At 47.4% G+C, this 55816-nt stretch overlaps 2 protein-coding genes across 2 annotated transcripts; one reads left to right on the top strand and one right to left on the bottom strand.

Annotated features, from left to right (window-relative positions):
• Positions 1–9513: 9513 nt before the first annotated feature.
• On the bottom strand, positions 9514–27293 carry POP1 (POP1 homolog, ribonuclease P/MRP subunit). The gene is made up of 15 exons (XM_054385486.1): positions 27173–27293; positions 26471–26641; positions 26195–26370; positions 24948–25196; positions 23619–23706; positions 23145–23320; positions 22643–22890; positions 22409–22502; positions 21530–21641; positions 20496–20615; positions 16704–16819; positions 15196–15387; positions 13528–13682; positions 11774–12067; positions 9514–10171 (listed from the first exon to the last, which is right to left on the bottom strand). The coding sequence occupies exons 1-15, from the start codon at positions 27291–27293 to the stop codon at positions 9514–9516; spliced, it is 2970 nt and encodes a 989-aa protein (XP_054241461.1).
• Positions 27294–27643: 350 nt separating this feature from the next.
• RIDA (reactive intermediate imine deaminase A homolog) lies at positions 27644–37495 on the top strand. Its single transcript, XM_054385522.1, has 6 exons — positions 27644–27723; positions 32023–32128; positions 32695–32749; positions 34006–34074; positions 35651–35706; positions 36751–37495. Exons 1-6 carry the CDS (start codon positions 27659–27661, stop codon positions 36811–36813), a joined length of 414 nt encoding a protein of 137 aa, XP_054241497.1. The 5' UTR covers positions 27644–27658; the 3' UTR covers positions 36814–37495.
• The last annotated feature ends 18321 nt before the right edge of the window (positions 37496–55816 follow it).

Raw genomic sequence — 55816 nt, forward strand, 5'->3', positions numbered from 1 at the left:
CTCAGTGATCATAATATTGTGAGGACTGCAAGGGAGGAAGCAGAGACCGCAACTTGTACATTTTGCTCCAAGTCCAGGTCTCAGCAGTCTAATTTATCTCCTTGGAAAGATGCAAATTAATTTTACAAATGGTTCTGGATGAGAATCAGTTTTTAATGTTCATCAGTTTACTGACCTTGCAGATAGAGGAGGTCACCTCTCCTGCTTCTTGTAAACTCTGAGTTGTAGCTGCCCTGTGAAAGTTCACCATTTTCAGTGCTGAAAGGGAAGTTATTATTTTTGGGAGGGTTTTTTGTTCCCATTCCTGAAGACCACATGAAACCTGGCTACTGTCCTGGGATTTCGAGTTCAAGTTATTGTCTTTATAGTCCCTGGAGTGAACTTAATAGCCTGGGATCTTGCCTGCAGAAAACATTTGGAGGAAAATGAATTTATGTTGTATTTCCTGCATACTTTTGATAGCTGCTTGGCCAGACTAACAGCATCCCTCCTTGTACTGTGGGACAATCATGTTGCACCTTTTGATGGCCTTTCACAGAAGGAAGTCTGAATAATAATAAAAAATATACAGCATTTCAGAACAAAGTCCAAGATCTGCTTAGAGTAGGGCTAAAGTGGAATTTAAAGCACAACATAAATACACAAACAGCACAAATGTGGCCCTTCCCTCTGTTGTGGTCTCTACTGCACTTCAAGAGGGAAGCTGTCAAAAACTCTCCCACATCAGCAAAAATCGTTCTGAGGATCAGAATGGGGGCTACAGACCTAACATCCAATCTAAACCTGCTCTTCTCCCATCACAAACCACTGCCCCTGGTCCTGTCCCTGCAGATCTTAGCAAACAGTCCCTCTGCAGCCTTCCTTCTGCCCCTTCAGGTACTGGCAGGTTGCTATCAGGTCTGCCTGGAGCCTTCTCTTCTCCAGGCTGAACCACCCCAGCTCCCTCAGCCTGTCCTCATAGCAGAGCTGCTCTAAACCCCCCTAATCATTCTGATGGCTCTCCTCTGGACCTGCCCCATCAGGTCCATGTCCTTCCTGTGAGCCAGATGCAGTACTCCAGGGTGAGGTCTCACCAGAGGAGAGCAGAGAGGCAGAATTTCCTCTCTTGGTCTGCTGGCCATGGTGCTTTTGATGCTGCTTTTGGTGCAGAACAAAAAAAAAAAATCACCTTTCTAAATCAAGAGCAAACTCCAGCTGCCAACCACAGACCTTTTGCCAGGAGAGACCTCTGGTTCTGGAGGGTTTGATCCGGAGGCTGTGTCAAGCCTCTTCTGATCCTCAGGCAATCAGAGGAAACAATTTGCTCCAAGTGGAGCAGCAATTTGAATGTGCATTTGTCAGGAAGCCTCCTGCCCTGTGTGCCACATGTGCTCACCCATGTGCAAGCACTTGCAGAGGGACATCTTGGAACTGCTGAACTCCAGCTTCACAGCAGCGTGTTGCACACCAAGGAGGAGCTGCCTGCAGATGATGTGAGAAACAAGCCTTCAGGCAGGGAGCTGCTATTTTCTTGGGTTTGTTGGACAACCCAAAAAGCAGTAAAAGCAGCTTTCTGCATCTCTACTAACATTAAAAAAAAAAAAAAAAAGTTTGGCCAATGAAGCAGAATGCCAGGGTTAGACCTACCCTTCCTGCTCCAGTATCAAAGCACTCTGGAGCTTCACAACCAGCATGGGAAGGAAGGTTCTTAGCAACACGGTAGAAGGAACAGCTGCTTTGTAAAGAATAATTAACACTCACAAATCATTGATGCCTCAGAACACAGTAGCTCAGTGAAAGTCAAGAGAGGGGATTCTGCCCCCGACTCTGCTCTGCTGAGACCCCACCTCCAATCCTGCCTCCAGTTCTGGTGTCCCCAGCCTAAGAAGGACACAGAGCTGCTGGAGTGAGTCCAGAGGAGGCCACAAAGGGGATCCAAGGGATGGAGAACCTCTGCTATGAGGACAGCTGAGGGAGCTGGGGGTGTTAAGCCTGGAGAGGAGAAGACTCCAGGGGGACACTAGAGCTGCCTGCCAATAGCTGAAGGGATCCTACAGGAAGGCTGCAGAGGGACTTTTCCTGAGGAGGTCTGGAGACAGGACAAGGGGGAATGGTTTGAAGTTGAGGCAGAGCAGGGTTAGACTGGAGCTGAGGAAGAAGTTCTTCAGTCTGAGGGTGGTGAGACTCTGGAATAGGCTGTCCAGGGAGGTTGTGGCTGCCTCCTCCCTGGGGGTGTTCAAAGCCAGGCAGGACGAGACCTCGAGCAGCTGAGTCTTGTTGAGAGGTGTCCCTTCCCTTGGTGGGGAGGTTGGAGGAGATAATCTCTGGAGGTCCCTTCCAACTTAAGCCATTCTATGACACAATAAATTCCCTTTCCCCCAACTACATTTTTTTTGATGCTCCAATGGCTGTTCTCATCTGTGTCTCTTTGAAAAACAAAAATAAATCTGGTTACAGTTGTTAGCCAATTTCATAGGTTTTTTTATGATTTCATTTTGGAACTCCCTTGATATATTTGCCAACTAATTTACAAGAATTATTGCACTGTAAAAATATTCAGAAAACCTGGATGCAATTGATTCTTGTAAGACATTTTTGTCTTACAGGAAAATAAATCATCTACTGTTAACCCTTTAATCCCTGCTGGCTTGTAGAAAACAAAACACAAAGCAAAACAAACCCAACCCAAAACCACACCCAACCCAACACCACACCCAACCCAAAACAAACACCAAACCAACCAAAACCACAAAACCAACCAAAAATACAAAACCAACCAAAACTAAAAACCAACCACAACCCAAAACCAAACCCAAACCAAACCAACCAAAACCAACCAAAAATACAAAACCAACCAAAACCAAACAAAACTAAAACCAAAGCAAAACCAAAACCAAAACAACCAAAAAAACCCCCCCCAAAACACTTCCACATGTATCCTAAAAATGATAGCAATTGAAAATCAGTGCATTAAGCAAGTGCCAATCTGGAAATTCTATTTTAAATTGCAGATCTGCAATTTGGTTTTCTATGCACCTACTCTGGATTTTCTTTTTTTTTTTCCCTTTTTTTTTTCCCTTTTTTTTTTTTTTTTTTTTTTTTGAGTGCTAAGGAGAAGTAACGGTCTCTGATGTGTGTGGTCCCTTTCTCACCCAAGTCAACTCATCCTGAGCAACAGGGTGGAGTTGCCTTGGGTGCCACCTGGCACAGCCTGAGGTAGATTTGGTCAGCAGCACGTCTGTGGTGGTTATAACTAATTACAGAGCTGGACAGAAAGAATTTGTCACTAGAGTCACAGATTTCCCCACTGATTATGCAGATCACACACATGATCATACATCTGCCCTTCATAAGGCTCCTGGGAGACCTTAGAGCAGCCTTCCTGCATCTGAAGAGGGCTACAGGAGATCTGGAAAGGGACTTTTGATGAGGGCTTGCAGGGACAGGCTAAGAGGCAATGGATTGAAGCCTGAGGAGGGCAGACTGAGACTGGAGATTAGGAAGAAATTCTTGACAGTGGGGGTGGTGAGGGGTGATCTCTGAGGTCCCTTCCATCCTGAACCATTCTATAATTCTAAGATTTGTTTGGGGTCAAGCAGGCTCTGACTTCCAAAGCTGCCACAAAACACTTTCAGCCCACTCTGCTCTTTCCCAGAGTCCTCATACCTCAGTACAAATCCAATTGCTCTTGCAGGGGTTTGCTGAGAGCAGTGCTCAGGAAGAATTCAGGGACAGCTGAGTTGAATTTGCAAGAGGTAAACTGTGGGCACACTTTAGCTTGTTGACCTGTGGGAAAAGCATTTAGAAGCATGGGACATTGGGGGCTCTGGCTGTGGGGCTTTCCTGCATGCTTTGTTTTGGGGAAATAAAAACTGCTTTTGCTTTTATGCCTTTTTTTTTTTTTTCCCAGTCTTAGCCTTCCAGAAACTTGCCTGTGGCAGTTTGCTCCCTGAGCTCTCTTCCTGCTACCTGCCTCACAGGGACATGTGAAGGGATCAGGTTTGACAGATCTGGTTCTTCCAGATTTAGAGCACTGAAAAGAAAACTGTTAGGCTGCATTTGGCTGCCCTCTGTCTGCATGTGCCATGATCTCCCAAGGCTTCCACCTCCACCAAAAGGTCTGACACTCCACCAATCATTTTCCAAGATTGGTTTCAACAACCCCAGCTGCCTTCCTGCCAGGTAGCTTCTTCCATTGCTTATAGCCTTCTGCACAGATCAATTGCCCTCAAAGGGCAGCAGGACAAGAGAGGGATTCTGCCCCTGGACTCTGCTCTGCTGGGACCCCACCTCCAATCCTGCCTCCAGTTCTGGTGTCCACAGCCTAAGAAGGACACAGAGCTGCTGGAGAGAGTCCAGAGAAGGCCACAAAGATGATTCAAGGGCTGGAGCACCTCTGCTATGAGGACAGGCTGAGGGAGCTGGGGGTGTTCAGACTGAACAGAAAGCTCCAGGGGGACCTCAGAGCTGCCTCCCAGTAGCTGAAGGTATCCTACAGGAAGGCTGCAGAGGAACTGTTCCTGAGGAGGTCTGGAGACAGGACAAGGGGGAATGGTTTGAAGCTGAGGCAGAGCAGGGTTAGACTGGAGCTGAGGAAGAAGTTCTTCAGTCTGAGGGTGGTGAGATTCTAGAATAGGCTGTCCAGGGAGGCTGTGGCTGCGTCCTCCCTGGGGGTGTTCAAGGCCAGGCTGGATGAGGCCCTGAGCAGCTGAGTCTAGTTGAGAGGTGTCCCTGCCCATGGTGGGGAGGTTGGAGGAGATGAGCTCTGAGATCCCTTCCAACCCAGGCCCCCCTGATTCTGGTTCAGTGAACAACCTGCCTCCGGTCACACCTTATCTCATTCACCATCCTCTTCTGCAACCTTGGGTTTTGGCTTTGCAGTGGTAAAGAACGTGCAGGTCAGAGGCATGAGACCCTCAGCGTGGTAGATCCGTTAGTCACTGGGCTTAACATAGCAGGCAACTGCCATGCAAGTTATGGTTTGGGCTGAGGAAAGACCCTTCACCAGAGGAGTTTCAAGTAGAGCATTTTATTTAGCTGCTCTAAGGGAGCTGCAGAAGAGCTCCAGAAGCAGCACCTTAGCCTTCAAGCTATTGGCAGTGCTTCAGGTAACACCAGAGCTGCCTTCTGTGCTTCACCTCAGCTTCCAAAGGCTCTTTCCAAGAAAGGAATGAGAGCAAAGGGATTTGCTGGCAGCCACTTTGAAAAGGTTCTCTGGAGACAAGCATGGGAGCCAGAGAGCTTGTGAAACCTCCTTCCCCTGGCTGCGAGCTTGTGAAACCTCCTTCCCCTGGCTGCGAGCTTGTGAAACCTCCTTCCCCTGGGTGAGAGCTTCTGAAACCTCCTTCCCCTGGGTGAGAGCTTCTGAAACCTCCTTCCCCTGGGTGAGAGCTTCTGAAACCTCCTTCCCCTGGGTGAGAGCTTCTGAAACCTCCTTCACTGGGTGAGAGCTTCTGAAACCTCCTTCCCCTGGGTGAGAGCTTCTGAAAACTCCTTCACTGGGTGAGAGCTTCTGAAACCTCCTTCCCCTGGGTGAGAGCTTCTGAAACCTCCTTCCCCTGGGTGAGAGCTTCCTGGGTTCATGCTCATGGATCAGAGCGCAGAGGAGCCGATGCAGACGCTCTGGGCTAGTTACCCAGGAGGTAACAACCGCAGCAAGCCCCAGCCCAGATATGTGCTGCAAACCACACCTGACTGACCATGCTGAACACAGCCACAGTGCCCAGCTGATGCATAGGTAACACAAGTTTAATTCCCCCCCCCAGGGTGATTACCTGTGCTGACATGGGGTTGATGACTGAGTCCCCCTGGAGATGCTCATGATCTGGAAATCCCAACAACAGATAAAAATTTCCTTGCAGCTACAGAAAGTCACAGGTTTGGGGTTGGGTTTGAATTTGAGATGTTTTCTTTTGTTTTGTTTTTTTTCCCTGACAAACTTTGGCTGAGAGGTTTGAGCATTTTTAACTTATCATGCTTGCAGTGCATTTTACAAGGAGAGTGAAGTCTGACGGCATAAATCACTGACTTAAAGGAAAACAACTGGGTAACAATATTGCAAGATATACAGAACAGGATGCACTTGGGATTCCAGGTTCTGTTCACTGGCTCACCAGAGACCAGGGTCATAAATCAGAAAGAGAGGATGGAAATCAAAGAGAAGTCACAGGAAGTGTCAAAATGAAAACCTGGCAGAAATTACCAATAGGAGGAAAAGAAAAAGGACTCCAGATGTGGGAGGTTTTAAAAGGGGGCGGGACCAAACCTGGGAAAGATTCAGTGAACAAAGATCTACAAGCAGAAAAGAAAAAATGATAGCTTGGGTGGGGGGCTCCTCCTCTTTCTTTCTCACACACAAGCCAGGTTTAGCAAGGCAAGGAAATCTGTATCTGCTAAGAGGAGGGAGGTAAGGTGGGGGGGGAAGCTATATAAACATCACCTCTGGTCCTTTCTTCCCACAAAGCACAGCTCTGGAAATTCTGCTCCCAGAAATACTTCAATCAGGCACACAATTCAAAAGGTTCATGAAATCCAGGATTACAACCACGAGAGAAGTTGATCAGAGCAGCCAGGCTGTGATGCTGGAGAGGCTCCCCACCCACACAGCCCCGCAGGCTGCAGCACTCACAGTCAGAGGCTGAGAGCAGCCTCTGAACCCCAGCACCAAGCTCTTTCCTCTGGGGCCATCTGCCGGCTCTCCAGCAGCTGCTTCCAGGATCCTTCTGGGATGAAGATTGCTTTCTCAGGTGCATCCAAGGTGACCACTTCTCAGGGAGCTGTAGTGCAAGGCTGTGCTGGAGGCTGCATCTTCCCATCCCACACTCCAACCACAAATCTTCCTTTGGTCTTCTGAAGACTTTAAAAAAAAAATTAAAAAATAATCCAGCCCCCCCCTTCCAACATTTCCCTTGGGAGCAGAGATGTTGTCCCCTTCCCTCCCCATCTCTGTGGCACATTTAATCCAACAGTGGCTCAAATTTTTAATCACTGTGTGGCTAAGGTGCTCCAAATCCTTCCTTCAACAAACAACTCCCCCCAGCATTAATCTATCTGCCCAAGACGGTTCCAAACAAAACTGCGAATGAGAGAATCCCAGAATAGCTTAGGTTGAAAGGGACCACAGAGATCATCTCCTCCAACCTCCCCACCATGGGCAGGGACACCTCTCAACTAGACTCAGCTGCTCAAGGCCCCATCCAGCCTGGCCTTCAACACCCCCAGGGAGGAGGCAGCCGCAGCCTCCCTGGGCAGCCTATTCCAGAGTCTCACCACCCTCAGACTGAAGAACTTCTTCCTAAGCTCCAGTCTAACTCTGTTCTCCCTCAACTTCAAACCATTCCCCCTTGTCCTGTCTCTAGACACTCTCAGGAAAAGTCCCTCTGCAGCCTTCCTGTAGGATACCTTCAGCTATTAGAAGGCAGCTCTAAGGTCCCCCTGGAATCTTCTCTTCTCCAGGCTGAACACCCCCAGCTCCCTCAGCCTATCCTCATAGCAGAGGTGCTCCAGCCCTTGAATCATCTTTGTGGCCTCCTCTGGACTCACTCCAGCAGCTCTGTGTCCTTCTTATGCTGGGAACACCAGAACTGGAGGCAGGATTGGAGGTGGGGTCCCAGCAGAGCAGAGTCCAGGGGCAGAATCCCTCTCTTGTCCTGCTGCCCTTTGAGGGCAATTGATCTGTGCAGAAGGCTATAAGCAATGGAAGAAGCTACCTGGCAGGAAGGCAGCTGGGGTTGTTGAAACCAGTCTTGGAAAATGATTGGTGAAGTGTCAGACTTTTTGGTGGAGGTGGAAGCCTTGGGGGATCATGGCACATGCAGACAGAGGGCAGCCAAATGCAGCCTAACAGTTTTCTTTTCAGTGCTCTAAATCTGGAACAAACAGATCTGTGTCCTTCTTATGCTGGGGACACTAGAACTGGAAATGACTTGCAGGGTACTACTTAAAAAGACAAGTCCTTAACTAACCAACCCATATTTAATTTCTTGAAGAATCAGTAGACTCCAGGATCAAGCCCAGATTCCATTTTTATTTGCACATGATTTCAGGGTAATTTTACCACCCATCACACATTTCTAGCATGCTGCTACTAAACTGCAGTGGATTGTTTCAGGCCTGTTTTCAAGCTGCTTAACTCAATGATGGCTGCAAGGCTGGCATTAAACAAAAACAAACAAAACCCAGCAAAACACCAAAATGAAGCCACATACCTTCAGTCCAATCAAATACTCTCTCCCCTCACCCCCTAGAGCATACTTTACAGGTTCTATGACTGTTTCAACACCACCCATAAGCCAAGCTGTAAGATGAAGAAACCTCCCATCCTGGCATATTCCAGGCAAAAATTGTGTTTGAAGGAACCCCAACATCCCCCTGTTCTGAACAGCATAAGCATGCTGACCTCCCAACAGCAACTTGATACCACCTTTCCAAACCACTTTTTACTCTCAGAGAAGAGAGAGGTGGATATGCTTTCCAATGTAACAGCCCCAGTTGCTCTAATCCAAGATTCCACACCTGGGGCACACTTTATTTGCCTTTAAGCTCAGGACCCTTCTGCTTTCTGTGCCAGGTTTCTCTGCTTTTGCTCTGTTCCACTGCAGCCACAGCCATTCAGACATGAGGACTCTGGAGCCCTCAACACAGGAAGGACATGGAACTGATGGAGTGGCTCCAAAGGAGGCCATGAAGATGATCAGGGGGTTGGAGCACCTCTGTTATGAGGACAGGCTGAGGGAGCTGGGGGTGTTCAGCCTGGAGAAGACTCCAGGGAGACCTAACAGCAGCCTGCCAGTACCTGAAGGGGGCTACAAGAAGGCTGCAGAGGGACTGTTTGCAAAGGCCTGCAGGGATAGGATGAGGGGCAGTGGTTTGAAATGAGGGAAGAGCAGGTTTAGTTTGGATGTGAGGAACAAGTTCTGCACCATGAGGGTGCTGGAACACTGCAACAGGTGCCCACGGAGTTGGCTGAGGCCCCATCCCTGGAGATATTCAAGGTGAGGCTGGACAGGGCTCTGAACAAGCTGATCCAGTGGAGGATGACCCTGCTAACTGCAGGGGGTTGGACTGGGTGACCTCTGGAAGTCCCTTCCAACCCAAACCAGTCTGTGATTGTGTGATTTGGGAAAAGCCACTTGCTATATACATTGGACCAGACCACATGCAGCTATGTGTGCAAGTGCTCTGAAAGTCACAATCCACCTGAGCACAGGATTTCTAACAGGGAGATGCTGATTTTCAGTGTCTTGTTCCAGCATCCACTGCTCTGAGGTGGAATTATTAACTATAAGCTTCTTCAGAGATAAAGAAGATCATGCTAATGGACACCTTACTAGGAGACATCAAAAGTAACACCTGGTCTGTTTTATGCATTAACAAAGCTTTTTAATTATTTCATAATCCTCAAGACATTGTTGGGCCTCAGAACCACCTCCAATTTGAGGCATATCAGGAAGGCCACAGAGGACCAACCAGGCATTCTTTGGTGTTTTGGGGTTGGGGTTTTTTTTTTGGCATTCTGCTGCACTGCAATGATCCTTAAACCTCAATATTAAGCCTGGCAAATCTGTATTGCAAGGATGCTGGAGTCCTTAGCAAAACCAGCCCTTTTCTGGCTGCTGGCTGCTGGTGTAACATCCACAGCAAGCCTGTCAAGCTAACAAAGCCCAGCGCTTCTCCACAGCCAGCAGCCAGAGAAAAATCCCCTCGAGTCACATAGCCCAGGAGAGTCCTGGAGCAGTGGGAAGTAACATCTGGGAGAGCACCTGACCACAGACCAAGAACAAGGTCTTCATGCCTGTCAGTTGTTTCTATATCTGGAATGCTTGCAAGCTCATCTTCTAGAGCCTTTGTGGTCTTCTTCTTCTTCTTCTTCTCCTCTTTCAGTTTCCGTATCTTGTGTTTGAATATGTCCTGATGTCTGGGCTCCTGAGGGCCACAGTAGAGTCTGTCCTTGCTTAGCTGCAGCAGGTCATCTTCTGTTGGGATGCAAATCATGGCATGTAACTCAGGATTGCCCTTGCCCAGGAGAGACAACTTGACCCATACCAGAGCCCTTGGGTAGCTCATCAGGATGGGCAGAAGGACATCTTCAGCCATCTGCTTCTGTCCCAGGCGGGAAACGAGGCGGACTCGCCGATCCCTCCCAGCTGTGGGATAGCACCAGGCTGCCAGCTGCTGCAGCAGCTTCTCACTCCTGCCAGCATCAAAAAACAACAGACAGGGTGGTTAGTAACAAGCAGTGCAACAGAAATCCAGTGCCCTACACATTTCCAAGAGCACAATTTAAAAACCCTCTGGGACTCACTGTAACCTTCCAAGCTGGTATCTGTAGCTCTTGTAGCTCAAACAGAACAGGATTGAGTAGAATTCATCTGTAAGGTATTTCTTCAGGATCATAGAGTGCTAGGGCTTGGAAGAGACCTCTAGAGATCATCCAGACCCCCTGCCAGAGCAGGATCACCCAGGGCAGGTCACGCAGGAACACATCCAGGTGGGTTTTGAATGTCTCCAGAGAAGGAGACTCCACAACCTCTCTGCCTGCTCCAGGCTCCAGCACCCTCACAGTACAGAAGTGTCTCCTCATGTTGAGGTGGAACCTCCTGGGTTCTAGCTTGTGCCTGTTGTCCCTTGTCCTGAGCATCATCCTGCCACCCACCCCTCAGCTGTTTATAGACATTGATCAGATCCCCACTCAGCCTTCTCTCCAGACTAAACAGCCCCAGGGCTCTCAGTCTTTCTTCACTGCAGTGATGTTCCAGTCCCCCAATCATCCTTGCAGTTCTCCATTGGACTCTCAGGAAAACCTCCAAAACCTGTGAGAGATGCTCTAAACCCTCCAGTGCCATTACTGCAGTGCAGAACTGCCAATGCTTTCCTCTCCTTGGAACTACACAAAACTCCCAGAGCTGCAGTCAGGCTCTTTCCAAACACTGCTGCTGCCCTCGTGTGTTGCACTGGAATGCAGAGGGTTCTCTGCTCTCTTCACAGAGCTGAAGCAGTGCAAGAACCACCTGTGATGATGGGATTGGCAAAGAGAATGCAAGCTGATTCACACAGCAACAGCTTTAAAATCCCAAACCTGAGCCTCTGAAAGCTCCATCCACCTGGAAGCAGAGAGAATGTGACAAGCCCAAGAATGCACCAAACTCAAAAGTGTTAATTTCAGATAATTGAAGAAATTTACTTCATCTGGTCTGGGAGGAAGACTTTCACTCAACAGCGAATTCTGATCCACAACAAAACTAATTAATCTCCTCACTCTATTTGGGTCAAGTAATTCATCTCAATAATCATAGAATGGTTAAAGTTGAAAAGGACCTCAGAGCTCATCTCGTCCAACCTCCACATCATGGGAAGGGACACCTCTTGACTAGACTTAGCTACTCAAGGCCTCATCCAACCTGGACTTCAATACCCCCAGGGAGGAGGTAGCCACAACCTCCCTGGACAGCCTATTCCAGAGTCTCACCACCCTCAGACTGAAGAACTTCTTCCTCAGCTCCAGTCTAACCCTGCTCTCCCTCAGCTTCAAACCATTCCCCCTTGTCCTGTCTCTAGACACCCTCAGGAAAAGTCCCTCTGCAGCCTTCCTGTAGAATCCCTTCAGCTATTAGAAGACAGCTCTAAGGTTGCCCAGAATCTTCTCTTCTCCAGGCTGAACTACCCCAGCTCCCTCAGCCTGTCCTCACAGCAGAGGTGCTCCAGCCCTTGGATGAAGGCTGAGCTCTTCCTTTTCCCAATTCAATGATTCCCAGCAAGGAAAGAACACCTCACCCACCTTACCATGGTCACATACCTGAGGACAATGAAGTCACTTGCTGTCACAGTTTCATCTCTCTCACCAACATCGTGGGTTCCTGTATCATCCTTTGTCTTTAGGGCACCTTCTGAGCTTACTTCCATGGTCTCCTCTAACTCACCAGTCTCAGAGGAAGCTGCTTTGACCACTTCTGCTTTGGATTCACAAAAGCTGTGCCCTCCTGCAGCTTTCATTCTTCCTTCCCAGTTCTTGGTCAGCTGCCCCCAAGGACAGATGAAAGGGGACAGAGTGCCCAGCTTGACATAATTTGCCCTTTTTGCAGGTGGACGTCTAGATGAGAAATGAAGGAGGTGAGAAGATTTGCTTCCTGGGCCCTTATCCTGCTCCCAGCACTCCAAAGGCTGCCTGCTTTGTCCCACTGGCCTAAGAAATGCTTCCTGTTCCCAAACCCAAGTGTTTAGAACAGGATGTGCATTGCTTTTGTATTCTCACTGAACAACTTGAGAGATGCACTTGCAGGTAGCACTGCTCCCTTCCTGACCATGCTGCATATTTCCATGTACTGTGACTGACCACCACATCTTCCTCTGAACTTCTCCTACTGTCATCTTCCTCTGAGCATTTCCTACTTTCCCCTCCTAGCTGGAAGAGGAACCAGCCTCAGCTGGTGCAGAAGACAGCTCAAGCTACTCCATCCTCCTGGTTAAGAGTTCTGTGTTTAATATTGTGGAAATGGAGGCAAGCTTCAGAGCAGCTGGTATTTGACATCCAGGATGAACTTTGACACCCTGGCTTCTCCTGCCTCCTCCCTCATTTGCTGCTAAGCTTTGCTTATTTTATTGTTGTGCAGCCTTGTTAATAGCCTTGAAACTGAGCAGATCTCTAGGAACAGAACCCCAGAATGGCTCAGGTTGGATGGGAACTCAGAGTTCATCTCCTCCAACCTCCCCACCATGGGCAGGGACACCTCTCAACTAGACTCAGCTTCTCAAGGCCTCATCCAACCTGGCCTTGAGCACTGCCAGGAAGGAGGCAGCCACAGCCTCTCTGGGCAGCCTGTTCCAGTCTCACCACCTGCCTAAAGAAAAACTTCTTCCTCAGCTCCAGTCTAACCCTGCTCTCCCTCAGCTTCAAACCATTGCCCCTTGTCCTGTCTTTAGACACCCTCATGAAAAGTTCCTCTGCAGCAGGATCCCTTCAGCTATTGGAAGGCAGCTCTAAGGTCCCCCCAGAGTCTTCTGCAGGCTGAACACACCCAGCCTATCCTCACAGCAGAGGTGCTGCAGACAGCAGATCATCTTTGTGGCCCTATGTGCCCTGTTTAGCAGAGCCTTCCCATGAAATACACATAGGATTCTTTTCTTTCTTTATACTAGGATTTAAAACACAAGGGCAGGATCTCCCTCAAGCCCAAGTCTAAATGGACACAAGGGCAGGATCTCCCTCAAGCTCAAGTCTAAATGGACACAAGGGCAGGATCTCCCTCAAGCTCAAGTCTAAATGGACACAAGGGCAGGATCTCCCTCAAGCTCAAGTCTAAATGGACACAAGGGCAGGATCTCCCTCAAGTTCAAGTCTAAATGGACACAAGGGCAGGATCTCCCTCAAGCTCAAGTCTAAATGGACACAAGGGCAGGATCTCCTTCAAGATCAAGTCTAAATGGACACAAGGGCAGGATCTCCCTCAAGCCCCAATATAAATGGACAGAACAAGAGATAATTAAGGGAATATTTAAGCAGCATTCCTGTTTTTTTTCATTCCTGCAGTTGACTCTGAAGTTGATGATTACCGTTTGAACTTTTCCCGAAGATCAGCTTCCAGTTCTTTGGCAAACTGCATCCCTGCCCTGCAGTCTGGGAAATCATTTGGAGTGTGAGGTGTTCTTTGATATTCAGAATGCTTCAAAGCCTCCTGCAGGCCACCGACTCGCACACCTCGATAGATCTGTTATAAAAACCAAGCCCCAAGCAGGTGAGGGTTGGGCTGAGTCCTGGCTCCTCACTGAAGCAAAAAACAAAACTGCCAGCAGCCTTGGAAAATGGAAAGTCTGACACTTTAGCTTTCAAAAAAATGAAGAAATATAGGTTTCACAGATCTAGATGCTCATTTCACCAAACTGTTGCTCATGCTCTTTAGAGGATCACAGAATGTTAGGGGTTGGAAGGGACCTCTGAAGGTCACCGAGTCCAACCTGAGACCTATCACAGGTCACACAGGAATGCACCCAGATGGGGCTTGAAAGTCTCCAGAGAGGACTCCACAACCTCTCTGGGGAGCCTCTTCCAGTGCTCTGTGACCCTCACAGTGAAGAAGTTCCTCCTCATGTTGAGGTGGAACCTCCTGTCCTGGAGTTTATATCCACTGCTCCTCGTTCTGTCCCAGGGTGCAACTGAGCAGAGCCTGTCCCCTCCCTCTTGACACTCAGCCCTCAAGTGTTTACAAACATTTATTAAATCCCCTCTCAGTCTTCTCTTCTCCAGACTAAACAGACCCCAGTCTCTCAGCCTTTCCTCATAGAGCAGTGCTCCAGTCCCTTCATCATCCTGGTAGCCTCTGTTGGACTCTCTCCAGCAGATCCCTGTCCCTCTTGAACTGGGGAGCCCAGAACTGGAAGCAATGTTCCAGGTAAGGTAGCACCATGGCAGAGTAGAGGGGGAGGAGAACCTCCCCAGATCTGAGGCCACACTCCTCTTAATGCACCCCAGGATCCCATTAGCCTTCTTGGCCACAAGGGCAAATTGCTGACCCGTGGATAATTTGTCGTCCACCAAGACTCCCAGGTCCTTCTCCACAGGGCTGCTCTCTAGCAGATCACCTCCTAAAATTTAATTCTGAACAGCTATCAGGAAAGAACTTTAGAAGTTCTGATCCTGGACATTGCCAGGAAGGTCACATCACTCCCTCCAAGTCACTACCCAAATCATTTTAATAGTAATCATTTTAATAGTACAAAGGTGTCACTGTCATTCATCTCTCTGAACATCAAAAGCATGAATCTCACTGCAAAAAGACTTTAAAGTTGCCACTTAAACATCCAAAGCAGGATGCTTCAAACAGCACCAGAGCAGTATTTGAGCTTAAGTCAATCTTGGTGTTTCAAGCTCTCTCCCAAAACAGAGGCAATCAGTTGGCAGAGTGGTGGAAATGGATGGGAGCCACGGGTCTGTAGAAACACAGAATCAAAGAGCTACAGCCTCAGCTTTCTCTCCTTACTCCACGCTGATCTCCTGCTTCAGACTGCCATGTGGGCACAGTTACACCCAACAGAAGATATGGAAAGGTGTTGGCTGAGACCAAGCCTCCACCACCAGTGATGAACCCTCTTTTTAAGGGGGATTTGTTCCTATAACCCTGAATTGGACACACAATGTGAAGTATACTCTCTAAAATCAATTATGCTGAACTAAATGATAGAATTGACGTGTTTACTTGCAATTTGCAATTAAAAGTCACTTACAAAAGGAATCCAAAAAGCCATGCCCCAGCCCTTTGGGAGATAGAGATCCCAGCCACTGCCCCATCCTGGGCGATCTTCTCCAGCCATCTTCCCTGGCTGCTGCACCAACAGGATGGGAATCTTGGATTCAGAAGGACCCAAATCAAGGTGTGAGCCAGGTACTAGTAATTGAGCTCTCATTTGGTTTATATCCTGAGAAGGAGGAGACATTTCCCATAAGTTTAGTAACCATTTTTCCCTCTTCCAGACACCCTTCAAAGGTGAGGTGAGCTTATTACTAGGAAAACCGCACCAGTAGTATGCTGCATACTGTGACATGGAAATTCTATTCAGAAAAAAAAGTCCTAAGCACCCTTTTTCTCCCTTTCTTAGACCTTGATGGAGAACAGGTAACTGAAACTCAGAGCAAAAACATTCAGCACAGATAAAGGCAGAAAAAAAAAATAAGGATTGCAACTTGGCATTTCCAGCTTTGTGCAGAAGAGTGGCCTGAGCAGGGGCTTTCAGACAGGACAGCAACCACACATGGAGCAAACCTGGACATCCAAGGAGATGGGAAGAACATTTGGGCATCAAACAGTTTCACCCAAAGCATGCTGGCATCAAGGCTTTGTCAGTAAGCAGCTGTTAGATTTCACTGCACCACACCCAGACTGCACTGATACAGGAAACAGAGCAGCAGGCTGCCTCCTGACAGGTCCCTTCTACATCAGCTGGTTTAGAAGGCAAACCCTCATGGCAGCATGAAGAACACTGTCACAGACAAGGACTGTCCTGATGGTGGTGTCCTAGCTGGTAAATCCTCTGCTTCTTTTACACCATGCCAGCCAGTCTGAAGGAGCACCAACCTCCTTCTCCTAAAGGGAATGTTTAGGGATCTTTCCGCCACACAAATATTTTCTCTTCTTTATTACAACAGTGCTGAAAGTTTATCACCTCCTGTGACTAAATCACCTTTTCACCCAAGCATTTTATGGGTTGTTTCTCCACTGCTAACAGAGTCATGCCAGGAGATTTCAAACCTGTACCAGTGCATTTAAAGCCCTTTGTGCATCCAAAGGTATTGCCCAGAATGCCCAGAACACAAAGTGCTGCAGTTAAGAACCAGAAAGTTTGATTTTCTTCCCATCTCCACATCTCTTTTGTCAGGAGAATCATCCTGTCTATGACTGAGTGAATGGCCAGAGCCTCTCTGTGCCACTTCATCTTTCTTTATCTCCTGCACATGAGCCACAGTGATGGGGGGGGGGGGGGGGGGGGAATTCCAAACCCATCTTATAAATAGACCTACAACTATTTAGACCTGTAGGCACTCCAGTAAAGCTTTCTTTTAATTCAATCATGCAATGGTTGTGAGAAAACATTACACAAAGGCCATCAAATAAACTCCTCACCTCAGCAGCTGGATGCTGTGTCATTAGGAAACCATCTGCCCTTGGATTGATAAAGAGTCTCACCCTGTGGACTATCAGCCCTTTATCCCCATGGCAATCCACCTTCTTAGTTACCTGCTCTGAGATTTTAGTTTCTGTGACGTTCTTACAGATGTCCTGGTCCCAGATGAAGCTGTGAGCACAGTCTGCAGGCACACCCTCCAGGTACAGCTGCCTAACTTTATCATTATCTACAAAAGAAGAGAGCTTTCAAACAAAGTTCCAACGATTTTTGTGCCTTAAGTATCAAATTACCCAAACCCCAATATACATCACTCCACTGTCAGCAGTGCCACCAGCAGACAGCTTAAGGATACAGACTAGGAAAAGGCTAACAAGCTCCACTGCTGCTGGAGCATTTCACTGCCACATGGTTTTCCAACTGAACAGACTGAAATAGAACTGTTAGCCTTAGACACATCAACCTGGCATTCTCTTAATCACAAATGACATCACAAGTTACACCTTCAGGACACCAGGGTTAACATTCTGGGATTTTACCTTTCATGCAAGAATGTGAAGCTCAAGAGGTTTGCTGAAAACCAAAGAGCAACATTACAAAGCCTGAAATGAGCCCACCTAAGGAAACTTGGAAGAGAAGCAAGGATGACCTCTAAGGGAAGTCACAGAGGAAAGGTCATTGTTACAGATATGACTAGCACAGAATCTTAGAATCAGAGTTGTTTTGGTTGGAAAAGACCTCCAAGATCATTGAGTCCAACCACCAGCTCAACACCACCACGGTCATTACACCATGGCCTCACATCTCTTGGAACACCTCCAGGGATGGAGACTCCACCACCTCCCTGGGCAGCCTGTTCCAATCCCTGACCACTCTTGCAGCAAAGAAATTTTTCCTCATGTCCATCCTAGCCCTCCCCTGGCACAATTTCAGGCCACTTCCTCTCTATCACCTGAGACTAAGGAGAAGAGACCAACCCCCACCTCACTGTAACCTCCTCTCAAGGAAGCTGTAGAGAGCAACGAGGTCTCCCCTCAGCCTCCTCTTCTCCAGACAAACAACTCCAGGTCCCTCCTCCCCAGCCCTGTTCTCCAAACTCTTCACCAGCTTCACTGCCCTTCTTTGGAGCTGCTCCAGCCCCTCAATGTCTTTCTTGCAGTGAGAAGCCCCAAAACTGAACCCAGTACTGAAGGTGTGGCCTCACCAGTGCTGAGTACAGGGGGACAATCCCTGTGCAGGTCCTGCTGGTTCCACTATTGCTGGTGGCCTTCTTGGCCACCTGGGCACACTGCTGGCTCCTGTTCAGCCAGCTGTCATCCAACACACCCAGATCCTTCCTGCTGGGTGACTTTCCAGCCACTCTGCCTGGAGTGTTGATGAGGTTGCTGTGACCTAAGTGCAGGACCTGGACTTGATCATACAATCATAGAATGGCTTAGGTTGGAAGAATACTTAGGAGATCATCTCCTCCAACCCCCCCTGCCATGGGCAGGGGGATACAACTACTTATTTAGCACTAGCTTCCCACTCTGCATCTTCTCAGGCTCTGCACTTCAAGGAAGGGCCTATTCTTTACTTCTGTCTACAGAGACCAACAGCTGTGTGGGTTACTGAAGATAAGTAACCCTTCTAGCTTTGAAATTGATTGCTGGAGTATTAAATAATCTATCTCTTATTGAATGTCTACCTACCTTTGGATGAAAAGCCTTCAGTGTGCAGTATGCAATGCATGCTGACCCAGGTAGCCAGGAAAATAACTCTGACCAATAAACAAACCAACCTATGAAGAGTTCTGTGATTAGAACTGACAGGGGCTGCTGCTCACTTTGTCATCTCCAAGGTCTTACCTATTGTGTGGGTTTTAAATCAGTCTTTTGATCATTTTCTCTTTAATAATAAGAATACAGAATTCTCTATAATTCTAACCAGGATCCCAAATCCTCACATTACTTCTCTTATTTCTTACCTCTCTCCTCTTTTCTTCAGTCCACATTTTAAGACATGCTGGGGAAATAAACCTACTGATGAGTAAGTTGCTGATGACAGTGGAAGATGGTTAGAGCTAGTACAGGAAACAGGGAGTTGTGTTACTAAGCACACAAAGTTCAGCAACAATCAGCACATTATCTACTTCTGCTGGGGTCAGTGGCTGGTGCTTAGACAAGACAGGCAGAGGAAGGGTTTGTCCCACCGCAAGCTGTTGCTCTGACTTGTATAGCTGACTGTCTGAACAGTCCCAGAAAGCAGACCTAAGAGTTCTTCCATTTGCAATTTTCCCTTCCCTCTGTGAGGAAATAACATTAAAAAAAAAAAGGGCAAAACCACAAGCACTGCTAATGGAGCAGTTTCAGAGCCACAGGTACACAGGGCTGTGTGGTACCAGGACAGCTGATCCCAGACACCTCTCCAAGCAGCATCTTTACAGGCAAGGATTCAGGCTCTGCATCTTCAGAAGGAACTCCTGCTCACTGATCTTTCATGATGCATTCTCCCTCTGTGCATCTCATTCAGTGATTCTTTGGAAGCTCCACCACACTCCACCTTCAGCAGTTTTTGAGGCAGTGTTGTTTGCATTCTCCCACAGAAGACAGCCCAAGCACATCAAAATGTTGGAAGTGTGCTTTAAAATGGAGACAAGACCTGCACTAATCTGCAGTCCTGTAAGCACTGATTCTTTTCTGGGAGTCTTGATTTCCAGAAGGCATAAACCTGCTGAGCAGGCACTGAAAAGTGATTTATTCACAAGCTTTCTACACCCCAGCCTGAAGACATGAGGACAGCTCTTTGATTAAATCCTACCAGCATGTGCACTCAGGAGGAACTGGGAAGGAACTAACCTGATTTGTTAGGATGAATAAAAATGGGTAGGGACAGATGTGTGTCCTTTCACAGGCTGACAATCCACAAGCAAAGGTGATGGCTGCAACTTACCTAAACTAGTCACTCATGGTATATTTTTAGATCAGGAAAGACTTCCTAAGAAAATTAGTTAGCTTTTAAATGCTATTAAAGAAAAGAGAGGCTAAAGCACACACAGAATCTGCTAACATACACAGTGCCACTTCAAGCCTACTAATAGTAACCCTAATAGCAACTGAATGGCCAGGAAGCAAGAAGGGGAAGGAAGTATGGAATTGGTGTAGAGATGCAGTGAAATGTGCAACAAGACCCTATGCCCCAAGGAGACTACAAACTAAGCTGAGAGAATTCCTGGAGGCCTTAAAATGGATCCTGAAATAAAAGTAATTAACAGGAGCAAGGCTATTCTAGATACAGAGTGTAGTACAGGAGGAAGTGAGAAAATCCAGGGAAGAGAGCTGTGTGGAGAGATAAAGGACAGCGTTCAGGTGACTTAAGTGAGAAAAGACAAGGACCATTCTGACATCTTGCAAACACTACCAAGGTCATGAAGCCTTTGGAACCTTCAACTTGTCCTATTTGCTACTTCTAGCTAGCTAACCACGATGTTTCTCCTATGAGGTGAGGCAGTCTTTGTCCTGTCCACCTGACTGGAAACACCTGCAAAGCCCTGCACATGACCCCCACTCTATCCTGCAGATGCTCTGGAACACTTCACTAAGGAGCTTTTAGCACCTGGTTGGCCTTGCCAGGATTCGAACCTGGATCATCTGTATGGTCAGACAGAGGCTTCCACTGAGCACAAGACCAGCTTTGGTGCATGTCCCTCCCTCACAACTGCTCTTCTGAAACCTAGCTAACTTGCCAGCTGTTTCTGTTCTGCCAGGGCTTGTGGGAAGGGGAAGGAAACATTCTGAAATCAAACACCAGATGAAAACAGCACGAGACAATCAGTAGAAGCAGACAGTAAGTTAAAGCAAAAGTGTAGAAAGCAACTGAACCTCTTGCCTTTGGCAGTTCCAGAAGCACAAGGAAGGCAATTTTACCTTGGTATTTCTCAAAGTCCGGAATGGCTTTTGTCTTCTTTTTTGGCAAATTGACTCGAGGATCTCCAACAGTGAGGCCCAGTATTGTGCCTGGTGGCATTTGTGATGGTGAACTTAGCCCTTCAAAAATACACAGATTAACATTGCCATGAAACCACCCAGCAGGCTGTGACCTCCCTCTGCACTACTGCCTGGTGCACTTTTCCTCTGCAGGGATGTGCCATCAGAGAAGCAAGCCAGGGTACTCAGCTGAATATGTTTTCAAACTCACCAATGCTTGTTAAGCGTCCCAGGACAAAAGACAACAGTAACAGCATTAAGACAAAGTTTTGCAGCTGCCTTTAAGCCTAACTGGGAAGGAGGTCACTCTCCCAGCTCACAGACTCAATTCATCCTTTGCACTTGACACATCTCTTAAAGAAAACCCAAACCTTGCTTTTGTCTTTCAGAGAAAGGAAGTTTTAAATGGTTTTTAGAGGTTTTACCTCATCTCTGCTTAACTGCATCACACTGGACAGCCTGATTACAGTATGAGAGCTATCAAAGTCAGTTCCTTACCTGCTTCAGTGCTAGAAAGTGAACTTTATGATACTTTACAGTTCAGCCAAACACACAGTTGTTCATTAGAAACAAAACTACATAGTGCAAGGGAAAATATTTCTAGTTTGGGTAGGAGTCTACCATTTTATCTGTGGAGATACTGCACAATCTACTGCCTTCACTCAGGGTGTATGGGGGGAAGAGAGGGAGGCTATGTCAGACTGCACATCCCACCAGAAATCTCAGCTTCATGAAAACAGGAAAACAAGATTCAGTTTATCTATGAACTTAGGACTGTAGAGAAGATCAAAATTCCCTTAAAAAAGCCAGTTCTCAAATCTTTGACAAGCCAAGCCAATGTCTTGGGCTCAATGAGTGATGCCCAGAGGCATCACTCTCTTGATCAAGCATTTCCAAACTCAGCTTAGCAGCATGCCAGTTTTTAGCACTGAAGAGCTTCCCATTCCTCCCATTGCACCCACATGCCCCAATACCTTCTAAAAGCTCAAAGATAGCACTTTGACGTTGATGAAGGGATACTCTGTCAGAGTCCTTGCAGTTTTCTACCCACCAGTTATTCAGTTCTGTCTCTGAATTTGCCATCTCCTGGGAAACAACAAATCTAGTTAAACTCGAGCTCATTGCTCAAGAAACATGATCTGTGGTTTGTTAAAGAGAGTCTGAAGTACCCAGCAAAACACACCACTACAGCAGAAATTACAATCTGCTCAGCAGCACCAGTGCTTCTAGCTTCTTCCTACCCCCACTTAAAATCACAGAATCATCATAGCATGGCTTAGGGACCTCAGAGCTCATCTCCTCCAACCTCCATACTATGGGCAGGGACACCTCTCAACTAAGCTTGGCTGCTTGAGGCCTCATCCAACCTGCCCTTCAACACTCCCAGGGAGTCCAAGAGTCTCACCACCCTCAGACTGAAGAGCTTCTTCCTAAGCTCCAGTCTCACCCTGCTCTGCCTCAGCTTCAAACCATTCCCCCTCATCCTTTCTCTAGACACCCTCAGGAGAAGTCCCTTCAGCTACTGGAAGGCAGCTCTAAGGTCCCTCTGGAGCCTTCTCTTCTCCAGGCTGAACACCCCCAGCTCCCTCAGCCTGTTCTCATAGCAGAGCTGCTCCAGCCCTTGGATCATCTTTGTGGCCTCCTCTGGACTCACTCCAGACAGGAGTTCTTGCTGACATCGGTTTTAGTCAAGAGGCTCAACAGAGAGAAGCTAACAGAGTAGGAATACACAGGTTAGTCTTTAGAATAAACAAGGCTATAGAATCTGTGATTTCTTTCTAGCAAAGCCAAGCTTGCACATTCCAGCAGCCTTCCCAAAATGACAGCAATATCTGAACTGGCAGTTTCCTTACTGTTTGGAGAGCAGCAGCTTTCAAGGTGTCTGTCAGGACGCAGTGTGCTAAGGGGCCGATCAGTCTGTATCTGAGAATCTCCATGCTTCTGTCACTGAAACAGGAAGGTTTCACACAGGAAACAGAAAGGACAATCACACAACACACAATCCCCCAACCCCCCCCCAGCATTGCAAAGGCAGAATTCAGCTGTTTTAGAGGTTAAAGGGCAGTTTGACTCTACTATGAACAAACCTGATCATGATGCCAGTAGCTGGTGAGATCCAAAAGCAGGCCTGGAGAGGATCTCTTGTGCCATCACCAATTATTTTTTTCACTGGCACAGCTTTTTCTCCTTCTTTATCTTCCTTTCTTCTCTTGCCAAGGCTCTGAACAACATCCTTTTGTTTTTCCTCTTGAACTGATGGTGTAACAGGCTCAGGAATACAGATTTCTTCAGGCTCTGAACACTGAAAAATTGCTTTTAGCTCTCCCAGGATGTCCTTAAGAAAAATGGGAAGTTTAGGATTAGGATGCTAAGCAGTGCATTGAAAAGCTGAAGTTATTTTCTTCTCCTGTAAAGACTTCAGAGAACAAATTTCCTTCTGATGAAGTCTAGCAAGAGCTGAAAGTAATACTGAATACTGTTAAGAATGTACTCTCACCAAGCTTAAGTTAATAAAATTTACTGGCACACAAAACTTTTTTTTTTCATTAAAAAAATTAAGATTTCAACTACACAGAAAAAAAAATATACCTGTTTGAGAGCTGGATGCACCCAGATCCACAGCTGTCTGTTTTCAGACCCATCCCTGGGCTTCCAAATGAATGTAACAGGACCAAGCATAGCCTCAGGGTAGCGATCTGCTTGGTAAAGATCCAGGGAACCTTCAAATCTTCCAGACAGACAGCAAGCCTCTTCAAAGGTTAATCCTAAACAAAATGACACTGATTGAAAAACAAAATAATCTCTTAAAAAAAAAAAAAAGAAATAAAGAAATTCAGCCTGGCTGCTGGGCTGCCTGCCACAATTGGCTTACTCATAAAGCAACTGAAGACAAAAGTGTCCAGTCCTAGTATAAGACATTTTAATTATGTTTTTCAAGCAAAATCACAACGCTTTGTCAACTCTGTTCCTACTACTAAGTTTTGTTTGATGTTAAAAAGGCAAAAGGATGGGTCACCATTTGGTCTGTTCAGGGTCTTATTGTCTGAACTCCAGATATTTTACCTGTGTCCATGCTACAGATTCGAGATAGCTGCTTCAGAAGCTCATTCTCTCTACCAGTCAGCTCCAGACAGCAATAATATGATAGGTCCTGAAACAAGAGGACATTGGTAGGACCAGGCAGAGTTTCACAATTTACACTGAAGTAGTAATTCTTCATTCACTAAAATTTGTGCCAAATTCTGAGTTTTCTGTTCCATCCTAAAACTGCAAGTTGCAGCACAGCTGTCAGGCACTGCTCATTTGAGGGCCAACCAATTCAAAACCATCTCAAACCAAGTGACCAAAAAGGACATGGAACAAAGCACCTGTCCTCAATAGCATCCTGCTCTGGAAGATGGTCACACAATCACAGAATGGTTGGATTTGGAAGGGAGCTCCAGAGATCATCCAGTCCTGCCAGAGCAAGATCACCCAGGGCAGGTCACACAGGAACACATCCAGGTGGGTTTGGAATGTCTCCAAATAAGGAGACTCCACAACCTCTCTGGGCAGCCTGCTCCAGGCTCTGGCACCCTCACAGGCAAAAAGTTTTCCCTTCTGTTCCCATGGCACCTCCTCTGCTCCATCTTGCACCCCTTGCCCCTTGTCCTGTCATTGGACATCCCTGAGCAGAGCCTGGCTCTGTCCTCCTGACACTGCCCTGCACATCTTTATCCCCAGCAATGAGGGCAGCCCTCTGCTCCAAGCTCCAACTCCCTCAGCCTGTCCTCCCAGGGAAATGTTCCACTGCCTTCAGCAGCTTGGTGGCTCTGTGCTGGACTCTCTCATGCAGTTCCCTGAGAGGTCCAGGACTGGGCACAGTATTTCAGATGTGGCTTCAGCAGGGCAGAGTAGAGGGGAAGAATCTCTCTCAACCTACTCACCACAGCCCTTCCAATACACCCCAGGATGCCCTTGGGCTTCTTGGCCACAAGGGCACATTGCCAGCTCATGAGCATCCTTCTATCCACCAGGACCCTCAGGTCCTTTGCCCCTTCACTGCTCTCCAACAGGTCAGTCCCCAGCCTATCCTGGGCTCTGGGGTTGTTCTTTCCTTGCCCTTGTTGGATTTCATTCAGTTTCTCCCCACCCAACTCTCCAGCCTTTCAATCTCTTGGCTCTTGAGAAGACTGAAGATGCAGTAGTTCAGCCACAGCTACCATAAGACTCTAAAGCTTCACCTTGTTCTGCTGCTCTCCACCCTTCATTGCAATTATGAAATCATCCTTCCCTGCTCAGCAGTTACTAACAGCTGACACAGCACTACTCCAAAGAGTCAGAAATGCTCATTGCAACTACACACGTTTCACTTCAGCAACACAACAAAGGAAACAGCAGTGAAGGGGGTACCTGGAGAAGGCAGTGCTTCGTCATGGCTCTGTAACAAGCCCTGTAGCACTTCTCCGTGGGGCTGTTTCCTAAGCAGTACCCCCATTTCTTCACCATATGGAATCTCTTGGCATGCCAAATGTGTGTTTCCAGCCAAATGTTCTTCCTTTGCCTGCGGTTGAACTCCACCACCAGGTGGATGTGACGCCTCCGAGCTTTGCGGCACTTGGTCTTGGACTGCTCTTTCTTCTGGTGGACAGCTTTCTCTGCCTGGTGGTGAGAGAGGGGACTGAAGCACATCTCAAAAGGACAAACTTCTGCAGAAGAAACAAACTGACACATAGAAGGATACAGGAAGCACCAGCTAGTCTTGCATCTGGATCCGGCCAACCCCAGGCACAAATCCAGGCTGGGTGCAGAGTGGGTTGAAAGCAGCCCTGAAGAAAGAGACTTGGGGGTGTTGGTTGCTGAGAAGCTCCCCAAGAGCCAGCAGTGTCCTCATGCAGCCCAGAGGGCAGCTGTGTGCTGGGCTGCAGCCAGAGCAGTGTGGCCAGCAGGGGGGATTCTGCTCCTTGACTCTGCTCTGCCGAGACCTCATCTCCAACACTGTCTCCAGCACAAGAAAAACACAGTGCTGCTGGAGTCCAGAGGCTGCCACAAAGATGATCCAAGGGCTGGAGCACCTCTGCTATGAGGACAGGCTGAGAAAGCTGGGGGTGTTCAGCCTGGAAAAGAGAAAACTCTGGGGGGACCTTAGAGCTGCCTTCCAATAGCTGAAGGAATCCTACAGGAAGGCTACAGAAGGACTTTTCAGGAGGGTGTCTAGAGACAGGACAGGGGAGATGGTTTGAAGCTGAGCAGACTTAGACACTGGAGCTTAGGAAGAAATTCTTCAATCAAGGGTGGTGAGACTCTGGAATAGGCTGCCCAGGGAGGTTGTGGCTGCGCCTTGAGCAGCTGAGTGTAGTTGAGAGGTGTCCCTGTCCATGGCAGGGGAGTCGGAGTAGATGAGTTCTGAGGTCTCTTCCAACCTGAGCTACCCTATGGTAAGTTATATAGCAATAAGCTTTACTCTGATGGGAGTTGTCTGTAATCCTTAAGGCTAACTATGACTAACGCTTTGAAAGTCTTTACACAAGCCCCATCCACACAAGTGCATCAAGCTTTGACTGAAACCCAAAATGCCCTCACATTCAGGCACTCAGCTGTACTCTGTGCCTTAGCTGTGGCCACCACACAGTTCATCAAGCACTGCAACACGCTTGTACCTCTTTCCTGGCCATCTCTTGGAGCCGCCTGGGCAGGCGTTTGACGTTGTGACTCATAGCTCGCCTCCGCATGTGCCTGGGCAGAGTCTGGAAAACCAGAGAGTTGGAAGACTTCTGGGACACTGCTTTCAACATGGCTTTGATCTCAGCAGCACGAGCTTGAGCAAAGGCAGATACTGGAATGAAAAGAACTGCATCAGAGCACGAAAAATGGCAAAAAATACCAAAGAAGAGACACTGTGTAAATTAGAGAATTCTGTTCTCTTACATACAAACCTGTTACGTATTTTGGCATTTCCTCAGAAACACTTTGGCTTCCTCCTTGCCATCCTCCTCTTCCTCTGCCTCTCTCTCCTCTATTTTGCCCTCTTGAAATATACTGATCTTTCCTGTAAGAAGGCCCAGATGACTGATTGGAAAAATTCTGCTGCTCAGAACGAACATCTCCTGGAGGGTTTAGAGATGGAAAGAGGTAACAAACACAATGCAGTCTGAGTAACTGATAACCATACACAGTCTTTCTTCCTAAGGTTGATTTCACATCCCCCCTATCATATTTAATATCCATACCTGAAAAAGCCACGAGAAATTACAAGAACTAAGTTCTTTTTCTCGTGCGAAGTAAAATCTTTGCACTGTCCTGTAGCGAGCCTGCAGTAGATGAAGTTAACTTTTTCACTTTCTGGAAATGGTACCAAATTCAGACTTTGTCTCCAATACTCTATCGGATCCAATAGGCCAGATAGGGAAATGCCGTGTAACCGAAGGGGTTGCACAGAGAAGCGAGAACGAGATTTACAGCAGGACCATGGCCAAAGGAATCAGCGGCCGGGGACGGAACCCTGGAGTGCTGAAGCTCCAGGCACGCCTCACGGGCCGCGGCGACTGACGAGATGGGGACAGCCATCCCTGAGACGAGGGGACACCCCCTCCGCGGTCACACACCCCGGCCCTGGGCGGAGGATCCCCCAACCGTACCTAGAGTGGAGCAGGCTCTGTTCCCGCCGCCGGAGAAAGGCCCCGGCTCTGCGGAAAGCGTGACGTTGGCCGGCTGGTTCCTCATCTTCTTGGCCCGCTTCTTCTCCTTTGACCCGGACATCCCGGCTGGGCCCAGCGGGGTGTGGGGAGAGGACGCTCACACCGATCCGCCCCTCGGGGGCTGCTGAACCAGAGAGCGGGGACAGCCGGGCAGGGTTTGGCGGGTGGCACGGCAGCCAGCGGAGCAACCCCGTCCCGGTTTCCGCCTCTCCCCGCGGCGCGGCCTCCGCGCACTGCACGCTGCCGACCGGAAGCCCGCACCCTCACTTCCGCCATGCAGGACTACATTTCCCAGGAGCCCTTGCGGCGCAGCACGTGCGGTGATGCACCAGGGGGCGGGAGCGAGCGGCGGTGGTGGGGCGCTAGGGGGATAGACGGACGGACACACGGACAGACGGGAAGGATCTGGCGGTGACGGCGGCAGCTATGACCTCCCTTGTGAAGAAAATAATCAGCACTGCTAAGGCCCCCGCTGCACTGGGACCCTACAGGTATGGCCTAGCGAGCGGGAGGTCGCTCGGAACAAGCAGGAGTGAGCGGGAAGGGGTTGTGCTCGTGGAGTTTCCAGCAGATCCCTCAAAGGCAGCCCTGGGAAAGGTGGGCAGGGTGATCCTCTCCCTGGGAACCCCCCTGGGGTCGCATCTGATAGCTTACAGCGCTAAGGGGTCTGCAGTGCTAGCGGAAAGCTTCTCTGTGTGTCTGAGGTCCTGATCGTTTTAGGTGAAGTTTTAAAATGTCTCTTGAAATGTCAGTTTAGGAAAATAATTCTGAAATTGGTGATAAGCAATGAATGAAAAATTAAACGAAAAAAAAAAAAAAGGCAGAACTTCAAAAGAAAGAGTAATTCCTCTCAAGGGAAAAATGCTTCCCTAGCAAACCGCCTGTTGCATAGGGAAGTGGCAGTGAGCGCTAACTGGAGGCGATGGAAAGCAAGCGCTGAGCCCGGTCCAGGACGTGCTTTGGCAGCTGGGAAGTTCCCTGCCTGGAAATTGCAAATCTTATCTTATTTTTGATTGCCAACAGGTTATAAATGCTTTTCAGTCTAAAAAAAAAAAAAAACCTGCTGTAAATGTTTCTCTTTTTGACAAGTAAGCTGTTGCAACAGTTCCCAGTGTCGTTTTTAAAAAAAAAATAAAGTAATCCTGATTTTAATTGGAGAAAGGGTTCTCTTTGCTATTTGCATGTGAAAAGATGTTCAGTAACTACAGTAGACTCTTGCAGCTAAGGTGCTGAGGGATTTTTATCAGGGCATTTTATAAGAATCTTTAATTCTGCAGTCGTGCTTTGTTTCCCCAGTATAAACACAGGCTCTCCGAGGTTAAACTTTTCCACTTGTAAGCATTTCAGTGCCTTCCACCTGCATTTTTTTGCCTCCATTACTTTGAAACTGAGCTTTCTGAGCTTCAATCTATGTGTTCTTTGTAGAAATTACAAAGGTGGAGAAATACAAAGTGTAGAAGCACAGGCATGAGCTAAAGGTTAACTTCTGCAAAGAATAAACTGTTGGTGGGTTGCAGCCAGAGCCTTGGCGTCACTTCTAGGTAGGAGAATATCTAAGACACGAGAAGGCAACAGTTCTTTGGCTGCACACACACATCCCACTGGCCTAGTCTTCAGCAGAGCTCTGCTTCTGGTGTGGATTAAGTTCACTCCCAACCTTTTGTGCTTAGTGGTAGTTCTTGATGAAATGCTGCCTAATGTGCAGTCTGGGCCTAACATCAGTAAGTTTATCACTAACTTAGCTTATCAGGCTTCAGTAAACTTGTCAAAGTTCAGTGAGCAAAAGTTGCACAAGAAATGACTGCAACATCCCTGTGCTGTGGTGGGTCTGAGCATGGTAACAGAGGGCTTGATATGCAATGCAGGATTGGGATGTAAGGTCTGCATTCCTGGTACTGATAAAGCCCTTGAGGATGCTTTTTGGTGACCAGTTTTTACTGGGGTTTTGTGTTTTCCTTTATTGCATTCAGCTTCCAGTGCCTTCAGATGTGTAGGTAGGGAGATGTGTCCAAGCTTACACACGCACAATTCTTTCATCAATCAAGAATAATTTGTGTAAGATCTGGTTAACTCTGCAGGCCTTGTCTTTAAAGAGCATGCTTCTCAACTCCGTATCTCTGATGGATGATGTTCTTTGTGTACCCTCAGCAAGTTTCTCTGATGATACCAAATTTGGGGGCAAGGGCGGGGGGCTGTGCTGCCATCCAGCGAGATCTGGGGGAAGGAGAACCTCATGAAGTTCAATAAGAAGTGCAGAGTCCTGCATCTGGAGAGGAACAGTACCAGGCACCAGCACAGACTGGTGAACAGCAAGTTCTGCAAAGTGCCCTTGTGGCCAAGAGAGCCAATGGTATCCTGGGGTGCAGCAAGAAAAGTGTGGCCTGGTGAGACTTGGAATCCTGTGTCCAGTTTTGGGCTCTCCAGTTCAAGAAAGACAGAGACCTGCTGGAGAGAGTCCAATGGAGAGCCACAAGGATGATTGGGGAACTTGAACATCTCTGCAGTGAAGAAAGACTGAGAGCCCTGGCTGAGAGGGGATCTGATCAATGTCTCTACATATCTGAGGGGTGGGTGTCAGGATGGTCTCTTTTGGTTGGTGACCAGTGATAGGACAAGGAACAATAGGTACAAGCTGGAACCCAGGAGGTTCCACCTCAACATGAAGAGACACTTCTGTACGGTGAGGGTGATGGAGCCCTGGAGCAGGCTGCCCAGAGAGGCTGTGGAGTCTCCTTCTCTGGAGACATTCAAAACCTTCCTGGATGTGTTCCTGTGTGGTGACCTGCTCTGGGTGATCCTGCTCTGACATTCTGTGCTTCTGTGATCTAGTTGTGCCCTTAGCTATAGTGAAACCTGGATGACATCAGGCATATGTTCCAATCTCTGCCGAGTCTACAGAGTGATGAGCTGTGACTGAGCCTAGTTAGAGGAGACATCTGCAGTTAAAGTGTGACTGCGGGGGTTGTGTAGTTGAAGTTTCTCTAAGCTTCATGCAGGCATTTGACTGCAGCTGGTAAACTGTTAACCCCCAGTCAATGGAGGATTCCACTGCAAGCATCCCAAGAGAAGGAAATTGAGAAAAAAAGAAAGGAAGCCAATAAGACCACTGCAGATTTTAACTGGCAGTAGTATAAGAAGGCTTCAGCTTGTTGGTTTTCTTTTCTCCAATTATGAACAGACGGCACTGTCAGCAAGTTTGCTGATGACACCAAACTGGGAGGGGCAGCTGACACCCCCCTCAGGCTGTGCTGCCATTCAGCCAGATCCTGACAGGCTGCAGAGTTGGGAGGGGAGAAACTGGATGAAATCCAGCAAAGACAAGGGTAGAGTCTTGCACCTGGGAAGGAACAACCCCAGGAACCAGGATAGGTTGGGAACTGACCTGTTGGAGGGCAGTGAAGGGGAAAGGGCTCTGGGGATCCTGGTGGACAGAAGGATGCTGATGAGCCAGCAATGTGCCCTTGTGGCCAAGGCCAAGGGCACCTGGGGTGGATTAGGGCTGTGGTTAATAGATCGAGAGGTTTTTTCCTCCCCCTCTACTCTGCCCTGCTGAGACCACATCTGAAATACTGTTTCCAGTTCTGGGCCACTCAGCTCAAGAAGGACCTCAGGGAACTTGTGGTCAGAGGGCTTCAAAGCAGGACGTGGTAGACAAGGAAATCAAATGAAAGCAGCATGTGTTTGGTCCATCCACGCATTTTCTACCGACAAGATTGCATCAGCTCTTCTTTAAATGGTGTAGCTTGCAATTTACTCAAGTTTTATTAGTTGATGATACAGAAAATAATCACCACTTAAGATGTTTTATTACATCAGATAAGCTGCTGGCTGGTGTTCCCTTTTATGAAGTTAAAGAATGTTTCAGGACAGGGGTAAAAGAAAAATGGGAGTCATGGCACTGTTTTGCTGGGTCCCTAATTTAGGTTGGCCCCCTGTGAAGTCATTGGATTGAGACAATCCAACTGAGTCAATCTCAGTTAAGAGAGGTAATAAAAATGTCCTCTGGAGGAGTCTCTTTTTCCCACTGACATTAAAGGGAAGCTTACCTCCATACTGAGCTACTTAGGGAGGTGCTTAGCTCTAGGTGTGTGACTTTAGGGGCTTGTTGAGCTATCCATATAGGGCATCTTTGTGTGGAATGGGCAGAGAGAAGGCAAATGCTGTTGACTTCAAACTAATCTTTCTCTGATTTCTTTGCAAACTTTAATTACCAGCTGAAGAGAAGTAAATTGTCTCTTGCATGATGTTTGCTAGATGGTTGAAATCCTTGCTTTGATCTTTTAATCTCTTGGTGGTGATTAGAGATGTTAATATTTGCTAACTCTGCTTCAGCAAAGGCACAGCCTGGCATTTTAATAGAAAGGTTTTGCAAAGAGCTTGAATGGTGCAGCCTTCTGCAGGAATCCAGCCAACAGCTCACTCCTGAGAGGAGAGGGATTGTTCTGGGAGGTCAAGCTCTTGTGCTGATTGGCCACATTCAGAGCTGGAGGAATGCTGCCAGAGAACTAGCGTACAGGGCTGCACCTTGCTTGGAACTCATGGGGCCTGTTTAAGAAGCAAAATGTTACATTTTCTAATCAGCCCTCCTGATTTTCTTTCGTTTTCTCTTCATTCTCTTCATCACTCTGCAGCTGAGATGAGGATGAAAGGTATTGTCTGCTTCTCAAACTCTCTCCTCTCTTTTTTCTGAAGTGTTATAAACTACTGAGGAAAAAGTTCAGTGTGCTTTCAAGTGGTTAAATGCTTTGCTGGGGAAACATGAAACCTAAAAACCTGCTTTCTCTTTGCAGCCAAGCAGTGCTGGTGGACCGGACGATGTACATTGCAGGACAGATAGGTATGGAACCTTCTACTGGGCAGCTTGTCTCTGGAGGGGCAAAGGAAGAAGCTAAGCAGGTGAGGTGCCTTCTAGCCATAAAGGTTGGCATGTGCTTAGTTAAAAATGGACTTCAGAGAAACTGAGGAGACATAGAGAGCGTATTTCACACCCTCCAATGTGAGGGAAAAACAGAGGGAAGAGATTCCATCCTACCCCTCCCATTTTCTACCCAAACAGCTTGGAGGGTCAGGGGGAGGAATCTCTATTTCATGCAGGAAAGTGGGAAAGAATCAGTGTTTGCAACAAAGGTTCAGACCCCAATAAATAAATAAACCCAACAAAGGTTCAGACCCTTGCTTGAATAGGGGAAAGATAGCCCAGCAGCAAAGGGGTGGTGTGAGGTGAGGTAATAGGACGAGAGGGAGCTGCATTGTGCATTTATATCTAATGAATGGATGGATTAATATTTGTGGATTATTAGAAGCTCCCCTTTATTAATTTCCTACATTCTTTACCCACTGAGGACTGTTGAGGATTTACTGGGTGAGCTTGGCACGGGTGTAGCCAAGTTACAACTCCTTTCTCTACTTAGCTAAATGCAAGCCAGCTGCTAGTTAAAGATTTTTGTTTCATTTTTCACTAGGCTTTAAAAAACATGGGAGAAATCCTGAAAGCTGCAGGCTGTGACTATGGCAATGGTGAGTGCTGCTGTGATGCTGTCAAAGAAATGGTTGTTTTCACCTGGATTAAAAAAAAATCAAGTGACTCAAAACAAAGCTGTTTGCTAAACATTCAGCTGACAACAGCTGGAAGAAACAAACAGGATCATGAGTCTGGGTTAAGAGACAAGTAAATCAACACACAACTCTTGGCAGTGGCTATCAATGGAACCCTGCCTTTCACCAAAAGCTTCTGCCCATGGTACTGGAGTTGTAACTCTACCTGGAAAGCTCAGGTATAGACAGAGCTGCAGCTCCTGCAGGCATTTCAAGCATCCTAGGCTTTGCTGCAGGTAAAAGCAGGTTTGTATCTGTGCTGTTAATGTTCACAGATTGCATGGGGTTGGAAGGGACACTCAAAGGGCATCTTGTCCAACCCCCTTGCACTCAGCAGGGACACCTCCAACTGAATCAGGCTGCCCAGGGCCACGTCCACTCTGATCTTGAATGTCTTCAGGGACAGGGCCTCAACCACATCCCTGTCAGCTTGTTCCACTATTTCACCACCCTCACTGTGCAGAACTTCCTTCCTGATGTCCAACCTAAATCTGCCTTGCTCCAATTTCAAACCGTTGCCTCTCATCCTATCCCCACAGGCCCTTCTCAGCAGTCTCTCCTCAGCCTTCTTGTAGGTCCCCTTCAGATTCTGAAGTGTAGCTCTAAGGTCTCTCTGGAGCCTTCTCCTCTCCAGGCTGAACAGCCCCAATTTTTTCAGCTTGTCCCCATAGCAGAGGTGTTCCAGTCTTCTCATCATCTTGGTGGCCCTGCTCTGGACCTGCTCCAGCAGTATCCTAGGGAAGACTCTGACAGTGGAGCCAGATGAGGATTAATGCTGGTTTGGGCACTCAGAGATAAAAAAATTTACTATAGAAGATCTTTTCAGGCTTTTTATGGACCTTTTTAGGCAGTAGATGTGATGTAATTTATTGCCAAGAGTTGGCTTGCAGCTTCTTTTTTCAGTTGATCTGCTTCTCAGTTCTGTGCCTATTGAAGAACTGGGCTTAGAGGGAAATTTAGAATCTTCAGAGCTGGTCAGGAATGTCTCATTCCTTACAGCTGTATTACATAGCAGATACTCAGATTGTTTAGGTGGTAGCTCTAGGAGGTTCAGCTTCTGTTTGCAAAACTTTTTAAAATGTTTACACCACTGGAGAGAAATTCATGAAATAAAAGCATGAAATGCAACTTTTGTGTATGTCAGAGGTCTAAAATAACTGCAGCTATGTAATTCCCAGTTGTGAAGACCACAGTGTTGATGGCAGACATGAAGGACTTCAATGATATTAATGATGTCTACAAACAATGTAAGTAGATCTTTTCTTTCTCTTTTATCAGTATGGCTTGGGGAACAAATTACATGCCCAGTAAGCAAAGTGTTTTAATGACTCAGATGATGTCATTCCAGATTTTTTGGGATTCCAGTAAAACTATAACATTAAAAAAAAAAAAAACAATAATTTGCAATCACCAGATCAAGCACAGCCTGATTTCTTGGGGATTTGTGTCCTACCAGTCCACTAACTCCCTGTCATGTGAGGATCAACTCCTGCTGTCCCTACAGGTGGATCTTCCACACCTCTCTCTCTACCTTCATAGAATCATAGAGTCACAGAATGGCTCAGGTTGGAAGGGATCACCTTTGTGGCCTCCTCTGGACTCTCTCCAGCAGCTCTGTGTCCTTCTCATACTGGGGATACCAGAACTGGAGGCAGAATTGGAGGTGAGGTCTCAGCAGAGCAGAGTCAAGGGGCAGAATCCCCTCTCTTGCCCTGCTGGCCACACTCCTCTGGCTGCAGCCCAGCACACAGCTGCCTGCTGGGCTGCAGGAGGGCACTGCTGGCTCCTGGGGAGGTGCTCAGCAACCAACACCCCCAAGTCTCTTTCTTCAGGGCTACTCTCAACCCTCTCTGCACCCAGCCTGAATCTATGCCTGGGGTTGGCCTGACTCATATGCAAGACCTTGATAGATGCTGTGCTGTCCCTAATACAATTCTACTGTTAGCAGTCTTTGAAGTCATTTGTCACAGCCAAACCATGTCACTAAGCACCACAGCTGCACATCTTTGAAATACTACCAGGGATGGTGACCCAACCTCTTCCCTGGGCAGCCTGCTCCAGTGCTTCACAACCCTTTCAGTGAAGAAATTTCTCTAATACCCAACTTAAGCCTCCCCTGGGGCAACTTGAAGCCCTTTCCTCTTGTCCTGTCACTTGTTATTTGGGAGGAGAGACTGAGCCCTCACCTTGCTATGACTTCCTTTCAGGAAGTGAGTAAGGACGTCTCCTCTGAGACACTATTATCCTGCCAGTCAGTACAGGACCCTGAAATTACCATTCTGAACTTAATGTTCACTCTCACTAATAAAAAATTAATTTAATTATGCAAATTTTTTGGAAGTGCTCAGAATCAGGTTGGATGGGGCTTGGAGCAACCTGATCTAGTGCAAGATGTTCTTCCCATGGCAAGGGGGTGGCTTGGCCTAGATGATCTTTAAAGGTCCCTTCCAACTTGAACTATTCTATGATTCTATAAATTCAGCTCAAATATCTTTACCAGAGATCAAGAGAGGTTTCCTCTTCCACTCCCTCCTGTTTGCAGTTGTGTGATCACCATTCTGATTTAATCTTCTCCAGCCAAGTTGGTACTCAGGCCATGGAGTGGCAGCAGAGTTATCCCTGGCAACTGGATCACAACTGTAGCTGGCTTCTTGATGATGAATGGCAGCTTGCTGAGATGTTAGAACAGCCAGGGACCCAACAACCAGCAAGGGGGAATGCTAGCTGGCACAGGAGGCTGCTTGTCTTGTAGCCTTGAACCTGAAACTGTGCAGTGACTGCATTTTAGACAGTTCAGTGATTGCTGGATGCTTCTCTTTACAGTTTTCAAGGCAAACTTCCCAGCCAGAGCAGCCTATCAGGTTGCTGCTTTGCCCAAAGTAAGTGTCACTTTCCTGCATATAAAACAACTGCATTTTCTGAAGTTATTTACTCCTGACAGCTTTTCTTACTCTGCAATAGCTTCAGTTGCCAATATTTTCATGAAGACTCATATATATATATATATATATATATATATGGGGTTTCTAACTATACCAGTCTTATTCTCACACATGGTAAGAGAACTGACTGTGAGACATCTATTCCTTTATGGTAGAAGATGACCACAACCCTAGGAATAAGGAATTAGGTGACCACAACCCTAGGAATAGGGAGTTAAGATGACCACAACCCTAGGAATAAGGAGTTAGATGACCACATCACTAGGAATAAGGAGTTTAGATGATTACATCACCAGCAATAAGGAGTTAGATGACCACATCACCAGCAATAAGGAGTTCAGATGACCACATCACCAGCAATAAGGAGTTCAGATGACCACATCACCAGCAATAAGGAGTTAGATGACCACATCACCAGCAATAAGGAGTTCAGATGACCACATCACCAGCAATAAGGAGTTAGATGTGACCACATCACCAGCAATAAGGAGTTCAGATGACCACATCACCAGCAATAAGGAGTTAGATGACCACATCACCAGCAATAAGGAGTTAGATGACCACATCACCAGCAATAAGGAGTTAGATGACCACATCACCAGCAATAAGGAGTTCAGATGACCACATCACCAGCAATAAGGAGTTAGATGACCACATCACCAGCAATAAGGAGTTCAGATGACCACATCACCAGCAATAAGGAGTTCAGATGACCACATCACCAGCAATAAGGAGTTCAGATGACCACATCACCAGCAATAAGGAGTTCAGATGACCACATCACCAGCAATAAGGAGTTATGGTACTTCAATAAGAGTAAAGTGAATTTTCAATCTTACTTAACATTGCTAAATCAGTAACACAGCTGTCAGAAGATAATCAAAGGTCTGTCTCTTCTTCCAAGGCTGTGTTATCCCTCCAATTGCCTCATGAAATAGATGTATTAAATCCCTAATGTGTTTCTTCATTGTTGTCTCCCAGGGTGCCCAAGTGGAGATTGAAGCTATTGCCATACAGGGACCCCTCCAAGATGCTTCAGCCTGACTATAAACAGAGACTGAACATCCTCTACCAGCAGGGTTGGATATCATCCTTCTCCCTTACATCCTACCCCTACAATTGCCTATCAGTAGTTCCAAACAGTTGTAGTCAGGGAATTAGCCAGGGAAAGGCTCTTGGTTGGATTCTCTACAACAAGAGCTTGCAGTGAGTTCTCTGCTGGCAGACCCTGAAACCTCTGGGAGTTGTGCAGCCATGAGCTGAGCTTGATGGCAGGCCCAGGTCCTTCCTTTGAGATGGGGACTGAATCTTCAGCTGCTGAAGCAGATGCTTGGGTCAGTGTCTGACAGTGACACTGGGGCTGATCTGGACAAGGGAAACTGATGATTTGTAGTGGGAGGGGCTTAGTGACACCTTAGATAAAATGACAGGGATGGAAGCACAGAACACTGCAATTGCTAAGCAGGTTTCACTGCTGGTTGGGGTAGCTGCTGGACTGCCTGAAACTCTTCCTTCACAGAACAGATTACTCTTAAAACTCTTGTTTTTTCTCTCTCCTCTGGAAGCAATTGCTTACAAAAGGTTAATATTAATTCCAGGCAGAAGAAAATACTGATTTTCTGCTTTGTGAATCAGCTGTAAATTGATCTCCAACGTTTTCCATTACCTTTTTCATAGCAGTTCAGCTTTAACTATCTTGTTAATCTGAAACAAAACAAAAAACCCTCACCAGAAGTCCTGTTTAATGAGAATAAATAACTGCAGCTGTCAAAGTGTCCTTGTCTGTTCTGGGAACAAACATTTCTTTTCCTGATTAACCTTTGATACTCCATCACAAAAAAAAAGTCCCCATCTTGCTTATTTGATAAGGAATAATTAAAACTAAAAAAAAAAAAAATTAGTTTTTTTACCTCCCCATAGCAAAGGATGAAAATAATCCTCTAAGACAGGGAGCTGTCAGCTCCCATAGCACTGCAGTTCTTGGTATTTTTCTCTCTGCTTGGTGGGGTGAGACCCCCACCTCCAATCCTGCCTCCAGTTCTGGTATCCCCAGCCTAAGAAGGACACAGAGCTGCTGGAGTGAGTCCAGAGGAGGCCACAAAGATGATCCAAGGGCTGGAGTACCTCTGCTATGGGAATAGGCTGAGGCAGCTGGGGTTGTTCAGGCTGGAGAAGAAAAGACTCTGGGGGGACACTAGAGCTGCCTACCAATAGCTGAAGGGATCCTACAGGAAGGCTGCAGAGGGACTTTTCAGGAGGGTGTCTAGAGACAGGACAAGGGGGAATGGTTTGAAGCTGAGGGAGAGCAGGGTTAGACTGGAGCTGAGGAAGAAGTTCTTCAGTCTGAGGGTGGTGAGACTCTGGAATAGGCTGTCCAGGGAGGCTGTGGCTGCCTCCTGCCTGGGGGTGTTCAAGGCCAGGCTGGATGGGGCCTTGAGCAACCTGGCCTAGTAGAAGGTGTTTCTGCCTATGGCAGGGGGGTTGAAACTAGATGATGCTCAAAGTCCCTTCCAGCCCAAACCATTCTCTGAATCTCACACTGCTGGCCTTGAAATAAATTTGTTTAGAATTGGAGAGTTTGCAGCAGACACCCACTTGGATCCTGGACACTGCACCCTCCAGATCTGCCATTTTCTGCAAGAGTAAATTCTGCATTTAGTTACAGCCTAGCCTACCATCTTCCAGTCCCCTCTGTGCCATACACTGCAGCAGCTCCATACACTGGTAGTCCAAGCCCTTGGAGAAACTGCCTGCATATTGCCATTAAAAACCAGCAAACCCCTGTGCAGTGCTGCCTGAAGGTTTCAAAGGTTTGAAGTTAGTTATCTGAACCTGATAGAACTCCCAGGTGCAAACTGGATGGTCCTGCTGCTGGAAATCCATCCTAGCTGTGCACAGGAGACACTGTGGCAGGGAGAAGAAAGTTCAGGTATTTCAAAACACTTGAAGCCTTGGCAGCTTGACTTTAAAAAAAAATATACATATATATATATATAAAACTTTTTTTTCTGATTCCTTTTATTTATATCTGTGGCTTGTGGCTCAATCCATAAAAGCTTTTCTATTTCCCCAACCTAATAAAAGCTGTTCATGCAGACAGAAAAGCAGACCCAGGGAGATGTTCTTAGAGACAAAACTTCTATTCCTTGTTATGAGCTGTATCTGAAACACAGGGAAAAAAATAATTTAGTAATTAATTGAGAGTACAGCTTGATACTCACTAAATCCTCTCCCTCTACTCTGTTGAGACCACACCTGGAATACTGTGTCCAGTTTTGGGCTTCCCAGTTCAAGAGAGACAGGGACCTGCTGGAGAGAATCCAAGGGAAAGCTATGAGGATGATTTGTGGACTGGAACATCTCTGCTATAAGGAAAGACTGAGAGCCCTGGGGCTGCTTAGTCTGGAGAAGAGAAGGCTGAGTGGGGACCTTATCAGCATCTATACATATCTGAGGGGTGGGATGAAGGTGATGCTCTCTTTTGGGTGGTGTCCAGTGATAGGACAAGAAACAATGGGTACAAGCTGGAACCCAGGAGGTTCCACCTCAACATGAGGAGACACTTCTGTACTGTGAGGGTGCTGAAGGCCTGGAGCAGGCTGCCCAGAGAGGTTGTGGAGTCTCCTTCTCTGCAGACATTTGAAACCCACCTGGATGTGTTCCTGTGTGACCTGCCCTGGGTGTTGCTGCTCTGGCAGGGGGGTTGGACTGGATGATCTCTGGAAGTTCCTTCCAACCCCTGCCATTCTGTGATTCCATGATAAAGAATATTTGAGGAACTGCTCCCAGCCCCTGAAACTCTATGTGTAAGCCATCAGCAGCTGAGAAGCTAGGAGTCTTGCTGGCTTGCTTGATAGCTAAAAGATGGTGCCTAAGGGGCTGATTGACAGATATCACAATGTCAGACTGTCCAAGACCTTCTTTCCCAGCCAGCAGACCCTGCAAGGACAGACTGGGAGCATGGGATTTCCTTGTAGTGAATGGTGCTGTCTAGCACAGGGCTGGTGTTTATGTTCCCAGACTGCACATTACAGTCTAGCACTCTCCCCAGAGGGGCTCATTTGTCCTTGGTAAGACTCCTGTCATGGGTAAAGCTGAGCCATGTTCAACGCAGGACTCCCAATGGGTTGCTTCCAAAATATAAAAATCTGTTCATCTAAACAAAATTATTTATGACTCTGCCTCATGTCAAAATGCAGAAAGCAGCTGTCCAGCAGCACTGGGATGACAAAATGTGCTCAGTAAGGACAGCACAGCCCTTGCTGGCTCCTAAGCAGACCCTTCCCTCCTCTGTCAACACACCTATCCCTGTCACTGCTGCATTACCCACAGCTTCTCCTCTTTCTTCTTTTGTTTCAGGCCTTCCACTTTACTATCTCACTGAGCAGCTCAGTTTCCACCTGTTCTCTGGTCTCACCTGGGAATGGTAACCACAGAGATCAAATTAGGATCCACTGAGAAAAAACACCAAGAACCCCAGCTCCTGTATGTGAGCCTGCTTTTGCTTGGTCAGCTCTCCAATGACCCTTGTTAAGGTACCTCCTGAATGAGAGGTACCATCCTGAATGAAAGATGATCCAGGGGCTGGAGCAGCTCTGCTATGAGGATAGGCTGAGGGATGTTCAGCCTGGAGAAGAGAAGACTCTGGGAGGACCTTAGAGCTGCCTTCCAGTGCCTGAAGGGATCCTACAAGAACTACAGAGGGACTTTTCCTGAGGAGATCTAGAGACAGGACAAGGGGGAATGGTTTGAAGGTGAGGCAGAGCAGGGTTAGACTAGAGGGGGGTGAGATTCTTGAACAGGCTGCCCAGGGAGGCTGTGGCTGCCTCCTCCCTGGGGGTGCTCAAGGCGAGGTTAGATGAGGCCTTGAGCAGCTGAGTCTAGTTGAGAGGTGTCCCTGCCCATGGTGGGGAGGTTGGAGGAGATGAGCTCTGAGGTCACTTCCAACCTGAGCCATTCTGTGAATCCACTGGGAACAGCCAGGATGTTCCTATTCACTTTCCATCATCCAGCAGTTCTCCTGATGCTTTCACAAAGTCCTATTGCCACTCTATCCAATACACATCATGAGCACTATTTCTGTCCAGATTAATTTCCTGGATTTTCATTGCAACAAATCATCTCCAAATGTTTCTTGAAATCCAAGCCCAGTGGCATGCCCCTGCTGCTTCTATTCTGCTTGGGCAGCAGCCAAGCTTCTAGGACAGGCTGGGTAAGCCAAAGGTGCATCTGGGATGCTTTTTCTTCTACAACCAGGCATGCACCCTCCAGCTTCATGTGCACAGGGACATCTGCTTCATGATTAATACATGTGACTAATTAAATACAGTATTTCCCTTTAGTCTCTGCGTGTCTTAAGGGAAGGGTGTAAGCTACACAGGAACATGATGTACATGGGGGTATGGTGGGGCATGTTAGCTGCTAAGAACAAACAAGACACAAAAGGAAATAGCAGAGATAATGCCTGGAAATGCTGATTGAATTCACTACAGCTTGGACTTGTGAGACTGAGGCTTCTCCAGCCACATTCTCCTAAGCCCCTCATTGTGCAGACTTCCCAGACCTAATTCTGACTCGAGGGGCTCACTTTTGAGGCTCTCAGTAAAGACCAAGGGACCCATGCACAAATCTCTAGAGAAAGAATTTGGTCTCCTGACCTTATGAAAGCACAAGCATTACCCTCAGGGAGCTGCTCCTCTTCAGTAATGTGGACTTTCTCCATGATTTCCAACACAGTGCTGTCATAGCCCTCTACCAGCCCACTGTCCTCTGCTGGTCCTGGTGGTGGTGCCCCAGCATCTTCTGGTGCTTTGCTCTCCTCTGGCCACACAGCCGGCAGCTCGCAGCTCTGCTCTGCTCCCGCAGACAGGGGCTCGGTGCCCTCCGGCTCCTCCCTTTTACTGACCGAGTCGATCTTGCCCTCTACGGCCAGAACTATAGCTGCAGCCTCCTCTCCCAGCAGATGCTTGCCCAGGTTTGTCTCCTCGGAGGCAAGACTCACATCCTCCCCTGGATCCAGCTGTGTTTGGTCAGCTATGGTTTCATGATCGTCTGCAGTCGGAGTGTTTGCACCTGATGCTGCTTTTAGTTATGGCAGGGCAGGGAAAGAGAAAAAGAGAATCACAGACAATTAGTGAGTGGGTTGGGAAAGGAGGTCAGAACCGGACCCATAGGGGACAATCATGATCTGTCAGACAGCTCCCACCTGGCTATGGACAATGATCCTTCATAGGTCTGCTGCTCTTAGACACAGGGGCTGCCCCCATTGCTGGGGATAAAGATGTGCAGGGCAGTGTCAGGAAAAGAGAGCCAGGCTCTGCTCAGGGATGTCCAATGACAGGACAAGGGGCAAGGGGTGCAAGATGGAGCAGAGGAGGTGCCATGGGAACAGAAGGGAAAACTTTTTGCCTGTGAGGGTGCCAGAGTCTGGAGCAGGCTGCCCAGAGAGGTTGTGGAGTCTCCTTCTCTGAAGACATTCCAAACCCACCTGGATGTGTTCCTGTGTGACCTGCCCTGGGTGATCTTGCTCTGGCAGGACTGGATGATCTCTGGAGGTCCCTTCTAACATCTAACATCATCTGACCCTCATCCCAAAGGGTGAGCAGTGCCCATTTCTTCAAACAAACCCCAGTTTGTCTGCCTTTTAAAATGCCAAACTCCCATGCACATCATGCTGTGTCTAACAAAACATTATGAACAAGTTCTGCACCATGAAAGTGGTGGAACGCTGGAACAGGTTGCCCAGGGAGGTAGTTGAGTTCCCATCCCTGGAGATATTCAAGGTGAGGCTTGACAGGGCTCTGGGCAACCTGATCTCCTCAGGATGTCCCTGCTGAGTGCAGAGGGAGTTGGACTGGATGACCTTTGGAGGTCCCTTCCAACCCAAACCATTCTATGATTCAACAACAGGAAGCCTAACCAAATTAAAACTTCTTTACCTTTCATCAAGTTATTGGCTCCATAAAGCAATGGACCAGTCTGGCAGAAAAAAATTATGAACAAAGGAGTGACAAAATTGCTTTGACAGGTATTTCAGAATAAAAGCTGAAGACTGACAATGAGCCCTACCTGCCCATCAGACTGACTTCATAACTCTCTGATCAAATTCAGTTTGACAAGAGCTTGGGCTTCACCTTCTCCAAAGGCATGTCAGGATGAAAGCCCTGGGAGTTCATGTGTGAAATCTGTTTACATAATCATTACCAAACTGGACAAATTGGATTTCCTGAGAAAATGATGACTGCAGTGTCAAAGCCAGTGAGCAGAACCATTTGATAACTTCATACACACATAAATGAACAGAAAAAAAAAAAAAAAGTACTGCATCCTGTTCTTAACACAGCTGCTTCAATATTGCTGCTTTTAAGATAGCTTCCAAGATCTTTTGAGGCATTCAAGCAAAGTATCTCCCTGGCAAGTGTCATCTCCTACAGACCTGGGGAAGGACAGCTAAGGCAGAAGAGCAAGAACAATCTGGGCTGTCAAGACAGACAGAAAGCAATTTCAACTATGGCACAGATAAAATCTCATTTTTCCTGGGCACTGAAACCATCCAAGGTCAAATCAACCCCTCCAAATTCACAAAAATATAAAGCAACTCAAAGAAAGGAGGCAAGCTCAGCTGCTTGTGCCAAACCACAGCAACACCCTGCCTCTGACAGCAGCTGAGGGGCAGCTGGCAGGGCAGAAGGACCTAGCCCAGGGAGGTGGGTTTCAGTTCATCAGTAGACATTCCTCTGTGAACCTGCCCAAACTCCTTTTCAATCCGTTTACACTCAGCCTCCACCATGAGCAGTGACAATGAGGTTTACAGCCCTTGTAATACACATTCTGGCTGGGTTTTAAACCTGCTGCTAGCCATTTCTTCAGCAGCATCACTCTTATGTTACATAAGCAGCAAATCCATTTCCCTGTTCACCTTTCCTAGATCTCTCTCACACCTTGGCTTTCAGCCTCTCCTTTTCCTAACACAAAGCTTACCATGAAGCAGATACCTGGTCAGAAAAGCAGGGAGGAAGCCTTAAACTCAAGCTGCTCTAAGCAATGCTAAAAGCAGTGACTTGATCTTTTCAGTTTGTTTTTGTTTTGTTTATCCCTTTAGACACTTCTCGTGCTTTCACCTTGCATGGTTCCAGGTAGACAGAGAGCATTTAAAACCTACAGCCAGACAGCAATGAGCCATGAAAACCAGCATGTTATACTGAGTTTGTAAGTGGTGTTACCAGTGAGAGAAACTCTTCAAACCCATTATTACCATCAGCTCTGGTAACTTCCAGCAAGCTCTCTCTTTATATAATTTGGGTTATAAAATACTGCCATGCAATGCACTGCTGGAAACTCTAGAAGCATTCCTCTGCTCTCATCTGAAATGCAAAGAATTCTCTAACACAGAAAAAAATAAACAAATAAATTAAACCCTCCCAGCAATCTGTTCAATAACTTTATCTCCAAAGAAGAGTGAACACATGTGGCAGTCAACATTCCTAGGCTGCCTTCTAGTTTTGTTTCAATTTTAAATGGATAGTTTTCACTCCCCCTGCTGTAGGCAGTTCCAGCTGGAGAAACACTGAAGTGGACCATGGCCACTATATTTTTCCCTTTGCTGCCTTTTTTTCCTTTTGGAAAAGCCTCACATTTTTGTGAGTCACGTATGAAATCATATCAATTTGTTTCCTTCTTAACAAAGTCAGATAAATTCATTTGCAATTATCTTCTCTTATTAAATTAAATTAGAAAATAGCTAACATATCTGGTTAAGGGCCCAATTAATGGAGATTTTTCAGCTGTAATTACCAACTGCACTTTATCATTACCATGACATTAAGTGATGTATTTAGTATGTTTCATAACCTATTCTAACACAAACAGACCTTCAGACAGAATTCCTAAAATACTCAGAATAAATTGCTTCAGTTGTTTCCCTGAGCCCTTCAGTGTTCCTGTGCAAAGAGGATGGGAAGACAGAGGAACCTGGGACACTGACCAGGTGAACACAACAGCAGGTAGAACATAAAGAGGTCTCTGCCGATACTTTTGGCTGGGCTCCTGGGCGTGCAGATGTAGGCTGGCTCTGCAGTGGCACAGAAGACGTTCACCCCACACAACCTGCAGCCATCCCCACAGCCACAAACTGAAACACTGCCAGGCAACAAATAAATGCAAAACAAACCCATAGAGAAAGCAGACATGCTCCAGCCAGGCTAACAGCAGCAGCTGAGATTTATAACTCAAGAATACAGGAAAGAAATGCAGTGAAATGAAATGCAGACAGCCAACATCTGTGACTACAGCTTTCATGTTCTTAGAAACCTTCCTTGGAGCAAGGAGCTAAATATGATGACTACAGAAACAAAGTTTTATTTAACTGCCACTGAATATCCAGGATATTCCTATGGAGCATCCTACAAATACATCTTGCACCCAAAATTAATCCTCTGTGACTTGAACCTAATCACAGCTGGAAGAGCATTGCTGATGCTGCACAGCCTGTTGGGATGGTTGTACAGATTTTGCAAGGGAAAGGAAGGCTCACGGGCTCAGGGATCACTACTTCACCACTATTTTAAAGGGAGAAAGGAAAAAAAATATTGACTTACAAGGTGTTGTACAAAAGGACCAACTGCAGGACATGGCTTAAATTAAAAAAAAAAAAAAAAGAAGAAGAAGCCAAAACAAACCAACCAACCAACCCCACAGTCTGTGGAGAGGCACAGAAGCTCCTGACTTACTGCTTTACAAAACTCATAGAATAAGTTTGGTTGGAAAAGCCCTTTAAGGTCATCCAGTCCAACCATTCTCTAACCCTACCAAGTCTACCATGTCCCTTAGCACCACATCTCTGTATCTTGTAAACACCTCCAGGGATGGGGATTCAACCACCCCTATGGGGAGTCTGTTCCAGTCTTTGAGAACCCTCTCAGTGAAGCAATTTCTTTTAGCGTCCAACCTGACCCTCCCCCGGTACAAACAAAAAGCCGCGGGCTACAAACCCAGCCCTCGGGAGCAGAATTGCAAGCCCGGGTGAACCTCGACGGACCCCCGCGACACCTGCCCGGGAACGGCGCTCCCGGCGGGCAGTCCCCCTCCCGCCGCCCCCCGGCCCGGCTCACCACGCGGCGGCGGGCCGGCGGCGGCCGGCGGCAGCTCCTCGGGGCGGCTGCGGGCGCTGCTGGAGCAGCCCATAGCGGGAAGCAGCGGGAGGCGGCAGCTGGCGCTGCAGCCGCATCCCGACTGCCCGGTCCGGGGTGGAGCGAGGTGAGGAGGGGCCGGAGGGGCCGCACCGAGCGACGGAGCCGGAAAGAGCCGCGGGGCAGGGCGGCGGTGCCTTAAAACACTGCCCCGCTCTGCCTGGGCGGCTGCCCCCTGCTACCCTGCCCTGGGGGCGTTTTGTCGTCCCTGCGGGGGCCATAGGAACTGAGCGACAGCCACCGAGAAAGGAGCCGCCGGTCGGTGTGACAGCAGCTGGGGACACGGGAACTCAGTCCCGCGTGCCTGTGCCTGTAGGTGACACTCGCTTGCAAACTTCAGGTGAAGTAGCATGGAGTGAGATGAGCCCCATGCACCGAGAAGGGGGGCCGGGGTCTGGCAGGGATGTGAGGTGGACCTGGAGGCCATGCTGATGCTTGAGGGTGCATGACTGTGGTTGTGGTTGTGACCCTAGGGTGTGGAGGTTCGGGGGGGGACTTCAGCGCAGCGCAGCAGCAAAGGAGCAGCAGGACTGGGGTGCCTGTACTGAGGTGTTTCTGGTCTTGGCATCCTGGGGCTGCGCTCCTACGCACCGGGGCTCGGCCTCGCTCCTGGCCCCCGCCCCCTACAAACGGCACAGCCGCGGATATATCCCTAGGACAGGGACCGGGAGACCTCTGGGGTCCCAGCAGCTGGGAGGCAAGAAGGAATCCCTGGGTTGCAAAGTTCTCTGGATTCAGCAGCCACCTGCAACATCCCTACCGTCAGCCTTAAAGGTAAAATAAAGACAATGTGGTTTTATGTTGGCATATAAGCAAACCAGCCTGATGTTTCGATTGCAAAATGTATTTTTCCAGTGATGGAAACGTCCAAGTCTTAGAACTGAGCCACAGTTTGACTATGAAACACAGGCTGTGGTGAGCAGTACCTCAAAGTGGCAGACGGTGGCAGGAGGATGACGTTTTAAAGCAGCTATCTTTAAGCGTGTGGTGGTAGTCATAGCAACTACTTTGAAACGCGGCCTGTAAAATAGGTTTTGCAAAGGTATATGAACCCAGGAGGTCAACTGAGTAGAAATGTGATTTAAGACACTACAATTCTAACTTATTAGCTGTCAGGAGAGAGGTACTTTGGCAGAAAATGTTCAACTGGAAGGAGTCTTAGCCAAGAAAGAGTCACTAGCAGACTCTAGCACACGAGGAAGATGGGTTTCCAGTTAAAGGTATTTTTAACAAGAGGAAGAATTAAATTCTCCTTCTCAAATTCAGGAATGTCACTGCTGATCTGCAAAAGGTTCCTGCTGGCCCATTTCTCCAGCCTGTTGAAGTCCCTCTGGGTGGCAGCATGATGCTGGTGCACTCCTCTCTGGTGTTGTCTTCAAGCCTGCAGATCATTTATGAAGATACTGAACAGGACTGGGCCCAGTCTTGACCCCTGGGGTACACCACTAGTTCCTGGCCTCCAACTGGACTTGATTCTACTGATCCCCACCCTTTGGGCCTGGCCATTCAGCCAGTTTTCAATCCACCTCCCTCTGTTCATCCGGCCTATGCTTCATCAGATTTGCTGTGGGGATCTTATGGGAGACCATGTCAGAGGCCTTCCTGACGTCCAGATAGACAGTAGAATACCCATGTCCCAAGACAGTTAGCTCACTAAATCATCATATTTACTAAAGCAACTGGCTGAAGAAAAGGAGCACTGGAGGACAAGGGTGGCAGGCTGCGTTAGAAGTAAGTGAAGCTTGAGCATGATTCAGTTCAATGCCATTCAAGCCTGATCTCTGATTCAGTGATTGTCCATTGCTTCAGGCTATAACAGGAGGCACCCATCTCACATGCTGATACCTGAACTGTGCCTTAAGTTGAAACCATTCACATATCTTATAGCCTCAAGGGAAAAAAAAAAAGAAAGAAAAAAGGAAAAAAAGGTACATTCCAAAAGGGAGGCAGAAGGACAGCACATTACACAGTCAGTGGGCACTGGAACAGCTGCCACCAGTCACTGACTGGGGCACAGGGACAGTCCCAGTGCTTCTGTTAGAAGCAAAGTGGTCTCTGAGTATCACCACAGTCATCTAAATAGATCAGACATTCCCTGGAGGTGTCTTAGAGCAGTGCTCAATACAGCTCTACACACTGGCTAACCAATCTCAGCTCACAGCAGAGCAGCACTTCTGGGGGTTAGAGCCTCTCAGGTGCTCTATTCCCTTGGCTGTTGCTTTATGAGCAATTCTTGCACTCCACAATGCCCAGTTGAGAACGTTTTATTTGCTGGTACAGCAAAAGTGATTTTCAGAGCCCCTGCATGAGGCTAGCACAAACAAGTGTGGTCTGGCACAACTTCACATTCATTTTTCATATTACCTATTTTTCCACTCTGTGAGGACAGGCAGAAGCGAGCAAACATGCCTCTGGCCATTTCCCAGAGAAGAAACAACATTTACAGGAGTCAAAGTTATTTAATTTCACTTGTTTTGGAAGAAAACAAACATGGAATTTAGAAGGTCTTTAGTGGATGCTGATGTTCCCAAGGCACAAGCAAGGTAACCAACAGACTTTCCTGCAGAGGTGTTGCCTGTATTGTCTTCTTCATCTAAGCAGCTCTAAGTGTTATGAATTCATCCACATCATAACCATGGGAAAGCACCAGCTCATTAATTTTTTACCTCAGCTTCTGCTGAAGTAAGTGACAGGGTAATTGTTATCTGGCCAAAGCAGTCCGAGCACTACTGAACCTTCTTTTGGGAGAAGCAGGACAGGAGTGGATGATAATTGTTTTCCTCCTCTGCTCCCTCCAATACCTCTCACAAGAGTGTTCACAGAGCCAGGGGCTGGGAAGCTGCAGTAGGCTCTCATAAAGAAATGAGGAAAGAGACAAAAACAACCCCAAAACCCAGAGGTAAAAGCACTGATTTAAGGGCCACTAATTTCATCCTTTCAGTTGCATTTCTTCTAACACTTTATTTCGTTCAGTTTTAGACATGCCTCAACAAATGACCAAATGAAGCCTCAGGTTTTCTAGTAACGCCAGCAAGCCTTTCTCTGGGCTAGATCCACTCTGAGTTAGCAAATATTTGTTTTTGTCTTCCCAGTGATGCTAAATCAGAAACTACAGCAATAAACAAAGAGAAGCAGGACAGAAAGGTGAGAACAGATCCACAACTCAAAACTTCATGGGGAAAAAAAAAACAAACAAGTTTCCTCTCTCTGCTACCTCCACCACAGTCAAATAGGCATTAAATTTTTAATATACAGAAAAGAATCTGAAGGACAAGGATTTGAGTTCATCCATCCTAATTTCGGGTGGGAAGCTGTAAGTGTAGTAAATATTTCAAAGCTCCTCAAGTGTTCAAGTTTCCTTTTCTATTAATTGCTCTGATAAATGATGGGAAAACTATATAATTCCTAATATGCAAATTCTAGTTATTATGAGTGAAATTAATAGCAATTAAATGAAAGAATATATTTTTTAAACCCCTACAAATAAGCCTCTAAGGAAATCAGTCAGGCACTTCCAGAGCAGTTGTCCTGAATATCAAAGAAGCTCTTCTCCAAACCAGCGATGCAGAATTTCACCTAAGAGCACAGGAGCAGGCAGCTCTCAAGTGCCACCGGCTGCGCAAGTGGAGCAGAGGGACAGCTTGGCTGAGCAGGGAGCTTGGGTGGGAAAGTGTATGGACACCGGACACAAGGACAGACATGGGAGGACCTCAGAGATGCTGTTCACCACTGCCGGGAGAGAATTTCTGCGGCCAGAGCTTGACTACAGCTCAGGCTGGCGAGGACTGTGAAGGACAGCAAAAGGAGAGCCGTAAAAAGCCACTGATAGCAGCAGGGCACTCGATGGAGTCCGGGATGGAGCAAGCAGGGACAAAGCGGAGCCGTTCTCAGCATCCGCGGTGGACCCCAGTGCCCCAGGCTGAAGGCCCAGGGCTGGGGGACAGAGCAACTCCTCGCTACGCCTGCTCCGGACCCTGAACCTGCAGGCAACTCGGCGAGCAGGGCCGGCAGCTCCCGGGAAGCGCTCGGCCGTCACGGGACGTCACCGTGACGAACGACACCGCCTCTGCCCCGGCGCTCAGCGGGGCCCGGGGCGCCCTGCAGCGGGCGGGGAGCGGCCGGGGCCCGGCCAGCCTCGCACCTGCCGGCCCCGCTCCCAGCTCGGCTCCGCTCCCAGCTCCAGGCCCGAAGTCGAGTGGCGCAGGGCTGCGTGTTCCCTCCCGCTTCTGTGACGGGAGCGGGAGGCAGCGCCGCGCCCAGCCCCGCCGGGCCTCGGCTCTGGCGGACACCGTGCCCGCAGGCACGGCGCTGCCCACAGCTCCCCGCACCGTCTGTGCTCTGGGCCCTGAGCAGCCGCAGATGGAGAATTTCTGACAATAAAAGGAATAGTGCTTCAGCTGCCGGAACTGTTTCCCTGTGCTTCTGCTGAATTCTCAATTATTTAATTAATTACTCTTCTAAAACTCTATCCACTGCTAAACGATGCTGGTTTGTGTCTTCAGCGAGGACAGAGGAGACACCCCAGTACACCTGACTTTAAAATCTCTAGGTGCCATGACAGGGGTTTGTATGAATAAAGTCGAGATTAGACATGGAAATGCAGCTTTTCTAACTGAAAATAAAGACAGCCAAAGGGAGAGACGAGCTCTAGGCCATGGGGATCTGGTTCCTGGCCTTTCCATCTGGGGACACGGTAAGTGGCCAGGCCAAGCAGATGTGTTTCTTCTCAATGAGATCATCAAATCATAGAACTGTTTTGGTTGGAAAAGACCTCTAAAATCACCCAGCTCCAACTATCAAGCCAACACCACTATGGCCAGTAAACCATGTCCCCAGGTGCCATGTCCACATGTTTCTTGAACACCTCCAGGGACGGGGACTCCACCAGCTCCTTGGGCAGCTGAACTTGGATGTTCAGCCCCTCTGAACATAGATGCACCCCTGTGCACCGGGCATTTACCAGTCTAACCACAGGTTAAGGCCAAGTTATCTGATCACAGGAACCTTCATTTCTCAGGCCACCTCCTACACTCTTTCCCAGAAGGAAAGCATGGCAGTAGCAGCTGGTACCCCAGGTACTGCTGTACAGAAGCTGCTGACAATGGTGATTATTTCTGTTTTGTTTCCCATCTAGCATGAGGCAGTTTTCATTACAAACAAACAGCTTGCAACACAGCAGTGAAACTGTAGCACTGCATTCACACCCCCACTCCATGATTTCCTTTGGATGTGGGTCCTGCTCCTTGCAGTGTTTTCTCCACAGTCACGTTGCAGGGGGGGGGGAAGAACAACAGACTTTTTTATAAAAAAAAAAAAAACTGGGCGGGGGAGGGCAGGGAATGAAACAGGCAAGATTCTGAAGAGCCTTTTTCAGTATCTGTCAGCAAAGCAGGACTGAGAAATCAGACACTGGAGCCCCATGGGTTCTTCAGTGTTACACAGAGTGAAAAATCAGTGCTGAGTGCCAGTGACTTTCTTGATACTGGGCTGGAACAAAAACAGGAAGATCTTGTTTAACAACTTCAGGCTAGATAGAAGGAAGAAAGCAAAGCTGCATTTAACCCAGATAATCTAACATACACAAATAAAGTGCCTGGAACAGATCAAAACCAGAAGTGGCAGACAAGATTAGTCACAGATGCTAAGTCAAAGGGAGCGTTTACCATCTTCTCCATTAGAGTCCAGGGGATCTGCAATGCTAAAGTGAGCCACTCAGAGAACAAGATGAGCTGCTGTTTTCTGCAGCCCAGGTCACCTTGACTTGCCTCTATGGTGCCTTTGGGGCAGATAATGTGTCTATTCCTTGTGTACTCTTGGTCATCAGGGAGGCCTAGCTGCTCTTCAATGGATGGAGAGTCAGGGCCACACATGATGATGTGGTGTCACCAGCTAGGGGCTCAGCCCCACAATGCCCAGGCAGTAGGAGTAGGACAGCCCCAGCAGTGATGGCAGGCAGGGTCAGCTGAGAGTTTGGACCACCAGACAAGCTTGTGCTGACGAGGCAGGGCTGAGGTCAAACTGGAAGTCAATGCCCTGGGCTGGTCAGGGTCAGGTGTAGTGATGGTGACCAAGGTCAGGCACAGCTGGTATGTGGGCAGGTCCATGATGACAAAGCAGGAGTGAGATGAAGCTGGGTTGTCACCAAAAGTTGGGGCTTGGATCTGTGGGGGCCATACTCAGGCACTGGCATGGGTGTTGCTGGGCTGGACACCAGCACTCCTGTGGTAAAGCTCAAGCAGGACAAGGTCTGAGCTGAAATTGAGCAGGGGGTGTGGGTAAAGGCTGTAGAATAGGCTGCTTAGTCCCCTCCCTTCCTGTGTTTCTCCTCTGGGTATTGTATGAAAATGTCCTTCCCATCTGAGAATGATTCCATTGTCACAGCTCTCCATTTACAGCATGATGAGATTTGTGATGTGCAGATTCTAACTCAGATAGGGCTATGGATAAATGGCTTTAAGGAAATGAAGACAATATGAAGTCAGGCAACCAAGCAAGACGCAACATGCAGAGCAGGATCACATACCATCTAGAAATGCAAACTGGTGAATGCACCTTGTTCAGGGCAAAACACAAGTCCCTTCTGCAGGTCACCTTCAGCCAGCGTTTCAGAAGACACAGACAGATCTTCCTAGCTAGTCCAAAATAAAAAAAGAGTGTGCCCTATTCTGTTCCACCCTCTACAACACTGACAATCATCTCCAAATTTGCTTTATTTCCAGTTTGTCTAGGAAAGCTGTTGATTCCCACATCTAGAAACTCCCAGCCAGTGTAGTGCTGTAGTGGAGGCCAGGGGCAACTGTCTTCTCTAAAGAATGGACATAAACCTCTTGGATGGTCTAAGCAAATACCCCAGACAAGAACAAAGACAACTCAATTACAAAGAAAAAAGAAGTTAACTAATTGGATGTTAATGACAACAGTGCTATGAATAAACCAATGCCTTTCCAGTGTCTGCTTTAGGTCAGGACAGGCAGTGGACAAATAACAGATAACTTGCTAGGTCCCTGAAGCCTGAGGTGCATATGAGGGGAGTGAGGACATGATAAAAGACAAGCTCCTGCCAGGCCAGATTTTCATGATGCAATCCAGCCTGAGTCTCAGCCTCACTGTTGAGGATGGGTCTGAGCAGCTGGCTTCCTGGCCACAGATTTCACCTTACTCAGAGGCAGTGTCCTTCTGAGCCCTGTCCCTGAGTCCCTTGGGATTTCTGAAGGGGAAGGATGAACACCAATACCCTGGAGACAGGCACTGGTGTCTTTCTTGTGTATTTTGGACAGGTTCATCTCTCTTTTATGCCAACAAAAAAATCTAGAATTGGACTGAGGACAAGACAGCCTCGGACAAGCACTCCCATGTTTTAATACATTCCTTCCTTTCCTGCCAGTTGTGCCAATGCTCTTGTTTGTGGAGCCATTATGTGAATTGGGTCAGGAAAGCCAAATTTGGAAAAAGTTTAAAACTGATGTAGTATTTAACAGGGTTTAAGGTCAGGTGGCAGATGTATAGGTGACGGTGAAACACAAGATGCCATCCAGTACCCAGCAACTGAGAGGCATCTTTCTCACCACGGACCACCTGAGGAAAGCCAGCAACATTTTTCATGGAGTAATTGTACTTTGAACAGTTTACTCAAACTATGAATTCTTTTTGTCTCTCAACCAATCATTCTGAGCTGACTTTCCTGCACTGATTTACAGCTTATTCATAATGTTGGATCTTCACTATTGCAGTATTCTCCCCATCTCTGGTAAGCCTGTGTGCTGCAGAGAGAAGTGGTTTCATGGACTCTTATGGTTCATTCATGGCTCATTTGCCTAAGAGAGTGGGGTGGGTTTATACACAGTGATTTTACAAAAGAAGTAACTTATGGAACCTCATCAAAATGACTCAATGCCAGACTATCAGTTCTGTTCATGCACCTACCTCTGCTGCTGGTGGGCAACTCATGGAGTGGACTGTGTGTGCAATTCACTCTGCGTGCTCATCCCTCTGTGTATCAGGAGCCTGAATCTCTAAGTAAAAAGGGGAAAAAAAAAAGAGTCACTTTGCCAAATGAGCACAAACTTTCAAGATTCAAGTAGCAGTTCTGTGGCACTTCAAAACATAAATCAATGCAATAGTCTCTCAAACACTGATGGGATCCCTAACAGCCCTTCTGTTCAGGCTGTGGCTGAAAAGGGGCTTCACAGAAACACTCAGCAAGCCCAAACCCACAGCTTTGTGTGCTGTGTTGCTTTCTCAGAAGAGCAATGCAGCAGGGCTCTCCCAGATGTTGCATGCTGGTTTTTACCTCTTCTTACTTTTATCACAGAGGTGTTACCACCGCAGCTGATGGGCTCAGTTTTGGCCACTGCTGGCTGTGTCTTGGAGTCATCTGTAACTGGCTCCATCCAACATGGATCTGCTGCCTTCCCACAGAAGCCAACCCCACAGCCCCTCAGCTACCAATCCCTTGCCATGTACACCCAATAGACCACTGGTGACCACACCCCCATCTGTGTGCTGGGTCCAGCCCAGTGTGTCACCCAGCTGCAATCCAGAGCTGGACTGGGGTCTGTAGGACAGTGGCCAGCTCTTGACCTGCTATGGACAGGATGCAGTGGCCTGTCACCAAAAGGTGCTCACTGTTAGTGTCACTCACTGCAGTCTAAGAGCTGCAGCAATGGCTACAAACTGAAATTAGGCTCACTTGCTCCACACTCTTTGTTTTAGGCCCCTGTGCATCATGTCATTAACCCAGATTACAAGCAATCTGGAGCAGCAAGTGTCTCTCTACTGCTGGCTCTTTGTTTGAAGGCAGTTAGCATAAAAGAGCCCTGGTGAAGGCATTAGTTACAAACAGTAATTATCTAGATGCATTACTAAATTAATCCAGTATAACAATGCATACAGACATTATAATTAGCAAAAAAAGCAAACAAAATTGACAAATGAATGCAGTGGCTGAGGATTCTTTAAAAATAACCAATATGATCTCGGGAATAGTATAGAAAAATCAACACAGCCAATCTTCGTATTGAAAAAGCAGGAACAGTTGAGCACTAATTACCAACTGGAAAGATGCAGCTAATACATTCATGTTGCAGCTAATACATTCATGTTCTAGTGTGATGATGAAGGCATTTTTAGACCATTAGGAACATCCTTCCTGAAATCAACCATTCCAGATAATTTTCACTCAAGAATTCAACAGAAACTGACTTAGGAGATATCAAACCTACTCAAGGACAGTTTATAGATCTTGGAATAGCACAGTCCTTTTGGTGATGCATTTGTGTACACAATAGTCAACCTGAAAGTAAAATTGTCTAGTTTTGTACTTAGATTTTTGTTTTGAAAAGCTGGAATAAAAATGGTCCACTCATTCTGAATCTCATTCTCAGACCAGGAGTGCCATTTATCTGGCCTAAATTTAGGTGTCCACACCCAAGACTGATAGCTTTGCTCCCTCTGTACCCAGTGGGGTTTAGCCACAGCTCATCTTTCTGTTTTTGAAGGTCTGAATTGCATCCATGGATGTAGTAAGGAGCCCTCCAAAGACTATAAAATGATCATGGGATGCCTTGTCCTGACACCTATGCAGAACCAGTGTTCAGCCTGACAAATTCTGCCTTAAACAACTATACCATAACCAAGACAGAACCAACTTCATCACTATTTTAGTCTCAAAAAAAAAAAAAATCCTTTGCAGTTCCCTGACAACAGAAAAGATACAATATCTAACAGATTTAAATAATCAACTAGAATTCTGCATTCCATTAGAGAGCAAAAATGCTGGCCACAGGAAGTAAAGCCAAGAAACTCATAAATTATTACCTTGACAGATCTTCCACAGGATGAATGTGTTAGCCATCAGGTAG

The sequence above is a fragment of the Indicator indicator genome, chromosome 12 (assembly GCF_027791375.1).
Source record: "Indicator indicator isolate 239-I01 chromosome 12, UM_Iind_1.1, whole genome shotgun sequence".
NCBI lineage: Eukaryota > Metazoa > Chordata > Aves > Piciformes > Indicatoridae > Indicator > Indicator indicator.

Bases quoted from the DNA above. Each gene is read 5' to 3' on its own strand.
- RIDA (XM_054385522.1), top strand. From the start codon at position 27,659: ATGACCTCCCTTGTGAAGAAAATAATCAGCACTGCTAAGGCCCCCGCT. The intron at 32,750-34,005 runs GTGAGTGCTGCT...TGTAATTCCCAG, and splicing joins AGGCTGTGACTATGGCAATG to TTGTGAAGACCACAGTGTTG. The intron at 34,075-35,650 runs GTAAGTAGATCT...TTCTCTTTACAG, and splicing joins TAATGATGTCTACAAACAAT to TTTTCAAGGCAAACTTCCCA.
- POP1 (XM_054385486.1), bottom strand. From the start codon at position 27,293: ATGTCCGGGTCAAAGGAGAAGAAGCGGGCCAAGAAGATGAGGAACCAG. The intron at 21,642-22,408 runs GTAAGGAAACTG...GTTGTTTCCCAG, and splicing joins AAGCTGCTGCTCTCCAAACA to GAGATGGCAAATTCAGAGAC. The intron at 10,172-11,773 runs GTATGTGACCAT...TGATGCTGGCAG, and splicing joins AGTGACTTCATTGTCCTCAG to GAGTGAGAAGCTGCTGCAGC.